The following is a 70,335-nucleotide window of genomic DNA, read 5'->3' as shown; positions in this document are numbered from 1 at the left end:
AGGCCACTATTGCTACAATCTGGCCTTCCCCCTTCCAACACACTGCCCCCTTCTGGACACTGCAGCTACTGCCCAGTGTTGCTGCAAACCAGTGTCACCGCCTCCCAACACACTGCCCCCCTTCTGGACACTGCATCTACTGCCCAGTTCTGCTGCAAACCAGTGTCACCTCCTCCCAACACACTGCCCCCTGCCGGACACTGCAGCTACTGCCCAGTGCTGCTGCAAACCAGTGTCACCACCTCCCAACACACTGCCCCCTGCCGGACACCGCAGCCAGTGCCTAGTGCTACTGCAAACAAGTGTCACTGTCTCCCAACACACTGCCCCCTGTTGGAGACTGCAGCTACCTCCCAGTGCTTCTGCAAATGTCACAGCCTCCCAACACTCTGGCCCCTGCTGGATACTGCAGCCAGTGCCTAGTGCTGTTGCAAACCAGTGTCACTGTCTCCCAACACACTGCCCCCTGCTGGACACTGCAGCTACCTGCCAGTGCTTCTGCAACCCAATGTCACTGCCTCTCAACATACTGCCCCCTGCTGGACACTTCAGCTACCGCCTAGTGCTGCTGCAAACCACTGTTGCCCCCTCCCAATACACTGCCCCTCGCTGGATGCTGCTGGGTGATGGAGAGGCTGGTAAATACCAGGATTGTTGTTCTACCTGTTTTGCTTTGGGGCAGGGGCCGTAGTGTCCCATGGGTTTGTGCAGCTCTAGCCCACCTGAGTGGGGCCTTTGACCACTCCCACAGTGATTCTAGCAACCCCTACAGAGCCTCTACAGGGAGCCAGGGAGAGGGACCCGGATTCGGCTCCTGGTACATCCTTACAGGGATTGTTTTGGTCACGGGATAAATCTGCGACAGTGGGGCTGCCCAGGTGTCCCTGTGGGTGTCACTCGACCCTCAGAGCTCTTCGAACTGATGGTAAATGGGAGAGGACCCAGCTTGACTCGCATACCCCGTTTGGATTTGGGGGATGGCTCCTCAGCGGTTCTAGCTGGGTGCTGATGTCTGGGTATGGGGACTCCATCTCCATGGCCCATTCAGCCCTTGGGCTCCCTGCTGAAACTGTCCTGACCGTCCATCTCCACTGTGGTATCCTGGCACCCCTATGGTGCGGGCGGCCCAGGCTGGCACTGCAGAGCCCCAGGAAGCCATGCCACCCCAGGGCACATTTTTAAAGAGCTGTGGCCAGCTGCAGCCGTGGATCTGTGCCAATGTAATAGGGTTATATTGCAGTCTCTGTACTGACCACAGCCGTCACTCCTGAGTTTCACAATGCCAGCGAACATGGGACTTGGAGTCTCCTGCCCAGACAAAGGCACTGCGACTGTGGGAGCTGATGGAGAATCTTCATTAGCTTCAAGCAGTATAGGGTCTTTGACACACAATAGTTATGCAATCTGATTCCATCCAGGAGGGGGAGTAGTGCACATACACACACAGGCGCATGTGGGTACATGAACACACATGGGTGCACACACATATGGGCACCAGTGGGCACATGCGCCCTCAGACACAGGCGTGGGCACACCTGCGTATCTGCGCTCTCTGGCAGACCAGTGGGCACAGAGTCATGCCCAGGTGAGTTCATTGCTGCACCTTTTGTCTGGTGGCTCAGTTCCCCGGGGAGAGGGGTTTGGAGGGGAGGGCTCCCTTCCACCAGGCACAAACTGGTTCTCTTGTATCATTCAGTCTCCTCCAAACCTGTGATGCTCTCTGCCTCCACCCCCGCATCCTGGCGCTCTGCAGGGGAAATGCCGGAGGTGCTCTGGCAAATGCAGCCAGGCGGCCCTTCTCCCCAGGGAGAGTGAGAAAAGGCTTGATTGCTGTTGGGAATTAAACCGAGTCTCGCGTTGTCTTGGGCGTGATAGATGGAGTGTTGCAGGCAGCGTAAGTGCGGCTCATGCAGCCCACGTGTGCCGACCACCGGCATCACTCCCTGATTGTGCGGGGGGCGAGGGAGCTGTAATTAAAGGCATGGCTCATGGCGCTGGGAGAGGGGAGCGCACTGACACTGGCATGGTGCCAGCACACGCCAGGAGGGGTGGGTTTGAAGCCTGGCTCAGTGGCCTGCTGGGTGACTGTAGGCAAATCACTTCCCTGCCATCTTGTGCCTCAGTTTCCCCATCTGTAAAATGGGGGTAATGGCACTGACCTCGTTTGTAAAGCGCTTGGAGATCCAAGCATGGAGAATACTCGTGACGTGCCTGGTGCTGTTATCATACTCTGTGTCTGGTCTGCGAATCTGAGGGTCTGTCTGTGTCCAGCAGCCTCAGTATAAAATCCTGTTCTACTGGTCCGTCTCTGCCACAAGGGACACCTACAATCGTCAGACGCCCTATGGAAGCTCTAGTCCATAGTCTCCCCAGGCTGGGCTGTTCAAAGGAGCCCAGGAGATTTAGGCACTGCAATGGGATGGGGCACTTCCTTTACAACCCCTCAGCCCAGCCGGCACCTCGTGGCCGATGCTTCTGTCTGTGCCATAAATCCCTAGAGACTGTCTCCATTCTAGGAAAGCCAGAGAACAGCTGATTGAAGGAAGAAATCTGCATGCAGTTAAGAGTTTGATGAGGGCAACTAATTATTAACACTGATAATCACGGGCATTAATAACGGGTAGGGCTGTGGGTCTGTCACGGAGGTTGTGGAAGTCACGGATTCCCTGACTTTCCACGACCTCCGTGGCTTCTGCAGCGGCAAGTGTGGCTAACCCCAGGGCTGCCCAAGCAGCTGGCTCCAGGGCCAGCCACACCGGCCACTGCTGGAGCGGCTCTGCAGCCAGCCACTCGGGAGGCCCCAGGGCCAGCTGCCCTGGCTGCTTCTCCGGCAGCCCCAGGCAGCTGGTGCCGCTGGCCCTGGCCCCCACCCCACCCCACGTTGCTATTCATCCCATTTGTAGCGCTGTCGCCCACATGCAGCTGACTTGGGGGGAAGGAAATTGCGATGCTGCACAACACTTTAGGACAGGAAGTGAAGCAGGGCACAGAAGCACTGAGAACTAGGGGGAAACTGTGGGCAACAGAATATAACGACCCTCCAGTGGGATTGGATCAAGGCCGGTGACCTGTTCTAGAGCAGTGGCAGCCTTATCTCTGGTGTTCTGGCCAGTTTCTAGCTTGTGCCTCTATCCTGGCCTAAAATGCTGAAGGGGTCTAAATTAGCCACAGTATTTCTCCTAGAGCGGTGTGTCGTGAGGCTGTTAAGCAGCTGATGTGTTCCACCCCAGAGCTAGCTGAACCATCTCGATCTCGCTGTCTAACCTGGGAGGCTCTTGGGTTGGAAATATAAGTTGCTTCCTGCATGGCTGGTGCTCCATGTAAGTGGCAGGGGAGTTGGTATTTCAGACCCTGAGCCTCACAGCCCCCAGTTCAATGTGGAGTTTGGGTCTTTTGCACCCTCAACCTTTAGGGCCCCCAGAATTCAGCTCTGACTGGGGGGGTCACCCACAGAATTCCCACAATCCTGCTGTGATTTGGGGGTTCAGTGTTTCAATCTCCGAACACGCCAGGGCCCGGCAGTCTAGCTCCCTGCCTCGGCCGCTCCTCCCCCTGGGTGTCGGTCACGCCCGAGTGGCTTTCTAGGTGAGCCTGTTTGCTGGGAAGATAAATGAAGCAGCGTCCGGCCCTGCGGCGTGCTTGAAGCTGCCTGTGCTAATTGCTGGCGACGAGCCGCTGATTTATGGCTTCGGCCTCTTGGAGAGGTTTGGCTCCCACTCTGTCTCCCTTGCTCTCGGAAGCGTGAGCCTTGCAACGGGGCCGGGGAGGTGGCCGGGCGGAGACGCGGGGCGGAAGGCCCAGGTGGGCAGACGATTCGAGCAGGGAGAGATGGAGAGACCCGCCGTGGCGCGAATGGGCTGCTGAGATGGGCCATCTCGGCAATGCTCTTTCCCTTGCTCAGATACACGGTGTGAACGCAGCCAGCTGCTGGCAGGGCCCAGTGTGACCCCTGGGAAGGACAGCGCTGCGATACCAGGCGGCTGGGCCAATGATTTTGCCAGGCCACCCGGGCCGGTGAGAGTCCCCCATGGTTAGCTCGTTGGCGGGGAACACGACCCCATGAGCAGAGACCCTAATGAGTGCTTGCAACTGGCCTCCGGGGTGAGGTGCTTGGAGCTTAGCCATGGCAGTGCCAAGCTCCTTGCCACATGGGGGCTGGGGCTGTCTGGTCAGGGCTGCCCCATGGCGGCTTTGGTCCCTGGGTGGTGGGAGCTCCAGAGGAGACCAGGCATCTGTACATACGATGCATTACTGGATGAAAAAGCAGAGAGAGGAAGGAAAGAGGCTTCCGCCAAAGAGGGACCGGAATCCAGACCTCTGTTAATTTGTTCATGGCACCTACAAATCAGACAGAAAGTGTTGGATTCCCTGAGCCACCCTGCTCTGCCCTGCAGATCAGGGAATGAATCGACCCCAGAGCTGGGTCTGGGTCTCGGGCACCCTAGCGGGCACCTGTCGTATGCTGCCTGCCAAAGTGCACAGAGGACAATCGTCTGTGGACGGCACCCCTGGTCCCCACCTTCCCATGACGGGGGGGTCAGGCTCTCTGGAGCTATCTAGCCACCTCCAAATCCCCCCACCCCCATCTATTTAGGGCCCCATCCCATGGTATCTGAGTAGCGCATGCTAACTTAGCTGCTCCCTCTTCCAGGGTATGTCCATGGGGTGGGGGAGAGGGGCTCGGGCATCCGACGTGCTCTCGGCAGAGGCGTCTAGGAACATCTGTGTGTGCTGAGTGGCGGAGAGGGGCCTGTGATGAGATGCAGCGATAGCCCGCTTTGCAGCAGGCAGATAGCAAGAGCTTAATTAGCTCTGTCTTGTTCAGATGGAGCCGCAGCAGCCTCCTGCCCTGATTACACAGTGAAGCGAAGAGGCTGGAAGAATTTCATTAGGCTCTCGCTCTCTTGCCAGGCAGGGGCTCCCCGCCTCCCCCCACCCCTCATTGCAGGGGTTCTTGGCTCCGTGGCTGGAGAGTAGCTTAGCACAGCCTGCCATGGACCCAGCGTCTGGATTCAGGAGGCTGGCCCGAGGGGTAAGCGCTGGTGGGATGGTGTGTGGGGGCGGATGGCAGGGAAGGAGAGGCTGCCACTGGGGGTGCCGACGAGGCCCTCTCAGCTGCTCCCCCTTACCCCTCTCACCCACTGCTGCCCCTCGAATGTAGTAGGCCAGTACTCAGGGCTGGGGAGACCCGGGCTCTGCTGTGAGTCCCTGCGTGACCCTAGTGAGTCCCGCAGGCCACGCTCCTCAAGGGAATCTAGTGCCTAACTCCCATGGACCGACGCTCCCAGGTCCCAGCTCTGTGCACCGGGGAGGCTAATTCTTCCCTTCCTTTGCTCTTGTCTATTTAGAGCGGGATGGGCAAACTTTGGCCCGAGGGCCACATCAGGGTTCCGAAACCTTACGGAGGGCTGGGTAGGGAAGGCTGTGCCTCCCCAAACAGCCTGGCCCCTGCCCCCTATCCGCCCCCCTCACTTCCCGCCCTCTGACTGCCCCCCTCAGAACTCCCGACCCATCCAACCTCCCCTGCTCCTTGTCCCCTGACTGTCCCCTCCTGGGACCCCCTGCCCCAACTGCCCCCTCCCCGGACCCCACCACCTATCCAACCCCCGCTGGTCCCTGGCCCCTGACTGCCCTGCCCACTATCCACACCCCCACCCCCTGACAGGCCCTCCAGGACTCCCACGCCTATCCAACCACCCCTGTTCCCTGTCCCCTGACCGCCCCCGTCTGGAAACTCCGCCCCCTACTCCCTAGCCCCTGACTGCCCCCCAGGAACACCTGCCCCTTATGCAACCCCCCCACTCCTTTACCATGCTGCTCAGAGTACCAGGACTGGCAGCCGCATGGCCCGGCTGGAGCCAGCCATGCCACTGCGCAGTCTAGAGCACCGGGGCAGGCCAGCAGCTCTTGCAGCCGCACTGCCCGGCTGGAGCCAGCCATGCTGCCGGGCAGTCTAGAGCACCAGGGCAGGAGCCAGCCACACCACCGTGCAGAATAGAGCTCCGGGGCAGGCCAGCAGCTCTTGCAGCCGCACTGCCCGGCTGGAGCCAGCCATGCTGCCGGGCAGTTTAGAGCACCAGGGCAGGAGCCAGCCACACCACCGTGCAGAATAGAGCTCCGGGGCAGGCCAGCAGCTCTTGCAGCTGCACCGCCCGGCCGGAGCTCACAGCACTGCCACCCAGAGTGCTGGCAGTGTGGTGAGCTGAGGCTGCGGGAGAGGGGGGACAACAGGGGAGGGGCCATCTCTGATTTAGATGGTAAACACTTCCGGGGCGGGACGGTCTCTCGCGATGTATATGTACAGTGCCTGGCACCGGGGGGCCTTGATCTCAGGCACAGTCCCTAGGTGCTCCTCACCTAACAGTAACCCCCTGGAGGGACCTGCATCACAGGACTGTTCATTATCTATCAATGGGCCAGAGGAGCGCAGGGTAGTCAGGTCAGCTAGCTTCCTCGACAGACTGCAACTCGCGCCTGGCTTGGATTTGGCTCTGCATTCTCCAGCAGATGACATGGCAAAGTGGTAGAAGACTCAGGCTGGGGGGCTGCCACCCCATCTCTATCCATATGAATTCAGTGGGTGCTGACCAGCACAGAGAGACCTGTCCGAGCCCTCCCAGCTCCACAGAGTTGCTGTGATGCTGCCCACCCCAGCAACAATAATACACTCGTGTGTTCCTGTCAAAGACAGCATGTCTAATGGTTAGAGCAGGAACGGGCTGGGATTCAGGACACCTGTTCCTGAATTTGCCACTTGGGCGAGTCACTTTGCCGCCTGTCAAACGGGAGAACCGACCGGGACTTGCGAACGTGCTGTCGACCGGCCGGAAGCCCTCAGACGGACACGCGCAATGTTGGGGTGGGATTTAAACTGCGACTCATCTCCAGGTGCCTTGGTGATGCTGAAACGAGATCAGCAGAGAACATTCTGCTGCTGAGGCGTGTGCGGCGTATGAGTGTGTCAGAGCAGCACTAAATGCCTTCACGACTCTCTGGAGGGGCCTGATCCCCAGGCTCTGTTGACTTCAAGGCATCTACGTTGATTTACACACAGCTGGGCTCTGGGCCTCGGTCCCTGCATTTGAGTGCCTCAGAACTTTCCCAGTGTTTCCCTCCGATTCTGAAATTTGCTTTGTCTCGGCTCCAGAGTGGATTGATTCTTTTTCTGCTAAGCGGGAAGAAAATCCACGTCTCTGCTTTGGAGTTGGACAAGCGCCGGGGGGAGAAAACAGCCGCTACATTTTATGCTAGAAAAACAAACCCAAAGCTTCTGTTGTTCTGATGCTTGCAGGTTACAAGGGGCCGTGTTTGAAAACTTCAAGCTCCAGGGGTGTTTCATTCCACAGGAGGGACATGTGCGCTGCCTTGTTTGAAGGCGGCAGGGTTTGAAGTCACAAAGTGAGGAGCTGTTGTCAGTCGTGCCCCAAATGTGCTCCGTGTGCCGTGTGGCGTTCTGATGGAAAGGATGGGTCTGCTCGGAAATTGACCGGGCAAAAATAGCACCTCCCTACTCAGCAGATCTGATCAGAGTCACAGCAGCTGACTGGAGTGATTAACACAAGTGTTTACTGTTTGGAATCCCATTAGCCCTGCCCGGCCAGCCCAGTGACTGGAGCCAGTATTTACCCCCATTAGCCCTGCCCGGCTGGCCCAGCAACCGGAGCCAGATTCTCACCCTATTAGCCCTGCCCAGCCGGCCCAGCGACAGGAGCCGGATTCTCTCCCCATTAGCCCTGCCCGACCAGCCCAGCGACAGGAGCCAGATTCTCTCTGCATTAGCCCTGCCTGGCTGGCCCAGCGATGAGAGCTGGATTCTCCCCCCATTAGCCCTGCCTGGCCAGCCCAGCGATGGGAGAGAGAACGATTCTATTCCTTGCTGTGGATCCTTGGCAGGGCTGTTACCTTCCAGCCATAGAGGAAATGCGCCCTCCCAACCCACCCCTAGAGCAGGGCTGGGAGCTGGCCCTGCATTAGCTCCAGAGGGCCAGGGAAGACCTCTGCCCAAGGGGATTCTCGGCAGCAGACTCATTCCCCATTAAAGCCCCTCTGCACTGCCAGAGCAACACACAGGGACATGAGCACCACTGAGAACCAGCCCTCGGAGCCCAGGCAGGTCTCAGCATAGACCATCATTTTGTTTGTAGGCTGAGCTGGGTGGACTGGGGTGGGGTGGGGGGGACGCTGGCAGCCAGATGGGCCTGGCTTTCTTGGTGCCATTCAGCAAACTTGCTTTCAACTACCTGAAGGGGGGTTCCAAAGAGGATGGAGCTCAGCTGTTCTCAGTGGTGGCAGATGACAGAACAAGGAGCAATGGTCTCAAGTTGCAGTGGGTGAGGTCTAGGCTGGAGATTAGGAAACACTGTTTCACTCAGAGGATGGTGAAGCACTGGAATGGGTTCCCTAAGGAGGTGGTGGAATCTCCTTCCTTAGAGGTTTTTAAAGTCAGGCTTGACAAAGTCCTGGCTGGGATGATTTATTTGGGGATTGGTCCTGCTTTGAGCAGGGGGTGGGACTAGATACCTCCTGAAGTCCCTTCCAACCCTGAGATTCTATGATTCTGTTCTATTTTTACACCCCCTGAAGTGATTCACATCTAATCTGTGTTTCCATTCCGATCTGCACCCCTCTCCCTATCTATGCTGCTCATGTCTCGAGCCACAAAAACCGTCCTGATTTTTTCAACTCCCCCTGCTGCGAATTCCCTGATCTTTGTCTGAATTGGATTTCCCAATTCATCCCCTTTGCAGGGTCTGAATGACTCCGCCACTGATATGCAGCCACCTCTGGGGTCATACTCAGTGGCTGTTCAGTGGCGCTGACTCAGAGCAAAGAGTGCCTCCTACTGAATCAGCAACCCCACGCCCTGCAGCCAGTGGGGCTTCCTGGGAGCCTTTTCCCATCCAAGCATAGGTGATAGCTGTACCAGGCCCGATCCCAGAGCTCCAGTGGGAGAGCTCAGGATCGGGTCCTTCAGTAACGCTGCTCAGGATGTATACGGTGCTCAGCTGTCATTAACTACCACACGTCACAGCTGGCCCTGGGCCCCGTGTAAGTGACATCCATACAGCAATGGGGTGAAGCCTCTTATAGAGCTGGGAGTGAGGGAAAGAGAGCCGATTGGCCTGTTGGGCTGTCAATCATCCAGAGAGCTGGGGAGGGACATCGCTTCGCTGCAAAGGGTTCTGGGTAGAGAAGCCCTCTATAAAACTCCCTGGTGTCCAGCTGGGAGGTGGGAAGAAGGGTTATGTGTAAGGGTTGGTTGGAGTTGATTCACAGATGGGGTTCCTTGTGGAATCTCCACTTTTCTGCTGGCAAAATGTTCTGGTACAGATCTGCCTTCAGTGACGAGCCCTGGTTCACACAAGTCAATGCCCAGCCTGGCATAAAAATCAGGGCTCCAACATGCAAACCGCTAAGCCAGTCTCCACTCGGAGAAGTGTATGAATCAAACCAATAGACAGGCCCATGCCCAGTCAGTGCTCTGCACGCACATGCAGCTCATCAAAAATATGACTTCAGACGGGAACAGGTGCTGAGAAGGGCTACTTGGATGGGCAGAGGAATGGAGAACCTACCTTACGCCAGGAGACTCAAGGAGCCTGGCTTGTTTAGCCTAGCAAAGCGAAGGCTGAGGGGAGATGTGATTGCTCTCTGTAAATACATCTGAGTGATAAACACCGGGGAGGGAGAGGAGTTATTTAAGTTAAGCATCACTGTAGACACAAGAACAAAGGGAAATAAACTGGCTATCAGTAAGTTTAGGTTTGAAATGAGATGAAAGTTTCTAACCATCAGAGGAGTGAAGTCCTGGAACAGCCTGCCAAGGGGAGCAGTGGGGCAAAAACCTATCTTGTCTTATGACTGAGTTTGATAAGTTTATAGAAGGGACCATATGATGGGACTGTAGCCAATCTGGAACTGCTAGCAGCAAATATCTCCAATGGCTGGGACAGGACACTAGGTGGGTGTGGCATTATTGACATAATCTGGGACCATATAGAACATGGTTGCAACCAAGGTCCTGTAGTGGCACCAAATCTTATGTAAAGAAGGTCATATAAGGTGTCTAAGACCAAGTTACAGGTTGCTGGTTATGATTATGCTGTCTGTATGCATGTGTCATTTTGTAGTTGAAGTTATGAATATTGGTTCTGTACTGTCTGTACTTCAAACTTATGCTGTGCTTCTGGGAGACATCCCAGACAAGTGGGTGTTAGCTCTGCCTAGCCTGCTTGATGGCCCATTAAGGACCATCAGCTACACAACTGACCCATTGAGAGAAGGCAGATACGCCTTGTAACTCAGCAAAGTATGCAGGGACTTGCCCATGTGACTCCAGACTCCATTTTGCTGTAATTTTCCACAGTAAGAACAAAGAAGTGTTCTTACACCTGGAAAAGCCTATAAAAGGCTGATGCCTCAACCCCGTCTTGTCTTCAGTCCTGCTTCTTACCTCTGGAGGGACTTTGCTACGAACTGAAGCTCTGCACAAAGGACCGATGACCCATCCCAGTGGGGGATGTACTCCAAAGACTTGATTTGAGCCTGCAGTTTACTTCACCACTGCTACAAGCCTGAACTAAGCACGTTGCCATCACTGTATGTAATTGATTCCATTTAACCAGTTCTAACTCTCATCTATATCTTTTTCCTTTTATGAATAAAGCTTTAGATTTTAGATTCTAAAGGATTGGCAACAGCGTGATTTGTGGGTAAGATCTGATGTGTATATTGACCTAGGTCTGGGGCTTGATTCTTTGGGATTGAGGGAACCGTTTTCTTTTATTGGAGTAGCAAAGAATCCTGTGGCACCTTATAGACTAACAGACGTTTTGGAGCATGAGCTTTCGTGGGTGAATACCCACTTCCTCAGATGCATGTAATGGAAATATCCAGGGGCAGGTATATATATGTGTGCTAGCAAGCAAGCTAGAGATAACGAGGTCAGTTCAATCAGGGAGGATGAGGCCCTGTTCTAGCAGTTGAGGTGTGAAAACCAAGAGAGGAGAAACTGGTTCTGTAATTGGCAAGCCATTCACAGTCTTTGTTCAATCCTGAGCTGATGGTGTCAAATTTGCAGATGAACTGAAGCTCAGCAGTTTCTCTTTGAAGTCTGGTCCTGAAGTTTTTTTGCTGCAGGATGGCCACCTTAAGGTCTGCTATAGTGTGGCCAGGGAGGTTGAAGTGCTCTCCTACAGGTTTTTGTATATTGCCATTCCTAATGTCTGATTTGTGTCCATTTATCCTTTTCCGTAGAGACTGTCCAGTTTGGCCGATGTACATAGCAGAGGGGCATTGCTGGCATATGATGGCGTATATTACATTGGTGGATGTGCAGGTGAATGAACCAGTGATGGTGTGGCTGATCTGGTTAGGTCCTGTGATGGTGTCGCTGGTGTAGATATGTGGGCAGAGTTGGCATCGAGGTTTGTTGCATGGATTGGTTCCTGAGCAAGAGTGCAAATCAGTGATGGTCACATTAACACCACTCTATATCGAAAACCCACCGACCGCTATGCCTACCTTCATGCCTCCAGCTTCCATCCCGGGTACATCACACGATCCATTGTCTACAGCCAAGCATTGAGGTACAACCGCATCTGCTCTAACCCCTCAGACAGAGACCAACACCTACAAAATCTCCACCAAGCATTCTCAAAACTACAATACCCGCACGAGGAAATAAGGAAACAGATCAACAGAGCCAGACGTGTACCCAGAAGCCTCCTACTGCAAGACAAACCCAAGAGAGAAACCAACAGGACTCCACTGGCCATTACATACAGCCCCCAGCTAAAACCCCTCCAACGCATCATCAAGGATCTACAACCCATCCTGGACAATGATCCCACACTTTCACAGGCCTTGGGTGGCAGGCCAATCCTTGCCCACAGACAACCTGCCAACCTGAAACATATTCTCACCAGTAACTGCACACCACACCATAATAACTCTTGCTCAGGAACCAATCCATGCAACAAACCTCGATGCCAACTCTGCTCACATATCTACACCAGCGACACCATCACAGGACCTAACCAGATCAGCACTGGAGGGTGGCGCTTTGTGTGCGGAAAAGCAGGGCTGTGAGAACACTAATCACACCAGTTTCTTTGTTAAGTCACTGACTGCCAGAAGCCGGGATTGGACAGCAGGGGATGGATCGCTGGATAATTGCCTTGTTCTGTTCATTCCCTCTGAAGCATCTGGCACCGGCATGGGGCTGGATGGAGACCCAGTATGGCCGTTCTTACGCTCCCAGTCTTGATCATTAACCCCACACAGATACATTTGGCGGGCACTAGCAGTGGAAGCCCCCCCGCTCTCCCCGATATCTATTCTGGGTCTATAATAGATTTGAATTCCCATCATCTCTCCCACAGCTCAGCTCTGCCACTGGTAGGAACACAAGGATCACCCGTGTAGATCAGCTGACCCCATGCCACCCCCTCCCCCGGGCAGGTCGAAACAACAGCCCTCTTCCTGTGTGTTTTACATTGCCATAGTGCCTGGAGGAGATCACCGTGGTCCATAGAGTTGCAGAGAGACCTGATGTACAGCCTGATTGACCCAGATACCCCTATACTGAGCCCAGATGAAAGCGTTTCAGTCCTCAGGGTGTACCCGGATGCCACCAATGCCCAAGTCCCATGAAATGGGGAAGGGTTTGATTAGGTGAGACATGCCCAGCTGATCACAGAGGGCCAACCAGCTGCAGGGGAAGGCGAAACCCCCCCAAAGTCCCTGCTGCTCTGAGCTGGGGGAAAATTCCTTCCTGACTCCCAGTTCGGTGATCAGTTAGCATGCGAGCGAGGCCCACCAGCCAGGCAGCTCAAAGAGGATTGTCTGTGCCAGCTCCGGGCACCGGCCTGCCCTGCCCGGTGTCCCATTTCCGGCTGTGGCCAAGCTCTGATACGTGCGAGGAAGGAGCTAACACCCCCCACCCCCAACCACCACCACAGACGGGGAGCTCAGAGCCAACCCCTGCCCCCAAGAGATTGCTGTGGTCTTGCCATTTCAGCCAGTTCAGACAGTCCTGGGGTGTGACACTGTTCTGGGGGAGCAAAGGGGATTGCATAGGAAATGAATCGGTGATGCTGAACATTCAGGAGCCATAGAAAGGGCTAATCAGAGACTCCTGGGTCTTGTAATAACTTGCTAGCCAGCTCCTATAGAATCCAGCATGAGGATGAAAATGCCAGTGATTGCCGGGGGCCTGTAGACTGGCCTTTGGGCCACACTCTCCGGTGCTCCATTCCTGCGCTTGCAGCAAGGACAGAGAGGGTACAGAGTATGGTGGTTTTGAATCCCTGTACCATGAAGACGTGCAGGGCTGGCCTTGCCCTTGGTGTAAATCAGTGCAGCCTCAGGGCTGCTCCTCCTGGCCCCCTAGAGGCACTGGGGAAAAGCACAACCCTAGTGCCCCACAATCCGAACACCCCCCACTGATTTATCCTCATGCTGGGAGTGGTGTTATTTGCCTGCGACACTCTAAAGCCTCTTTACAGGGCATAAACGCAGCAGAACTCAGGGGAGAGTCAGGCTCTGGTTCCCACCGTGGCTGTTGCTGCGTCAGCCCTCACTATCAGAGCAATGGGGGGACTCTGCTGTGCCCAGAAAGCCTTGGAGACCCAGGGCTGTACACAGACCCACAGGGTCTTCAGTCCATGGAGACTGAATATTTCAGTGTCTTTGATTGCTAGGTCCTTCTTCCTGGGCGTGCTCTCATTAAAGGGCCACATTTAATGCTGCTCAGAGCTGGATTCCCCAAGCCTCAGTGCTGGCAGTTCGATCTCGGCACCTAGCGGGCACCCAACATACCGAGACCTTCTGAAACGCCATCCCTAGATGGCTGCAGGTTTCTTTTCCTAGTGGCATAACATCTGCTGCACTGGAATGAAACTCAGCTTGCCACGGTGGGAATTCCTGGGATCAGCGCGTTTTCTTATTTTGAAAAGTGCCTCCCACATTTGAACGTGTTCCATTTGTCTGGATTTTTCAGAAATAAGTGCCCATAGCGGGCACAGTACGTTTGTTCGTCCCTTCCCTTAAGGCCTGGGATGTGTATTGTCTCGGCTGGCTGTTTTATATCTGTCAGGCCAGGCACGTCTCTCAATTGGACATCAGGCCTGATGGAAGCAGGAATTGGCCCCTTTGAGTTCCCCTTACTAGCTGTTTAATCAACAGGCAGCGATATTGCCAAGAGCTTCATTGCCAGCGAATTGTCCAGTGGCCTGCTCTTTAATTCCCTGGGTCGAGACCGCAGGAAGGAAGGAAGCTGAGTAGATTTAGAATCATTGCCGGTTCCAGTCCCTTGTGTGTTAATTAATGGGTTCTCCCCAGACAGGCTGGTAAAGGCCTGTCTTCATGTCCTTAATTCTAATCTCTCTGACCGCAGGAGAGCAGTCTCCTGAATGGTGACCTGATCTGTTGCCCTGCTGGGCTCTGCAGACCTGGCTAGTTATCTGGGCCCCTGGGTTTCATTAATGACAGTTAGTGTGGCCGAGTTTTGCTGATTCACACCAGCCGAGGACGTAGTTCAAGGATACAACAGGCAGAAAGCAAACAGGTCCCCTCAGGAGGGGCAGCACATAGCTGCCTGCCCCCCGCCCAGGATTTACCCCAGTATCTGCTGGGGAGTTGGGCTGGGCCTGCTCCACCCTTCGCCTTCTGCCACACATAGAGTCCTCTGCTGAGGTGGGGTTGGATGGGCCTCCACAGCAGCGGGGTGGAGTCTTAACACCCTGTTGAGATGCTTGGAGCTCCCTCCCCGCCCAGAGCAATTGTCTCAGGCTCTCTGCAGACTCAGGCAGAAGTTGCTGTGTTGGTTACTCTAGAGTCATGTTTTTTGGCTTTTTACCACCACTTCCAAGGCTAGGAACTGACCTTGTTTTTTTTAATTGGAAGCTAAAAGTCTGGTGTGATCATAGGACTCTGGAAGCCAGATCCCTAAGAACCGGCCTGCCGGGCTTATGATTTAAACTGGCTCTGTTTCCCCCCTCCAACTGGGCCAGGATGAAACTGGGGTGGGCCTGCTCCTAGGTACTAGCGTTTCCGTTCACACCAGCCCCCTCTTTTCATGAGCCTTTCCCATGGGTGTGCACGTGCCTACGGGCTCCCCAAGGTCAACGGGAGGCTGTCCTTTTATTCCCATCCTCTAGCATGAAACAACCACGCCGTCCTCCCCTCATGCAAAGGGAGCCAGCTTCCGGTCCGGCCTGGGGCCAGTGAAACAGAAACCAAAGGGAGTGGGCAGGGCGGTGTGGTGGTTCGCCAGCTGAGGCGAGTTCCCGGGGGCAGAACCACACGGTTTGCAGCAGGAGAGTGATTTTCCAGAGTGGGACATTTTGCAGGAACAATTCTTGTTTTAATCTTGTGCCCTTTCCCCAGTGGTTAGTGCAGGTGGATGACTGAAACTGCAAATACTGTGATGTCTGTCTGAATGCAGCATTTCCGGGAGCTTCACCTCACCCCTGCATCCTCGGTGCGTTAGCTCAATGCTGCGGCATTGCAGGTTGCTGGGGGTTCGTTAGCTCTGTGCGGGGGCACTGCAGAGCACTAGAGGTTCGTTAGCTCTGTGCCATGCCACCTCAGGGCCCTGGGGTATGTTAGCTCTGTGCCGTGGCACTGCAGGGCTCTGGGGGTTCATTAGCTCTGTGCAATGGCACTGCAGGGTGCTGAGGGTTCCTTAGCTTGGTGCCGTGGCACCGCGGGGTGCTGGGGTTCATTAGCTCTGTGCCGTGGCACTGCAGGATGCTGGGGGTTTGTTAGCTCTGTGCCGTGGCACTGCAGGGCTCTGGGGGTTCATTAGCTCTGTGCAGGGGCACTGCAGAGCACTAGAGATTCGTTAGCTCTGTGCCATGCCACTTCAGGGCCGTGGGGTACGTTAGCTCTGTGCCATGCCACCTCAGGGCCCTGGGGTATGTTAGCTCTGTGCCGTGGCACTGCAGGGCTCTGGGGGTTCATTAGCTCTGTGCCGTGGCACTGCAGGGCACTGAGGGTTCCTTAGCTCGGTGCCGTGGCACCGCGGGGTGCTAGGGTTCGTTAGCTCTGTGCCGTGGCACTGCAGGATTCTGGGGGTTCATTAGCTCTGTGCCGTGGCACTGCAGGGCTCTGGGGGTTCATTAGCTCTGTGCATTGGCACTGCAGGGCGCTGAGGGTTCCTTAGCTCTGTGCCGTGGCACCACAGTGTGCTGGGGTTCGTTAGCTCTGTGCCGTGGCACCGCAGGGTGCTGGGGGTTCATTAGCTCTGTGCCATGGCACTGTGGGGCTCTGGGGGTTCATTAGCTCTGTGCCATGGCACTGCAGAGCTCTGGGAGTTCATTAGCTCTGTGCTGTGGCACCGCAGGGCACTGGGGGTTCTTTAGCTATGTGCCATGGCACCGCAGGGCCCTGGGGGTTCGTTAGCTCAGCGCCGTGGCACTGCAGGGTTCTGGGGATTCATTAGCTCTGTGCCGTGGCACCGCAGGGCTCTGGGGATTCATTAGCTCTGTGCCGTGGCACTGCAGGGCTCTGGGGGTTCATTAGCTCTGTGCCGTGGCACCGCAGGGCTCTGGGGATTCATTAGCTCTGTGTCGTGGCACTGCAGGGCTCTGGGGGTTCATTAGCTCTGTGCCGTGGCACCGCAGGGCTCTGGGGATTCATTAGCTCTGTGCTGTGGCACTGCAGGGCTCTGGCAGTTCATTAGCTCTGTGCTGTGGCACCGCAGGGCGCTGGGGTTCATTAGCTCTGTGCTGTGGCACCGCAGGGCACTGGGGTTCATTAGCTTGGTGCCGTGACACCACAGGGTGCTGGGATTCGTTAGCTCTGTCCCGTGGCACTGCAGGGCTCTGGGGGTTCATTAGCTCTGTGCTGTGGCACCGCAAGGCACTGGGGTTCATTAGCTCTGTGCTGTGGCACCGCAGGGCGCTGGGGTTCATTAGCTCTGTGCTGTGGCACCGCAGGGCACTGGGGTTCATTAGCTTGGTGCCGTGACACCACAGGGTGCTGGGGTTCGTTAGCTCTGTCCCGTGGCACTGCAGGGCTCTGGGGGTTCATTAGCTCTGTGCCGTGGCACCGCAGGGCACTGGGGGTTCATTAGCTCTGTGCCGTGGCACCGCAGGTCTCTGGGTTCATTAGCTCTGTGCCGTGGAACTGCAGGGCGCTGAGGGTTCATTAGCTCTGTGCTGTGGCACTGCAGGGCGCTGAGGTTCATTAGCTCTGTGCCGTGGCACCGCAGGTCTCTGGGTTCATTAGCTCTGTGCCGTGGAACTGCAGGGCGCTGAGGGTTCATTAGCTCTGTGCTGTGGCACTGCAGGGCGCTGAGGTTCATTAGCTCTGTGCCTTGGCACTGCAGGGCCCTGGGGGTTCATTAGCTCTGTGCTGTGGCACCGCAGGGCCCTGGGGGTTCATTAGCTCTGTGCCGTGGCACCGCAGGGCTCTGGGGATTCATTAGCTCTGTGCTGTGGCACCGCAGGGCACTGGGGTTCATTAGCTCTGTGCTGTGGCACCACAGGGCTCTGAGGGTTTGTTAGCTCGGCGCCATGGTACCACAGGGCTCTGGGGGTTCGTTAGCTCTGGGCTATGTCACCGCAGGGCTCTGGGGGTTCGGTAGCTGGGTGCCATGGCACCACAGGGCTCTGGGGTTTGGTAGCTCGGCACCAGGGCACCGCAGGTCTCTGGGTTCATTAGCCCTGTGCTGTGGCACTGCTGGCCGCTGGGGGTTCGTTAGCTCTGTGCCATGGCATCGCAGGGCTCTGGGTTTGTTAGCTCTGTGCTGTGGCACTGCAGGCCGCTGGGGGTTCGTTAGCTCTGTGCCATGGCACCGCAGGGCTCTGGGTTTGTTAGCTCTGTGCTGTGGTACCGCAGGCCGCTGGGTGTTCGTTAGCTCTGTGCCGTGGTAACACAGGGCTCTGGGGGTTCGTTAGGTCTGTGCTATGGCACCGCAGGCCGCTGGGTGTTCGTTAGCTCTGTGCCGTGGCACTGCAGGCTGCTGGGGGTTCGTTAGCTCAGCACCATGGCACTACAGGGCTCTGGGTTTGTTAGCTCTCTGCTGTGGCACCACAGGATGCTGGGGTTCGTTAGCTCTGTGCCGTGGTAACACAGGGCTCTGGGGGTTCGTTAGGTCTGTGCCATGGCACCGCAGGGCTCTGGGGTTCATTAGCTAGTGCTGTGGCACCGCAAGGCACTGGGGGTTCGTTAGCTGGGTGCCGTGGCACTGCAGGGTGCTGGGGGTTCATTAGCTGGGCGCCGTGGCACCGTAGGGCTCTGGGGGCTCGTTAGCTCAGCGCCGTGGCACTGCAAGGCTTTGTGTGTATTTAGGTCACTCTGTGACACTGTAAGGTTAGACCCCCGTCCTCTGCCAGTGCACCTCAGTCCTGACCCATGTCCTGACCTCTCTCTCCAGGGCAGTGCTCGGAGCTGGGACCTGGGCCCAGGAGCTGTGTTCCCAGGTGTTGGCACAGTGAGCTCACTCCAGGGCGGTGGGGCCAGACTGCTTCGTGGAGACTCCGATCTCCCCGCCGCTAATGCAATAGCAGTCCCCCCCTTGCCCCCAAGTGGAGCTGAGCCTGCTGGATCCCCCCATTCCCTGGTTGTGGAATTAGCTCCCCAGTCTGAGCTTTCACTTGAAAAACCACAACAGGCCCACACGTCCACCAGCGTGAAGCAGCCCCACCCATCCCAGCTGATTTCAGTGGCACCACCTTGATTTATACTCCCTGACAAACCTGGCCTTCTGCGTCTCCCCTTCGCAGTTGGGCAGGCCTGAATGCATGTCGTGGTGCGGCAACATCCGCCTGAGTCTGCAGGCAGCCTGCTCCAGCAGCTCGGTAGGCGGGTTGGAAATTCGCAGGGCTCAGAGGACGTCAATTTGTCGCCGTGGAAGCAGTTCATGGTTCGACTTTTACACATTTATCAGAGCCCAGACAGGCGTCGGTCCGAAACCTGCTTGATTTTCCCGCCAGCTCACCTACTTGGCTTCAGCGGCCTGCCTGGTGGGCTGACAGAGAGTCTGGGAACATCGGTTCCCTAGTTCCAAGGTTCCCACTTCAACCGGGATTCCCAGGGCTTCTACACCCCCAGCCCAGTCAAGCCTTCCACGGTCCCAGCTCCTTGTCAGCAGGCAGGATGCTGGGGAGCCTGGAACCGTAGGACTGCTCCATTCGTCTCGATAGGATGTTACCTCTGAAACCTACCGATGTCCATTTAGAGGGCCCATTGTTCTCTGTCACACTGCTGCCCAGCTTGGCAGTTCCTGCACTTCTCCCTCAGCCCACCTCCTCTGGTGCCCAAGCCCCACACTGCTCCTTCCCCAGCTGCCTGACCCCCAGCTGCCTTCTGACAACTCCCACGCTGCGGCTCAGAGCTGCCAGCACCACCCCCTGACCCATCACAGTGGGAAAGGGAAGATCAGTGCAAAACATATTGCCTTGCAGATCAAAGAAATGCTCCCAGGGGCTGCTGGGCTGAGAGCGTTGCTTATTTACATAGTTGCTTCATTAAAAACTCCTAATTTTAGCAAAGTTTACCCAGAATCCCCAGTCTGCTCGAGGCGGCAGAATCCAGGGACCTGCTGCAGAATTTAGATCTAGCTCCCCACAGAATCGATGGGGCCTTCATGTTCTCTGGCTTGCAGCAGCACTTAGCAGCCCGAGCCATGGACCGCAACTCCTTGTGCTGGGTGCTGTACATTGTTTATTAGGAGCATTACGGTAGCGCCTAGCAGCCCATGTCAGGGGCCAGGACCCCGTTGTGCTGGGCATGATACGTTATTTATTAGAAGCATTACGGTAGCCCCTAGCAGCCTGAGTCAGGGGCCAGGACCCTGTTGTGCTGGACACGGTACGTTATTTATTAGGAGTATTACGGTAGCTCCTAGCAGCCCGAGTCAGAGATCAGGACCTCACTGTGCTGGGCGCTGTATGTTATTTATTAGGAGCATTACGGTAGCGCCTAGCAGCCCGAGTCAGGGTCAGGACCCCGTTGTGCTGGGCGCTGTACGTTATTTATTAGGAGTATTACAGTAGCACCTAGCAGCCCGAGTCAGGGGCGAGGACTGCGTTGTGCTGGGCTCGGTACATTATTTATTAGGAGCATTATGGTAGCACCTAGCAGCCTGAGTCAGGGGCCAGAACTCCGTTGTGCTGGACACGGTACGTTATTTATTAGGAGTATTACGGTAGCGTCTAGCAGCCCGAGTCAGGGGCCAGGACCCCATTGTGCTGGGTGCGGTAAGTTATTTATTAGGAGCATTACAGTAGCACCTAGGAGCCTGAGTCAGGGGCCAGGACCCCGTTGTGCTGGGTGCTGTAGGTTATTTAATAGGAGCATTACGGTAGCACCTAGCAGCCCAAGTCAGGGGCCAGGACTGCATTGTGCTGGGCGTGGTACGTTATTTATTAGGAGTATTACGGTAGCGCCTAGCAGCCCAAGTCAGGGACCAGGACCCCATTGTTCTGAGCGAGGTACATTATTTATTAGGAGCATTACGGTAGCGCCTAGCAGCCCGAGTCAGGGGCCAGGACCCCATTGTTCTGAGCGAGGTACATTATTTATTAGGAGCATTACGGTAGCGCCTAGCAGCCCGAGTCAGGGTCAGGACCCCATTGTGCTGGGCGCTGTACGTTATTTATTAGGAGTATTACAGTAGCACCTAGCAGCCCGAGTCAGGGGTGAGGACTGCGTTGTGCTGGGCTCGGTACATTATTTATTAGGAGCATTATGGTAGCACCTAGCAGCCTGAGTCAGGGGCCAGGACTGCATTGTGCTGAGCGTGGTACGTTATTTATTAGGAGTATTACGGTAGCGCCTAGCAGCCCGAGTCAGGGGCCAGGACCCCATTGTGCTGTAGAAATCTGATCGATTTCCAGTCTGATTCCCCACCGTTTTCAAATTCCTCGCTGCATTTTCAGTCTGTATCTCGGGGTTGGGGGGTGGGGGAAGTGCATTGGCAAAATCTGGGGTCTCTGAACAAACGCGGTTGGAGATCGGCATCTCCCCGAATGGGCCCCAGTCTTTCCTTGCGTTTTTCCTAATGCAGATTTGCCATGGCTTATTGCCCAGTCGGTGTGTCCCCCTGCGGTGCGTTTCCTCCCACAGCCCATGGTGAGACCTGGGGTGCAGAACTCTGGCGGCGAAGGGCGGAGTTGGGGAATCCATGTGGGAGTTTCTTCACCTCCCAATAAAAACGGTTGTGAATACACATGCTCACGTACCCCTCTTTCCCCCCCCCAGCAAACTGCCTCATGCTGCCGATGGTCTGATGGACCGGGCCGTGTACCAGGGGCCGGCTGGTGTGATAAAACTCATGGCCGGTGGCTTATAGGCCCCGACAAGCTGTGGAGAGTCTCCCGGGAGGGGCCCCGCGCTGCAGGGGGTTGCAGACTTTCAGCACTTCAGGGGTTCCTGTAGCTGGGGGATTGTGCAGGCATCCTACTGAGGGGATCCCATTTGCTGGATCCTTCGGAGCTTTGCCTCCATGCCCTGACTGCCGTTTTGGATGCTAGTGCTGTAGGTGCACCACGCCGGCGCTCCCTTGGGACTGCAGGGGGATTTAAACCCAGCATGGAATCCAGCAGAGACGGCAGGCCGGCTCCTGAGCTAGTGTCCGTCTGTGCCTTGGTTTGCCCATCTGTACAATGGGGATAATGAGATGGACCTCCTGTATAAAGTGCTTTGCGATTGGTGAATAAAGGCGCGGTCACAGTGCTGCTGACAGCATGGGTGTGTGTGTGTGGGAGACGTGGGGGTACGTAGCAGATGCAGGGCAGTGGCCGGTCAGGGATGGCAGGGGCTGCCATGGGTGGCAATGCACGGGTGGCAATGCACGGGTGCTCAGCACTCTGTCCCATCTCTAACCCGCCCTGTTCTCTGTCCCGTTTCCAGCCCAGGGCAAGGTGCTGGTGCCCAGCTTGGAGCCCCTGGAGCCCTGGCCCCCCATGGCGGCAGTGACCCTGCCTGTGAGCTACCGCCTCTCCAACACCCGCCTGGCCTTCTTCCTGAAGGAAACGGGGGTGGGGCCGGGGGGGAACGCCAGCGTCCCCCTGCAGCGCTCCGAGCCCTTCGTCGTCTTCCAGACCAAGGAACTGCCCGTCCTCAACGTCTCGCTGGGGCCCTTCAGCACCGGGTTGGTCCTGCCCAAGGAGCAGCTCCAGCCCTCCAGCACCCTGGAGATTCCTGACCGGCTCACCGTCAACTGGAAGGTGCGAGCCTTCATCATCCAGCCACGGGTGCTTGCCAGCCAGCCCGTGGTCCAGGTGCTCTTCTACGTGGCAGGCCGGGACTGGGATGACTTCGACGTGACCGACCGGCTGCCCTGCGTCCGGCTGCACGCCTTCCGCGAGGCCCGGGAGATCAAGAGCTCCTGCCGCCTGCGGGGCAGCCTGGCCACCTGCCTGGTGCAGGCCGAGCTGCCCCACGCCTGGTTTGGCCCCTCGGCCGTGCCCCTGGGCAGGAGGAAGGCGCCAGAGGCCCTGGACCTGAGCGGCGAGAGCCAGCAGGCTGAGTTGTACTACACGCTGCATGCGCCCGACGGGGCCGGGGAGTGCCCTGGAGAGACGGCCCCGCGCCGGGGGGGCGGCGCTGCCCGGACCGAGGGCCCCACGCAGCACCCCTTGCTGCGCATTGGCAGCATCAGCCTCTTCCAGCCCCCGCCCACCCAGCTGATGCAGGAGCAGAGGCTGGACGGCAACATCTTCATCCGCCTGCCGGACAAGCCCCTCAAGCCGGGCGAAGTGCTCAGCATCCTCCTCTACCTAATGGCCAACTCCACCGTGGAGCACTTCACGCTCAGGTACGTCCACGGGGCCGGGGACGAGCACGTTAACCACTCCTCTGCAGCCCCGGCCTGAGCGCCGAGCCGACGCTCCAGCCTGCTGCTAGGAGGCGCTGAGCTGCTGCGTCGCTGCGCGCTGGGATACAGCTGCCGCGGCCCACCCCAGAGCGGGCTGCATTTGGCAGCGATCCCTCGCAGGTTTGGAAAGGCGCTTGAGGTGCCTAAGTCCCATTGGTTTCGTTGGGAGTTCGTTGGCCGGGCGCTCTTGAAAATCCGATGGGGAGCCTGTCTCCCGGGGGCAGGTTCAGCAGCGGGTGGGGAAGGGTGTGTGTTGCACTGTGTGTGATGTTTAATCTCCAGAGGTGATTCTTTGGGCCTTCTGGTGGACGCAGGGGAGGAAGTGTCATCATACGTTGTTACTGTGTAGTACAAGGTCCCCGATGCAGACGTCCCCGGGGAGCAAGCCGGACCCCTCAGACGGAGCGTCTGAGGAAATCAGAGCAGGGTCTGACTCGGCGTTTGCTGCTGTGTCATTACAGCGGGTGGGAAAACGGGTCTTTTTCAGGCCCAAGCTTGTGTTTCAAACACGGAATATTTCGATTCGGGGCCGCTGCTTGGGTTCCTCTGGAGGCTAGGCAGGCTGGCTGCACTACCTCTGCCAGGCCGCGGGGCGGGGAGACAGTCCATCATGGGATCATGCCCCTTGGCTCAGCGCTCAAAGGGCTCCACCTCAGAATGGTGGCTTCACACTGGGCCCAAAGGCCAGGCTTAACGTCAGGGCTGCTGGATATTTGGAAGAGTCTGGCCCTACGGGACTTACCCAAGGTCCTATGGAGTCAACAGCAGGGCAGATTTCCTGGGTCCCAGCCCAGCCTCCCTTGCTGGCTCTGATGCTGGTTCGGAGGGTGGCCTGGAGGAGATGGCAGGGCCTGGGCACTGGGTTTTCTGGGGGGTTTTGGTGGACAGTGGTGTGAGGATGCTGCGAGCACTTCGGCGATCGGCTCAGCTCCCGGGGTGCGTGGCAAGGACGCAGCGAACGGGGAGCCTGCATTGTTAATAACAGCTGACCCCTGGGGGCGTTGGTTAAACCACGTCCCCCGTGCCTGGCAAACACCTTCGTGAGGTTGGCCTCATTAACCTGATGCCAGTAACTGTGGGCATCCCCACTGCGGGTGCATGTTACAGATGGGGCGCAGCGGGGCGTGATGCAGGGAGAGAGGCCGGTGTGTGTGTGTGTGCGTGTGTGTGTGTGTGTGTGTGTGTGTGTGTTCCTGACAGACTTGCTCGTCTCCCCAGCCCCAGCGCAAAGCTGTCCCCATGCCAGGGACCCCGAGCCCATGGCAGGCAGTTCAGTGAGGGTTGGGGAGCCCCTGTCAGTTTATCATGGGAGTCATACAGCACAGGGTGTGAACATCTCCCTGGCCCCTGGGCGGGACGGGCCCTGCCATGGGGCACAAGGGACAGCCAGAGCAAGAGGTGCAGGGCCCTGGCAGGAGGCTGAATGAGTACAGGGGGTGGAGGGGAGAGGACAGTGGGGCTGGAGCTGTGGGGTGCAGAATGGGCATGGCCAGAGAGTGCTGCAGTGGGTGGGTGGGTGCTGGAGGGGGTGGGGTGGCAGAGCAGTAGGGTGCTGGAGGGGTGGGGTGGGCAGGGCTTTAGGGTGCTGGAGGGAAGGGGTGGGCAGGGTTTTAGGGTGCTGGAGGGGCCAGGTGGCAGAGCAGTAGGGTGCTGGTGGGGAGGGGTGGGCAGGGTTTTATGGTGCTGGCGGGGAGGGCTGGGTGCCCTGCACACATGGCCAGCTGCACAGGGCGAACCGCCCACGCAGTGGAAAGGAGGTGAAGCTGGCACTGGGACAGGGAGAGGGACTGATCATAGCAGGGTGGGTGGCCACGTGGGCAGCGTGATGGGTGCACCGTGTTTGGGGGAGGGTTCGGATCAGCTGCTGGCAGGAGGGTGTGGATAGGGGGCTGGGAGAGGTGGAGGGTGGAGATCCCTTTAGGCTAGACTCAGAACAGGACCCCACCGTGCATGTGTGATGGAGTAGGGGCTGTCTGTGTGGGGAGTGGGAGAGCAGGGGAGGACTTTGGGGGATGGACGATGCCAGGGCCTGTAACCTGAGCTAGGTAAGGGAGGGGAAAGGTCAACACCTTTGCCCGGGAAGGGGACAAAGGAGGGGAGTGGCAAGAGGGAAGCAGTTTGAGTTTGGGCTTGGGGCTGTGTGGGTGGAATTCAGGGTATCCTAGCTAGGATCCAAGCACCCTGAAAGCCCAGAAGGACTCGGTGGAGCGGTCCTGACTGTGCCTGCAAGCTCTGCTGTAACCTGTGTTCCTGTTGTCCAATAAACCTGTTTTACTGGCTGGCTGCGAGTCACTGTGGGTCCCGGAAAGAGGGGTGCAGGACTGAACCCGGGCAAAGGTGTTGACCTTTCCCCTCCCTTACCTAGCTCAGGTTACAGGCCCTGGCATTGGCCATCCCCTAAGGTCCTCCCCTGCTCTCCCACTCCCCACACAGACAGTCCCTACTCCATCACAGCATGGAGCAGTCCTGGTCATCCGGCAAGGTGCTGAGCCCCCTCCCTCAACCCCGCCCAGGGGAGCGCTCGGTGTCTGGCACATGTAGCCTGGCATGCTGGCATCACACCCTTCTCCAGTGCCAGAACGGGCATCACACCTCCTGGCGTCCTTCCCAGCCAGTCCAAGCCCGGAGCTCCTGCCCGCTCTCCCTCCAGCAGCGCCCGTGGGGGGCCCTGTTGCTGCTCCTGCCCTGCTCTGAGTTTAGCACATGGGAAAGACAAGGCTGCCGGGGGGGGGGCAATTTGCCCCAGGTCCCGCAGGGGCCCCCACGAGAATACAATATTCTATAGTATTGCAACTTTTTTTATGGAAGGGGCCCCCTGAAATTGCTTTGCCCCAGGCCCCCTGAATCCTCTGGGCGGCCATGGGGAGAGAGAAGGATTTGTGGCCTCAGCAACCTGAAGGCCGTGCCCCGCTAGCCCAGGCCTGGATCCTGACACCGCACAGCTGATGCCCCTTAGCCCTGGCCCGCAGCCTCCTGCTATTCCCCCTCCCTTCCCTTCCCAGATCTGCCAGGGCCCCTCCTTCCTTACCCACAGCCCCCTGCCATGCCAGCCCCTCATGCCACGGTGCACCACTGTGCTTGCAGACTGCCTTGGCATTGGGTTCCAGACAGAAGGCATCTGGCAGACATGACGTAAAACAGAGCTATGGAAAAGCGTAAGCAGGGTGCCTGGATCCCGGGGGTGGCAGCTCCTGGCTCACAGAGCCCTTGATTGGAGCCCAAGCGTAGAGCCCTCCCTTCGGTGATATCACTGATGTAATGGGACAAAGACGGGGTGGCTGGTCAGGCTATTTGTTAGTGAACGAGCCCGATGCGAAAGAGATGGGAGAGGGAGCACCATCCCCACCAGCTAAATGCTCAATGCACCCTCCTAATAGCAGCACCCCAAGCCACCAAGCCGCTGCGTGCGCCACTTGCTCACTGGGAGTTCATTCGCTCTGTTGCCGTCCTGTCAGGACCCCGCTGGAGGGGAGGGACAGCGAGGGGAGCGGACTGTAGGAATCTCCTTGGAAGCACGGCGGAGAGCCGAGGATTGAGCTGCAGAGGGAGCTGCCTTCTCCGCCCGTTGGTAGTGGGACGGGGCCCCTTTCTCCCAGGTCTGCACCGGTGAAAGTCTCTCCAACTCAACTGCAAGATCTGGGCGGGATGCAGGGAACACTGCGTGATGTTCTCCGGCCTGGGTGGTGCAACGGGTCAGACAAGCTGATCACCGGGTCTCTTCTGACCTGGAAATAAGCCCCTGCAAAGCTGAGTAATCCAGTATTAGCCACCTACAGTCACTGCCAGGCTTTCACAGTCCCTGAATAACACTTCTCTCTCATGTAAACCTCGGAACACAATAGCACCCCCATCTGCCAGTGGGGAAACTGAGGCAGGGAACGCCTCTTTCCTGAGTTCCAGTCTAGTGCCCTGCATTTAACCGTAATGGCTACTAGCTGCCCCCAGCTGAATACTAGCCGGCAGCTGCCACGTTGTCCGCCGCGCTCCCTGGGGGAGGAACAGTGCTCTGGGACATGACGGCCCTTCCCCTGGGATCGGTCCCGCCATGTGTGGCTGCAGGCAGGCAGCCCTGCGGACGTGAGCCTGGCTCTCCTCTCCGACTCTGCAGGGTGAAGGCCAAGAAGGGCGTCAACCTCGTCAACACCAAATCCAGGAACCTCCAGTGGCTGGTGACCTCCGAGCTGCTGACGGGCGGGAAGCACTCCACAGCCACCGTCGACGTGGCCAAGGTAGACGGTGCGCTGCCCAGGTAAGTGCCTTGCCGCGTCCCCTTCTCTTTCTCGGGGTCAGGGTCTGACCGAGCCACGGCATCGGGAGGGAATTTCCCCCCGCTCGGATCGGCATGGACGGGTTCTCTGCCTTCCTCTGCAGTCCGGGGCACGGGTTGTCTGCTGGGATCCTCTGGGCACGTCTCACGTGCCGCGGCACTGGTGCACCTCGCTTCCTCACGTTCTCTGCCTGTGACACGCCAGGGCTCAGTCTCCAGGGGGCTGCAGTTGCGCTCCACGCGGGTTTGCAAGAGATCTGGTGGCCCCTTCCGACCTTAGCCTCCAGGACTCGCTCACTGGAGGGCTCCTGTGCTGCCCCCCTGAGGGCAGCGGCGCCTGGCCAAGGGGCAGGACCACGGCAGTCTGTATCCTCCTGCTGCGACATGGCCCTTGGTGCTGCTCGGCCTGGCTAGCTAGGCCCATTCTGTGACCAGGAGCATTGCAGGGGCGGGGGCAGCATTTGTGGCTCATTGCAGCGGGGGAGGGGAAGCCGCGTCTCGTGTTGCCCTGCGGGAGCCCCCAAAGTGGTTGGCTTTGAAGAAAGACCCCGTCCCCCACTCGTAGGCCAAAGGCTCTGGAGGGGCGTTGCATTAATTTAGATACACTCAATGGGCCAGGATGGGTAGGGAATGGTGAACACACCTGCATCCTGCGTCTCTTATCCCCCACTCCGAGGAGGGAGGGCATCCATCCCCGGTGAGGGGGGTCTCCTTGGAGCAAGCTTCCTCTTTAAAATTTGGCATCTGCCTGTACCTTGCCGGCTGCCCGCCTTCCCTGAACACGCTGCCCAGAGCTGCACGCAGTCCGCGTGGGCGGGGCCTTGCTGGGACTCCGCTCGCCCGGCCTGCACGTCCTGGAGCCGATTAACTTGCCCTTCTGATCTAATGCGTCCATGCCGCATGTTAGCCCACAGGAGAGCTCGTTATCTCTTCACAACAGACCTGAGCAGCGCTCCTGGCGCTCGGATCCAGGCAGCGACCCCGCTCCGGCCTGCACGGGCCTCGCAGTGCAGCCGTGCTCGACGGGCCACCTGGGAAACCCTGCCCGCCCCAGAAATACTCCTATCCCCGTCCCCAAATTCCACTCCATTCCCCTGCTCTCCAGTCAGCCTGCCTGGGAGCTCATCAGAGCAGGGAGGAGAGGCCAGCGGCGTGGAGAGGCTTTGCTATTCACTAGGATCCTCTGCCCATTGCGCTCTGCTTAGGTGGGGCCCCAGCGTGGGGCTGGCTCTTTAAGCACCTGGGCATTTGGGGACTCCATCAGGGATCTGTCCCCTGGGCCTAAGACCCACCCTGCCCACCCCAGCAGGGATCCGTCCCCAGGGCTCTCACGTGTCTTGCTCAGTGCTAGACAAGCTGATATTGGGGGAAGGAGAAGAGGCTGCCTTCCCCCTAAGCAGCTCCCGTCTCCAAAGCAGCCACATGACCTTCAGGACACATGGGCGATGGAGGCAGGTTGCCTGCCCAGTGAGATCTTATCTTGGCACCACAAGCTCCCCTAGATAGCTGGGCAGGTCCCAGCCAGGGGATTAGCCTGCCCGGCTCTGGTGGCCTGTGTCAGCCAAGGACAGTGTGAGAAAGCCCCGAGCAGAGAGTTCTGTGCCCTGGCAGCTGGGATGGCGCCGGCGGTGGGGTGTGCAGTGGCAAAGCTGTTTGTTTCCAGGAAGAGGCTCTGCGGCGGGGGCATGGGGCCAGCTGGGAAGTGGAGTATGGCCAGGGGTTGGAATGTAGCTGGTTTAACAGGTCCGGGGCAGAGTTTCTGGACGGAGCGCTGATCACGGACACTGTGCCTGTGTCTGGGGAGACGAAAACTGGGGGCTGTTGTTTTGTGCCGTATGGGAATGAACTGAGTGGGATGACTGTGGGGAGCCCCACGCCCAGCAAGACCCAGCTGGGGCCTGCAGAATGGCAATGGGTCTGGAGGCAATCTAGCGGGAATCCCAGCAGGCTCTGTTAAAACCCTCCTGTTGAACTGGCTTAGTTCGTAGGGGCCTCTGCTTCTACGGGCAGATCCTTAGCCCTGGGAATTAGAAGCCCCAAGAGACAATAGGCCCAGTTGCTATAGGTCCTAGCTGGAGGCACTAGAGGTACAGGCGCCCAGAGGGGCAGGTTATTGGAGTGTGGGGCAGGTGGGGTTGGGAACTGGAGGTGTTTGTGATGCTCTCGGGGGGCAGGGTCGCCTGGAAGCAGCATACCCCCGACAAATGCCGCTTGTCACCGTGGTGCCTGAGGGCTGGCAAGATCCCACCAAGCCAGGGCAGCTAGGGACAGGCCGCTCTCCAGACTCACACTGAGCTGCATGAAAGCGACTCTACTGGCCTGGCCTCAGGGCACTTGGTGATCTGCAGCTCGCCTGGGCAGGGGGCCTCGTGGAGAAGAGAATGGCTTTGGGGCGTATCCCCAATAACAGGCATGGAGCCAGAGCCCATGTGCATGATGGCAGGGATCTTGGGGCTGTCCTTAAAGGTCTCTCAGGGTGGTGGGAATCCTGGGATCCACGTCTCCTGGAGTTCTGCAGGCACTTTCCTCCATGTGGCCAGTGGAGTTTTTTCTGTCCCGAGGCAGGAAAGCCAAGACTCTTCCTCCTAATCAGAGCCTGGTGCAGGATTCACCCGTGCAGCTGGACTAGACTGAGCCCTTCTCTGATCGGTGCTGTCCTTTGCCACCTGTCTCTTCGCTGCCGATTTAACTGGGGTCACATTTGTGGAGGATGATGCCAGAACGGGAGGAGCTGGAAGCTGGCTGCATGGTGAGCTGGAGAGATCAGAGTGGGAGTGAAGGAGGAGCTGCCACTGCTCGGCACAGACCCTGGAGCATTTAGCTTCGTGACAAGGATGACGCTTGTCCTCTTTTCTGAATAAATTCCAGGGAGCCAGGCCTAGAACCTCGATCGTTCACTCCAAAAATACAGGCCTCTGCCTCTTGCACGAAAGAACACCTGCTGCTGCTGCTAACGGTGCTGCAGGCCCAACGGTTTCATTCACTTGCTTGTGCAACGCAGGCCAGTACGTTACAAATGTTATGCCAATATAATAAAAACCAGCAGGATCTTATTAAGAGTGATAAGGCAAAGATGCCACATTTATTGTAAATATAATAAAGCAAAAAGACAAAAGTAAACAACGTTGTTTGACTAATTCCTATTACTACTTATTCCTTACACACGCGCACACACACACACACACATGTATTCATTCGCACAGTCATTCATTCAGGTTCTGTATAGGTGTTATACTTACCAGCCTAGAAATTGCTTATGCCAAGTTACCGGCAAGGTATCTTGGTCATGAGGATGGAGCCGAGTCTGTCAGATGCACTTGATGCTCCTGGAGGTTGGCTGCAGAACCAGAGACTCAAAGTCCTCAATTTTTAGAGTCCATTTTTATAGGAATTAATTCCTATGTTAGTCTGTGGGAACCATTTCATCCTGCTGTTGTTGGCTCAATTAGCAGATGGCACATTCCTTCCAGGTGTTTGGGGTGGATCCCAGTTTGCCCTCCGGGGGTTGTCTGGTGGTCCACTTGACACATTCTTCAGCCTATGGATCCTTTCCTGGCTGGCACCTCCCTAACCATTCACGTACATCAAACATTCATCAACATACATTCCATATCTTAACCAAATTTTAATTTACTGTCTCCACCACTTTTGGGGTGTGTGTTAATTCCTATGAGATCTGGAGCTGGGCTGTAAATTTGGCAGCACAAAATCAAGGGCACACTTTGACACTTTGGTGTAAGGAAGATTTTAATTGAAAGAGCAGCTTGTGAATTCCTTGAGGAGAGACAAGTCCAGATGCTCAGGAGAAATTCCTCAGCCTTGAAGGTGGACTGAAAGCTAAGCTGGAAATAAAGTTAAACTTAGATGTAGGCACTGGACACCCCTAATACCCAGTCTGGGGGAGCTATTGATCACCATCATTGGTTTTAATCTGCCGTAGTTAATAATCCAATGGCACCTCACAGTTTGCTAAAAGAAACCCTAGAATGTGCATTTCTGATGAGGTTTACTTGCAGTATATTAATCAACCACTAGATGGCTCTGTGATGTAGAGTTCCAGGATCTGGTCCCTGGTAAACAAAGGCAACCAAGCTGGAACTCAAGTTGTGTGGAAGTGTGTTGATTTGACCTATAGCTGCTGTCAATTTCTTTAGTAAACGCCTCCTGCTTAGGAAGATCCATGTCCCTCCATCACACGATGGTGCCAGATACTTAAGCACCCTGAGATTTCAATAGTAAATAAGGAAGCGATGGAGGATTTCACAGAGTGGGAAAGAAAGATCATCATTACTATTACTTCTTTATTAAATATCATTAATATAGCAGGACACATTCACACAAGCTCCTTACAGACATCAGGTTACTGATCCAGCTAACTTAGCAACAGTTAAATCAGTTTGATTTATGTTCAAAAATAAAGAATTATTAATTGTCATGATTAATTGATCAATTAACGTGTGCAGTGTAGCAGCTGGGGCCCCCAATCAAGGTCTCATTGTGCCAGGTGCTGCGCAAACATAAAAGGAGATAAACTCGTCCCTGGAGAGCTTAAAATCTAGTTAAGAAAAAATGACTAAAACTGATTGTTGTATGGAACGCCCACTTCAGCAGTTAACCTCTAAGCCCATGGAGCAGGGCCAGGCGACTCAACTGAGTTTGAAACATTAGATGATTCAACAGACACGTCCGCATTTGAGACCCAAATGAGTGGGTAACTGCCCCAGCACGCGTTAACCTTTTCTGCAGGGGGCGCCCTAGAGCATACTAAACGAACACGCCATCCTCTGAAGCAGCTGATGCGGAGTATTGTCAGAGACAGGATGCTGGGCCAGGTGGACCCCTGCTCTGATCTGGTGTGGCTCTTCCTGTTCTGTTCTTGTGTATGTGGGAGTAAATCCAGAGTCACACCCATTGACTTCAACAGCCAGAGCTGGTGGAACCATGTACATAATCAATTTCATATTATTCTCCTAATTAATTATTCCGCTACAATATGGTGGGTTTGTGACATGCTGCTAAAATGTGGCCTGCGTCCCCTTTCAGTGGCCAGTCTTTGTAAAGGATGACAGCCTACTACTGCGGCTAGCTAAAAGAGTTGTTGTAGTCTTCAGCTCGCATGACAAAAGCCTGCGCTTTCGAAGCTGCAGATCTTTGCTTCAAGCCCTGCTGGTAACCCATGGGAGTGAGGATATGGTGACAGTTTCATTATTTGCCCAGCTGCCTAAGCTGCGTGAGTCGCTCAAGGCTGTTTGCAAACGTACACAGTTCTGGGCATTTTTTCAAATGCGCTGTTGACAAATAATCATATTTTTTTCCAGACTTCACTGATCTGGAGCCTAACCAGGGCCGCCCCGGGGCGGGGGGGGGAATTTGCCCCAGGCCCCGGGCCCTGCAGGGGCCCCCACAAGAATATAGTATTCTATAGTATTGCAACTTTTTTTTATGGAAGGGGCCCCTGAAATTGCTTTGCCCCAGGTCCCCTGAATCCTCTGGGCAGCCCTGAGCCTAACCAGGAGAACAGTGATCAGCAGCAAGCCTGCGCTTGTCCATTAGGCCTGCTAGGGAAAGGCGATTAGGTCTGTAATTTGGTTCCTGAACCTCAATGGTGTGTTTACATGAGTGTAACACAGAGTCATTGAAAAATGTCCCGATTGCAGTGCTTTGCATTCCATTGTGAGTGGGTTGGGGGTGAGCAGAGATCCCTGTGACTGGGGAAGGGTAGGACAGAGAGTCAGGGGAGGTCCTGAGGCTCGACCAAGGGAGGGGGACAGCCAAATCACCCAAGGAGGATCCGAGGGGTTCCGACTTGTTCCCGGGCCCATTCCAGCCCAGCGGGGTCCCATTCTCCACTTCTCAGCCTGATCCTGAGCACAACCACAGCTGCTCCAGCCTCTCTGAATCCCGCTCTCACTCCCCAGAATACTTCAGTTGAGGGGGACTAATTCCCCACCCCTGCATCACAAGTTCCACTACTCTTGTGCTGCACTGCCTATGATCTGACTAACGTGTGAGAGGTTTACATTGCAGATCGTTGGGAATGAAGGTTCCTCTTGTTTCCTCTTCATCAGTAACTGCACACTGCACCATAGTAACTCTAACTCAGGAACCAGTCCATGTAACAAACCTCGATGCCAACTCTGCCCACATATCTACACCAGCGACACCATCACAGGACCTAACCAGATCAGCCACATCATCACCGATTCATTCACCTGCACGTCCACCAATGTAATATATGCCATCATATGCCAGCAATGCCCCTCTGCTATGTACATCGGCCAAACTGGACAGTCTCTACGGAAAAGGATAAATGGACACAAATCAGATATTAGGAATGGCAATATACAAAAACCTGTAGGAGAACACTTCAACCTCCCTAGACACACAATAGCAGGTCTTAAGGTGGCCATCCTGCAGCAAAAAAACTTCAGGACCAGATTTCAAAGAGAAACTGCTGAGCTTCAGTTCATCTGCAAATTTGACACCATCAGCTCAGGATTAAACAAAGACTATGAATGGCTTGCCAACTACAAAACCAGTTTCTCCTCCCTTGGTTTTCACACCTCAGCTGCTAGAAGAGGGCCTCATCCTCCCTGATTGAACTAACATCATTATCTCTAGCCTGCTTCTTGCTTGCTTATATATTCCTGCCCCTGGAAATTTCCACTACATGCATCTGACAAAGTGGGTATTCATCCACGAAAGCTCATGCTCCAAAACGTCTGTTAGTCTGTAAGGTGCCACAAGATTCTTTGCTCCTCTTGTTTGGTGCATTGTGCAGAAAACTTCGGTCCAAGGGAAAGGAGCAATGGCAGGACACAGCAGCTAACGGCAACAACATGGAGACCCAATCAGCTAGCAGCACAGGGACCTCTGGGTACGAAGAGAGAGGACATGGCATAGTGCATCGATCCTAATAAAGGATCGTGACCCTCAGTGCCCTGGGCTTACAGGGAGCGCTCAGCATCTTGCAAGTTCAGGCCCGGACACTTTACTGGAATTGATCAAAAAATGGAATTTTCATCCTGTGAGAAACTCCAGAATATCAGAATGTTTTCTGACATCAGGACAAAGCACAAAAATATCGAAACATCTCACAAAATGGAAACCACTGAAAAATGTCTATGGGCAACGTGTACATGAAATGGGAATCCCACGATGCACTGCGGGAACTCAGCCACAGGTAGAATAGTCTAGGGCATGCTGGGGTCATGAGGCCCCTGGAACTACAACTCCCATAAGGCACTGTGACAGCTCAGCCACAAAGCAAGATCATGGTGCATCATGGGAAGCATAGTCCGTTTGGAGAGCAGAGTCCATAGAGGACACTGGGGACTGAGATGCCTGGAACTACAGCTCCCATGAGGCACCACAAAAGCTGAGACAGACACAGATTTATTATTGATCTGAAATTAAATGTTTCATTTTTATTTCAGCAACACCCAATTTCCCAGCAGGAAAACACTGAGCTGGAAATTCGTTGACCAGCCCTGCTGTCTATTCCTAGAGCAGCCTGTTGTACGAGGCACTGCACATACCCCAGTGAGAGACAGTCCCTGCCCCGGGGAGCTCACAGTCTAACTGGGCAAGACTGCAGCTGCATAACCCCACTTCCTCTGCTCCCACAGCAGCCACGGGTGCTGGCGTAGGACAGATCCTAGGAAGCCAGGTCTTCAGCCCACATTCCACAGCGCCAGCTCACACACATGCCAGCTACTCAAGGAGCCCAGGCACTGGCCATAAGGTGTGAATTGGCTAGTCCCACTGATTTTAATAAAGCATCGTCAATTCACACCAGCTGGGGAGCTGACCCCTAGTGCCTCAGGACATGCAGCTCATGTGGGTTACAGAAGATGCCAGGACGTCAGGATGTCACCAGCAGGTCTAGCCTGGCATAGCATGTACCCCTACAGAGGCTGGTTCCCCACTTGCACCGTGGGTAACCGGCTGCAGCTCTTAAGTGCTACCAAGTCCAGATGGCACTCGCTATGCATGGGCATCAAGGGCTATTCAGGGTGCTGGCAGGAAAGGAGCAGATCCATAAGAAACAAGACCCCGTCTGTGCAGATTGCGCCAAACCGTTGGTTCTAGGGAGACATTGGTTTTCACCAGTGTTAGCATCTCCTGATGTAGCCTTTATAGATTGTGAGAATGAAATCGCCCCCTGCTCCACAGCTCATCTTGATGTCTTGTCTGTACCAAAATGAACCGATTCAGTGCTTCCAAAATGAATGTTTGCGGAATCTCCGTTCTGGGGAACCGCTGGACTTTTCAACTTTTCTTCCAGTTTGGAACGAAAACAAGATTTTGAAATGACAGGATTTCTCATGGGGCAGATGGTCCATGAACCACCCCCCCTCCGCTCCTGGCACCTCAACTCTGATTGGAACTTACCAGCTCCTGGGAAGCTCTGCAGGGCAGGGCAGATCCCCGGAGCTCTCCCTCCTGGTCAACACCCCAGGGATTGAAACCTTTGCAGCTCCTCCTTTCCCTGCAGATTCTTTTCTGTGTCCCTTGCTGAGCACAAATCGAGCCTGCCTTCGGCTGCTTTGAGATGTGGTGACTGAGGGGGGTCTGGCACTCAGCTCTCACCCTTAGCTAGCTGGGGGAGCGGTCACCACTCTAAATCCTGATCATCTTCCTCTCCCCGCCACTTGGGGTTGGGATTCCCAGGGCACGAACCTGCCTTCCTTCTGTTTCCCTGAGTGCAGATGTTAGCAGCTGGAGCAATGGGGGGTTCTGAAAGCAGCACCCGCTTACGTGGAAATCCCCAGATGCCAGAGGGTGGGTGGCTCTTTATCTGGGAGCTAGGGAGGTTTTTATGGCAGTAATATTTTCTTTTAATGAGACGAAGGGCTGGCCCAGGGAAGGAGAGATGCTGATGGGCTCCCCAAACCCCCCACCCCACATGCAGATTAAAATGAGCCTTGAAAGGTTAGAGACGGAAGATGAATTTAAAGTGATTACAATCACCTTTTAGGAAAACAGCTTGATCAAATATGAATGTAATGGAAAGTATAAATGACTTAAGCCCATTTCCCCCCTCAGGGATTTCAGCATAAAAGGATTTAATGGTTCTTGGCATTTGAAGCCAGTGTAGGGTTGAGTTTGACGGCTTCTCCCTGTAGAAGGCACTGCAGGGTGCAGGGTAGGAGCAGTGATTCCAGTCCCAGCTTCTCCCAGCAGGGGGTGCTGTGGGGAGTGGGGGAGTCATGCTGGCTGTTGCGGGGAACCCCGGTTACTCCAGTCCCAAACTGTCCCAAAAGGAGGCGCTGTAGGGACAGGGCATCGTGGGGTCGATCCCAGTTATTCCAGTCCCAGCCTCTCTCTGCGGGCAAGGGGACAGAAACTCTGTGGGGGGTGCACCTCCCATCTCCGAGCTGAAGGCGAACTTCAGCAAAGGAGTGTTGAATTCTGTCCGTCATGACCTGAAAAGACCATGCCCGGCCAGGGAACAGCACAGGGCCAGGTGCCAGGGAGTCATGGATTGCAAGATGACAGGCATCTCTGGGAGCTGAGAGCAGACGGTTTACTCACATATTTTCCTCCTTTTGTTCATTCAATATTTATAGGAGTGAAACTGGCCACGTAAAACATCCCCAGATCAATGGTGCATTCTCAATAAATGTAACACGATGAGAAATCAATTGCTCACCAACTGCAGCCCGCTCTGACTTTGGGTATTAATTATTTCTCTGGCAAAGGGACAATGCCGGGTCAAAAATCATACGGATCTATACAAATACAGATCGGCCTGGCTTAGCTGATACACGATCCCTTAGATTGTTAACACTGACAGCATTTCCAAAATCTCCCTGACTTTTTCACCATGTCAGCACTTTGAAGCTGGTTCCCATTTCTCTCAGTGGGCAGAGAGACTCATTTTCACGTTTGAGCCTAGTCGGTTTCACTTCCTGCTTCTAGGGACAAACCCCTGGTGCAAAGGTGGAGTCCACAAATGCTTGGTCTGCATCCCCCTTGTGGTCTCAGGCGCCCTGTGCAACCCCCGTGGCCAAATGCAATGATTGTGGAGACAGATAAGAAAGGACGTGGCAGAGCTGTCCCAGAGTGTAGAGAAGGGAAATCCGGAGCTTGTGACTGTCCTGGCTCGTGACACAAAGACAGGGAGACATTCGATGAAAAGAAGAAAATGTAACAGGGATAAAAGGAAATGCTTTTAAATACAATTAGCCTGTGGAACTCATGGCCACTATAAGTAGTGGTGAAGCCAGGTTTCAAAAGAGGATTGGATGTTTATATGGATGGTGAGAATATCCAGATTACGGGAAGGGTTTAAAAGTCAACAGCTTGGGAATGATATAAACCCTCCTACTTCACGGCTTGAGCAAATGTCTAACTGATGGGGCTGGTAGAATAGGTTTTCTCTGAGGCAGGTTATCCTCTAACTGCCTCCTTTGGGGTGATTTGCGTTTCCCCCTGCAACAGCTGGTGCTGGCCATGGATGGAGACCAGCTGTTGGACTGGCTGGGTCCAGTATAGCAATGCTTTGGTCACAAACATAGATTGCAATCTACACATTGTGGGCTGGATTCAGCTCCCCCTTCCACTGGGGCAAACCAGGATTCGCACAAGGAAGGTCGCATTTCCAGGAGATTTCCCAAGCAGGAGCGGCCGTGGAGCGTGGGCATGCCTCTTACCCCCGGTCTTTCGTACCATGGCGGGGTGCCCGCCCCCTCAGATGGACATGAGAGCCCTGCTCCCACGGTTGCCACGGGCAGGTATGGCTTCAGAGCCAGCGTCTGCTGCCATGTGTCTGCGTTGTGCCATGCATGGGGGAGACATTGTGGTGATTTACGAGGGGCCTATTCCGGCGAGGAGAGGTGTGTGCATCACGTGTGGTGTCTCCAGCACCCCTTTGATTGCACTAGTGCGCTGCTGGCTCGCCCAGCCCTCCAGACATGTGAGACATTAACCCTGGGAGAGCCTGGGGCCGTAGCAAACGGCTCCTGGCTAGAGTCAGCACCATTTGGCAGGAGGAGAATAGAGTTTCCGGCCAGAAGGGATCATTGCATCACGTGGCGTGATGCCCTGGCCGGTTGCTGTGTATTTGTACAGCACTTTGCACAGCGGGGTCCTGGCTCAGGGCTGGGGCTTCCAGGTGCTGAGTTAATACATATAATAAATCATGAGCAGTTGCACAGCTCCCGAATGTTGCCCACTACCCCCATGTTGAGCCCAGTGACACTAATTAGCCCAAAGCATTTCAGGCCTCAGGAGACCGAGCTGTGGTGTGCCACGGGCGGAGACTAGGCAGAACCAAGGGGCACCAATGCCCGAGCGCCTGCAGCGGCAGGGAATTGACTAGGTGAGACGTGTCCACGTGGCACCCGCCACCTGCGCAGCAAACAGGCTTTTCCCATAGCTAGGGGAGCTCGTGGACGGTGCCAGGACCCCAGGGGCAGAGAGGTTTGTAATGCGATGCTGACAGGCACTGACAGCCAGCAGCCCACTTGCTAATGGCCTCCTGCGATTCCTTCCAGACGGCTCAGGTCAGGCCGGGGAACCGGGAGTCCGACAGCCCTGCGGCGTCTCCTGTCGGGGAGCGGGTGGCCGGGACAACATGACGGGAACTCGTTTGTTTCAAAGCAGCAGGGACCCAGGCAGAGCTGGAGATGTTGGTGCCGGGAAATCGCGCTGTGGGGCTGGGAACGTGAGAGCTGCCTGGTGGGTTGCAGGCTGGCATCCTGTTACCAGTGCCCTGGGCTGTGGGTGAGTGCGACCCAGACAGGACTCTGAGCCTGGCGCTGGGCAATCTGTGACCTGTGCCCTCTCCATCCTGAACCCAGCAGTGCAATCCCAGGCACAGGTGCCCTGCTGCGGGTCTCTGAGCAGAGGGGGGCATTTCGTTTGGAGCGGCCCTGCGAATGGCTCTTCAGTGCCCCACCCGGGGGTGCAGCATTGCAGTCTAGCTTTGGCACGCTGCAGGGAGCCGCTGAAATCGACGAGCCGCCCACCAACCCCCGGCGCATCTGCCCGAGAGGGATCAGTGAACTCGACCGGATGCCGCTGGGTCCAGCTTGGGGCTCTGCTCTCTGGAAGCAGCAGCCTCTTTGCTGTGCATGGCCGGTGCTGCAGAGAAGAAGGGGAGGCTGGTCTAGCAACGGGAGGCCAGTGTGGAATATCCCTGTAGCAATCCTGCTTGGTCATGGTGCACCTTGGGAGCGACGAGCAGGAGGCGGCTCCGTGGTGGGCAGAACCGTGCTGCCATTACAGGGAATTGAAAAGGGGAAGAAACCTGTTTAAAAAAATGATGTTCAGGTCCCAGGAATGTGACTGGCCAGACAGCCCCTTTGCCTTCCATCTGCGCACTGGCCGGACACCTCAGAGTCCTGTCTGCAGAGCTCTGCGCACATGGCCCTTGGAGAGCGGCAACTTCTCGAGCACGACTCCCCCCTCGCCCTGGAATATTCTGCTTTGCAAACCAGATGGGGGTCCAGGGGAATGCGCCACCTCTGGGGTGAAGGGCAGCATCCAAGTGGAATGCCGAACTGCAGAGGGAGAAGGGCTATGTTACTAGGGGTGTGGAAATCCCCATTCGTCTAAAAAAGTACTGTTGGATCTGTAACGTGCCCACAGGATAGGCAGGATACAAGCCCACTTACCCAGCAGAACAGCCTCTCGGGACAGATCATTCCATAACTGTCCACTGCGGGGTGGCACCTTCCTTTGCAGGCCCTGACCGCTGGATGGACTGTTGGCTCCTCCTCAGTTCCTCTGGCCTTGCTGTGAACAGAAACCAAGCTGGGTAAGCTGGGGAGGGAGCAGTGTTGCCTAGTGGGTACAGAGCCAGACTGGGACTCAGAAGACCTGGATTCTATTCCCAGCCCCTCTGGGTGATCTTGGGCAAGTGACTTCCCCCTTTCTGTGCCTCAGTTTCTCCAGGGGGATAATGGGATCCATTGATGAAAAAAGCTCTCTGTTATTAAGCACACGGCAAGATTGGCCACGAAGCCTTCCCTGCCGTACAAAGCTAGGCTGCTCCGATGCCATCTCGCGGCAAGAGGCCCCTTTCCTTACCTGCCTCTCTTTGGCCCTTTGGCTGGACTTTCAGGAGATAAAATGAAATCTCAGGAGCAGGTTAGAGAGGTAAATCCAGCCCCGCCCTGAGCCAGACGGCACCCCCAGGCGCAGGGCAGCACCCGGGTCACCCCGGCCGGTGAGTCATTCATTCTCACAGATCAGCTGCTCACATGGCAGCTGTGCGGTTAATTCCGCTGTCCACTCCCTTGTACGGAGCTGATATATTAGAGCAGACCCCTTGGATGTCCCGTTGCTTGGGGCTCCATAGAGAATCCAATAGGGGACAAGAATAGCGAATTCTCCCCCTGCTGAAGAGTTCTGTAGGGTTGTTGCCAAGAAGATCTTCAGGATTTCAGGGTCCTTCATTCAGTTTCTGGAAGGCCTGATCGGTTTCCTCTCTCTTTTGTTCTGTGGGATTTTTCCACAAGGGTAGAGACAAAACCCCCCAGCCCCGGGGTCAGGGGCCTGATTTTCCTCCTGCGTTAGAGCAAGGCCTGGCCAGCGGCTGACCGCGGCTGCCCTCTGTCTCCTGGCAGGGACGGGGACTCCTCCTATGAGATCATGCAGCTGGACTTCGAGATGGAGAATTTCACCAGCCAGGCCGTGACGCGGCGCATCATGTGGCACATCGACTACCGGGGCCGCAACCCGCCGCCCGACCTGGAGAAGGTGGTGACGGAGCTGACGGTCATTCAGCGGGACATCCGCGCCATCGTGCCTCTGGCCATGGTGAGTGAGCTTGGACGGCTCCTCCGCCACCCCCAGGGCAGGGCTGGGGGGAGGGGTTCTAGCCGGCCCCCTGCATTCCCCACAGAACCGCACACATACACAACAGCACACAAACTGGACCGCTCCCCCCCCAGCCCCACGCACTGTAAACCCATGGCACGCACTCACTTTACACCTTCCACCTTCATTTTCATGCATACACACCCGCCTGTAACACGCTGCACACATGCACCCCTCCCCCTCCAAATATCCAAGGGGACACACACACACACAGCTAACCACACCTTGGTGTATGCCCCTATAACACACCCTCGTGCTGCACTGGTGCTGGCTCAGAGGCTGGGCTTACCTGGTGTGAGTGTCTGCCCTGGCCTGGGGCAGAGTCCTGGGGCTGGCTCCTGGGCATTGGCCTGGGACTTGCACCTAAATGCATCCCCTGGGGCAGTGATGTCTGTTTCCATGTGGTGGGGGGAGAGACATGTCCAGCCACCAGCAGCCCCTGAATTCCTGCTCAGAGAAGCTGGACACAGCCCACCAGGGCCCCTGATCAGTCCCCTCCACCGGTGGGTGTGGGGGACACGAGATGGAAGGGGACACAGCAGGCCGTTCCGTCGGGGCTGGGGCCTGTGCTGGTACCCATCAGCAAACGTACCTGAGCTCGAGGGGTTGGGCCCCATCTTCTACACTGGTTTCTGCTGAAGGCCCCATTGTTCGATGGGGAAACTGAGGCACCGAGCAGTGACTTGTTTCTCCCGAGATCCCACACGAGGAGCCAGCAGCAGGGCTGGGAGCAGAACCCAGGAGTCGTTATTCCCAGTTCCCTGCTATAACCCTTCTATCACATTCTCTCACAGAACCAGTTGTGGAACCCAGGAGTCCTGACTCCCTGTCCTTTGCTCTAACCCACTAGACAACTCTCCTCCCAGGGTTAAAAACAAGGAGGGCAGTTTCCAGTTGGTTCAGATCCCATTTACACCAGTAATCCAACCGGAGTGACTCTAGATTGTCATGGAGATCAGGGTCTGGCCAGTTGGGGTCTTAGAGCCCAGCTCCAGCCTGAGCCCAAAGATTTACATGGCAGTTTTATAGCCCTGCAGCCGAAGCCCAAGTCAGCTGACCTGGACCAGCCATGGGTCTTTTATTGCCGTGTAGACGTGCTGCTTCCAAGGGTTGTGAAGGTAGGGGGTAGGATCTGCCCGCAAAGTCTTGCCCCTTGTGCCTGGGGTCACTGAGTGATGGGGGGGTCTTCTTGCACTTTAAGAGCTTAGTTCAAGAGGGTCTGTGTGGGGCAGGGGGAAGCTGAGCCGGTGCCCAGAAACTCTCCCGCTCCATGGAGCCTCGCCCCTGGGATGAGAGCGAGCCAGCTATCCCTCCATCAAAGTCAATCACATCACAGGCTGCCAGGAAGGCAGATTAGATTCCCTGCCATTTCATTGACTTGAAAGGTTATCTGTGCTGGCTCACCTCCAGGAGCGAGGCCCGGCTCCGAAGCAGCCAATTTAATTTCTGTATCCGATTTCCTCTGTTTGCATAATTAACTGATTTGCAATTAGACTTGCCCTCCATCCACACTGCTCTTGTTCTTTGAAGTTTTTAAGAGCTTGCGAGGCCTCCGAGCGAGGGGATTGAGACTGCATCGCGAGCATGATGACCGTGTGCAGCAGACAGGACTTCCTTTGCCATGGCATTATAAAATAAAAGGGGGCCCAGCGCCCCCATCCCCAGCACAGCACCAGGTACTGAATGCAGTGCTGACTCCCAGAGGAGAGCACCCCCTACTGAGTCACCTGCATGCACACACACATACACACACATTTGAGGTCCTTTCCTTGCACCTCGCCTGCTGTAGGGTGCCCCTCTAGAGTGGGGTCTCAGGGCACGGGAGAGGAAAATGGAGGCTGGACACTAACGCAATGGCCCCTTTGCCTACCAGGACACGGAGATCATCAACACAGCCATCCTGACGGGCCGGACGGTGGCCATCCCGGTGAAGGTCATCGCCATAGAGATGACCGGCGTCATCACGGATGTCTCGGCTATGGTCGAGTGCAAGTCCAACAATGAGGACATCATCAAGGTGGGCCCAGCGGGGCAGGGAGGGGGCAAAGATTCCTGGAGCCATCCGCCCTGTGGGCCTCTGCCCAGCCTGAGAGCTTTGGCTTGGACTGGCAGGCCCTTCACGCAGCCACTCCGGCTGTGTGTATCCCAGCCAGCCCCAGCCCCACCTCAAGGCAGGAGCATGAGGCCAGGCAGGATGGAAGTAAAGGGCTCCCCCGACAATGGCCACACCCCATCTGATGCTGAGAGAGAGCCCATGCTGCCTTGCAGGTCGCCCTGTGAGTTTGCTGCGCTGGGGGGCTCCAGGATCAAAGCTGCCAGGAGAAGGGCTGCCCAGGCCAGATTCTCAGCTGGTGTCAATCAGTGAAACTCTATTGACTGCAGGGAAACTGTGCTGCTCAGCACCCACCGAGGAACTGGCCCCGTGCCATTAGCTTTTCCAGAGATTGTGACCCGTGCATAGCCAGCGTGGTGACGTCTGCCTGAATCTGCAGACAGCCCAAAACAAGTGCTCGTAGCAGTATGAACTCCATTCATACAGTGCAATGGGGCGTTAATTCTGAACCCTAACAATGACGCCCCACACAGCAGTGTTACAGTTAACCCTTTCATTGATGATCATCCTAACAGGAACATCCAGCTCAAGTGCTCATCTGTTTCAGAGGGACGCAGGGGCGGGTATTGAGATGGGGGAATCAAATTGGGCCTCTGGGTTTTGCCAAGGTTGGCTGGGATGGAGAAATGATGGATTTAACCCCTCCTCCATCCACAAATATTAATATTCAGTTAACTCTGAAGGTCCCACCTCTGAAGGAGGATGGGTCTGGAAATAGACATGAGAGCCCTGCTCTGACTGGCTAGCTAGCCCCATACACCTCTCTCCCCCAGCAGGATCAATGCGTGGGCTGGATTTGCCTGGCCCTGAGATCAGCGTCTCCACATTGACGCCCCAGTCTCTGGGTGGCTCTAAACCCACCCGCTTGCTGCTACCAGGGCAAATCCCATCTCCAAGGCCGCCTGGCTCTGCGGCCGATGTGCCCTTTTCAGCTGGCTTGCCTGCTATGGCTGCAGGCTCAGGTATTCCCACAGCAGTGTGGGGACAGCTGCTCCCAGCATGTGGTCCAGAGTGCCTGCTCCAGCCTCGCTAATCTGCTCTTGTGTTATGTGTTTGGTCCTGGTTAGTCCCATCCGCCCGCTCCTGCTTTGCCATGACCCCACGGCCTCAGAGCACGCGTGGGGCAAGTATCATCACCAGCCACAGAAGCTCCTGGATGAACTGAACAGCATGGCAGGGCGTTCACAGCCTGTGCCGTCGTGCGTGTGCGTGTGTGTGCATGTGCGCACATGCGTGTGTGCAAGTGTGTGTGAGAGAGAGAGTGTGTGTGCATGTGTGTGTGTGCATGTGTGTGTGAGAGAGTGTGTGTGTGCATGTGTGTGTGCGTGTGTGTGCATGTGTGTGTGAGAGAGAGTGTGTGTGTGCGTGTGTGTGTGCGTGTGCGCATGCTCCCTCACACAGAGTCAGCCTGGCACTCAGCGCCTCTGCTGCCTGAACAGAAGTCACTGAGTTGTGTGTGCCAGAAACTCTGCGGGATCATTGCCCCGTAACCGCCCCGGCGCCCCCTGCCCTGCCATGTCCTCAGGCTGCTGACCTGCCACCTCTCACTTTCATAGCATCCCATCAGCAGGAATATCTGGGTGCTGGGGTCAGGCAAAGCCACTCACAGGTTCAAGGCCCAGCAAGGTGCCCTGGAGGCACAGGGAGTGTGGAAGCTTCACCCCCTAAATACCCCCTCTGAATGCCCATTGACACACTCATACAAACTCCTGACAACTCACACTCATCCTAACTCACACTAACACACTGTCACTGACACACACGCACTCCGGCTAATGCCCCCTGCACAATTTTCCTGTCAGGAAACACACTTGTCCTGCTAACTGATGCATATTCCTGCTAACACTCACACACACTTGTTCTGACACACACACACATTCCTGCTAACACGTGTACACACACAAGTTCATGCTCTCTCTTTGTCCCACCCCCTACACACATTCTCACATGGACTCACACTCCCACTAGGTAACAAACACCCTGATATTAGGGGCTTTGTCTTATATATGCAACTATCCCTCCTGAAAAAAAAGTGTCCTGATTTGTCACACTTGCTCTGATCACCCTATCTCCTGCTAACACACATATACCCACTGCCCCTTGACACGCACTTCACTAACACAGGCACTCACCCGGACACACACATTTCCAGCAAGGTGAACGTACGTCTTCTCACATGCACCCCCTCGACACCGCCACTGCTGCTGCCACAGACAGATGCTCCCCAAACCACACAAAGTCCAGCTACTTTGCACTCCAGGTAACACACCCTTAGGAATACCCACTGATGCCCACTCCCGATAGCACACTGGGAGCGCAGATAAACACACTGACCTGCACTCCCACTAAGATACACACACAAACACCCACTCCCACTAGCGCATTCTCCCAGCCCCACACGAGCACTGAAAATGCGGGAACTTTCCTGGAGCAAAGCGCCTTGGGAAATCAAGGGGAGTTTCCCTGCAGTGACGATGACTGAGTTTGTCCCTGCGAGATTTCAGACAAAAGTCCCATCTGGCCCTTACTTGGCTGGAGTCCGCTCCTCTCCCTGTGCCACCTCTTCTCTGGGATCTGAGTAGCCAGAGCAGGAGGGACCAATCCCGGCTGCCCCTTTTGTAGCGTAGGTTTCTGGAGCAAATCCCAGACCCGTTTCTGGGCAGGTTGCTTTGCTCATGAGCCGAATGGCTAGCAAGAGTCTGGACGCTGTTCTCGTGGCTGTTTCTTGCCAATTTCCTTAGCGGACCGGCAACAAAGGGGACACATGCGGGGCAGGGCAGACCCAAGCTGGACTTTCTCGTGTCCTTGTAAATCAAAATAATTGGGTGCAAATACAGTAGTGAGAAGGTGCCATGCGGTTGGCCTGGGCAGCTGTTTTGCTTTGGTCACCAGTTAAGTCCCCTTTTTTACCCCCCTGCTCAGTGTGTACAGGGTCCCTGGTCTGGGTCTGATCCACCCAGGAGATGCATCTGTGACAGCCCCAGCTGGAGGGCTTCTATCTCCAGCCATAGCAGCACATGCTCCTAGCTCTGGAGGTCCCTGGCATACTCCCCAGGAACGCGGCTGAGTTCTCATGGAAGTTATGAGTGCTCCAGGCTCCGTTCTTGCTCCAATGAGAACCTTTGTAAAATGGCCGAAACCTGGAGTCTGCTGGGCTCTGGCTGGACCCCCCAGAGGGGAGGAGAACCAGGGAAGGAGAAAGGAAAGCAGAAGCCAGAAGAAGGTTTTGTGGAGCAGGGATTGTGTAGATCGCATTAGTCTCCTGAGGGTTGCAATCCTTTGACCCAGTTGCTGGTGGCCAGAGAGGTACAGGAGGTTGGGTTAGGGGATTTGGTGGTGGCCCCTTCAGGCCTTAGACTTTTTTACTTTCTGGTAGCCCCTGAGCTAACACACATGCCTTATGAAGCAACACCCCTGTGCACCTTCTCCAGATGCAAAGGGAAGGGCAGGCTGAGACAGTCCACTCAAGTCCCCAGGAACCTCTGTGAATTCAGTTTCACTTGACTGTAGTGTCACCTCTGAATGCAAGTGCAGACCCTCAGAATGCGGAGAGAGCCAGAAGGCTGGGCAGATGGCTTATGACCATCCTGGGGCCACTTATTCCGACCAACTCATCTTGCTGACAGATTTCTCACTGCGTGGCTGTAATTAGTCACCGGGCTAGCTAAATGAAGAGGCCAGGCCGCTCCAGAGCGCAGGGGCAGTCGCTCTCCATCAGTCACGCAGCCGCTCCTTGGCACTCTTCTGGGCATGTGAAATGCCATGGCTTCACAGTTTGATTGGTGCCACCTCAGGGCCAAGGTGCTGGAGCCTTGGGCTCCGGCGTGGAGTTTCCTGGCTTCTCCTGGAACCATCGTCTCTGGTCCTTCTGCCGGCAAATTGATTAGGATCCAGTCTCTCAGGATTCCCTGTAGCACTTGCTGCTCTCAGCTCACTGGCTCCCCCTGCTGAGTGGGGCTCCCATGTATTTGCTCCACTTCCAGTGTTGGTCCCCTTGCAGCTTTGATCGTGATGCCCAGGGGACACCGCAGAAGGGGGGCTTTTTACTTTGAGCCCAGTTGCTTAAGCTGACCCAGCAAGTAGTGTCACTGCTTGGACACAGACAGAGGCGTCACCATGGCAGGGGAAGGCAGCTCCACGCACCTTTGGAGACCGGTACTGCAGAGCCATGGGGCCTTTCCTCTGCTGCCAGACCCCATTGATCGGTGGGGTCGACGAGAGTGATTGACCTCATCTGGGCTCCAGTGCTGCCGCGTCCTGCCCCTTGTCTCTGTCCTGAGCATGGAGAGACCTGGCAAAGGGAAGTCAGGCACCTAACTCCCTTGGGCTCTGATACCAAACCCACTCAAAAGACGATCCAGTTGCCCTCCCACCTCTCCGTTCCCGCTCCAGCCTTCCAGCCACTGGCCCTGAAACCGAAAGCCAGATCCGGGCCACACTGAGTCTCATCCAGTCCCTGAGAATGCCAGCAAGGTCAGCGGGCAGGGCCAGCAGTGCCCGCTGTGCACAGCATGTTCTCCCAGAGAATCCCAGAGCTCAGCGCAGTTGCTGCCGGTGTCCTGGGGTCCCGCCTGCCCCGAGGGCTGGACTGAGGCCCCACCAAACTCATTTCATGCCAGGGCTGTGGTAGAGCCACGAGCTGGTTTGATCCGAACTGCATTCCTCTCCTGTGGATTTGATTTCAAGGCTTGCAGGGAAGTGAGAATCACCATCCAAGGGGAGCCGCAGCAGTACTCCCGTGTCTAATATACTGGTGGTCAGAAGCAGCTATAACTACAGGTTATCAAGCCAGTTATTACTGATAAGGCAAAATATCGTTGCTTTGAAATGTAAATCGCAAGTTCTCATTAGCGGCTTCAGTTCCACCTCAGAGCCTCATTTCTTTCCAGTCGGAATCAGCGGCTAGAGTCAGCCAGCTCACACTGACACTCCAAACTGCACAACTTCTCCCCCAGGTCAGCACTGACGCCAGCCAAGGCTCTGTACTTGTGCTTCTCGGGCTCCCGAGAGCTGGCACCGGGGCTTACGGAGCCAGCAGCCTCCCAGGCACGCAGGGGAGAGAGGGGCAGATGGGTCGGGGGGCCTGGCGGCTGCGCCTTGCTTTGCATTCACTAAGCAGGGATGAGCACAAAGAGCTGGATAGCGCCTTTTAGGCATGATGGCTGTGATTGGGGCACAGGGAGAGGTACCAGGAAGAGAGGGTACAGAATAGAGAGAAGGAATAAGGGGGAATAGATGACAAAGATGCATCGAAATGCCAGCTGTCTGTCTCTCTATCCATCCCCATCCATCCCCTCTATCTATCTATCTATCCCCTGCCCCCTCTTTCTAGCTCTTGGCATTAGATCAGCCCCCCACAGCATGCTCACCATCATGGTGTGTTTGGGGAGAGACGGCAGAAGATCAATGCTAGTATGCCCTTCATGCCACAGGATTTCCAGAGTGCTTCCCAGATGCCACGCATGGAGCCCCATTGACCTGCAGCCACCTCTGGGGTGCAGCACTGCAGGGCTGTGGGAGGCGGTCACAAAGTACACGACGGAGTTGTAGGCCAGGCTGCGTGTACAGAAAGTGCCTGGGCTCAGTCGCTTGGCCTCAGTTTGGAGTGGGTAACGCTAGTGGTGGGAATCCTGCGCTTGAGTTCGAATGGCAGGAGCCAGTGGAGCTATGGCCAATTTACCACACCTGGGGATCTGGCCCCATGGAGCTATGGTGATTTACCCCCAGTGGGGATTTGGCCCATGGGACTACGGTGATTTATTCCAGTGGAGATTTGGCCCATGGAGCTATGGTGATTTACCCCCAGTGGGGGTTTGGCCCGTGGGGCTGTGGTGATTTACTCCCAGTGGGGATCTGGCCCCATGGGGATGTGGTGACTTACCCCCAGTGGGGATTTGGCCCATGGGACTATGGTGATTTATGCCAAGTAGGGATCTGGCCCCATGGGACTATGGTGATTTACTCCAGTGGAGATTTGGCCCATGGAGCTATGCTTTACCCCCATGGAGGATCTGACCGCATGGAGCTGTGGTGATTTACCCCCAGTGGAGATTTGGCCCATGGGGCTGTAGTGATTTACCCCCAGTGGGGAATTGGCCCATGGGGCTGTGGTGATTTATCCCGAGTGTAAATTTGGCCCATGAAGCTGTGGTGATTTACCCCCATTGGGGATTTGGCCCATGGGGCTGTAGTGATTTACACCAAGTAGGGATCTGGCCCCATAGGGCTATGGTGATTTACCCCAGTGGGGATTTGGCCCATGGAGCTATGGTGATTTACCCCAGTGAGGATTTGGCCCACGCAGGCTGTGGTGATTTACCCCCAGTGGGGATTTGGCCCATGGGACTATGGTGATGTACTCCAGTGGAGATTTGGCCCACGGAGCTATGATTTACCCCCACTGGGGATCTGACCGCATGGGGCTGTGGTGATTTACCCCCGGTGCAGATTTGGCCCATGGGGGGCTGGGTGATTTACCCCCTGGGGATCTGACTCCATGGGGCTGTGGTGATTTACCCCCGGTGCGGATTTGGCCCCACGGGGCTGTAGTGATTTACCCCCACTGGGGATCTGACTCCATGGGGCTGTGGTGATTTACCCCCAGTGCGGATTTGGCCCCACAGGGTTGTGGTGATTTACCCCAGTAGTGACTCATGGCAGAACTCTCCCCCGGCTCCCGGAAGGGGTGCTAAGTGACTCCCTCAGGGGTGCACAGGGAGTCATGGCAGAGGCCCAGGCATGGAGCTGGCCAGCTCCCAGGCAAGTGCTGTAACGAGTGGGGCCAACCTCCCTTCCTGGCCCCGAGGCAGCTCCCAGGCCTGGCTGCTCCCTGGGCCCCCAGAGCAGCCAGACTCTGCAGTCCGTGTGCTCCAGCTCCAGGCTGTCGCCTCAGCTCACGCCAAGAGAGATTGGGGAATGGGGCGTGACAGACGCGGTGGGAGAATGTTTACCCGAGTCCCAGAATAAAGCTCTCGTCTGCGCGATTTACTACCCCCTCTCCCTCTAATTTATGGCGACCTGGTCTCTGCAGCGTGATAAAACACTGTAGCAATAATACACTTCCGGATGGACTCCCAGACGCTTAAACTGGCTAATGCGCAGCCGTCCTGCTCATAAATCTACTCCCCCCACTGTCCCTGCACCCGGGGGGAGCAGACACGTCCACACAAACCGGGATGAATAATGGGTCACGCAAACCTCCGGCCCCACAAACTTTGCCTTGTGCTTTCCAGGAGGCGCCTCCTTGCAATCTCCGGCTGAGTTATTTTTTGTTTGTGGCTGAGATTTGTTCCGCGGGAGCTTTCCGTTACCAGGCAAGATTGGGGAGTTTGAATACGGTGTCAGGGCTGTAAACCTGTTACATAAATCACAGATTACAGAGCGGAATCTGCTATCTGTTCCGGTAAGTCATTGAAAGTTAGGAAGAGCTGGGGAGCTGAACATGGCGGCCACTGCTGTGTACACAGAGAGGGTGTGGAGATATTACACCCAAAAAGAAGGCGTTACAAAAGCATTTAAGGCTGCAAAGTCGGGCACTCAAAAGTTGGGAAATGCCACAAGTAAAGTGTCAGAGGGGTAGCCGTGTTAGTCTGGATCTGTAAAAGCAGCAGAGTCCTGTGGCACCTTACAGACTAAGGTATTGGAGCATGAGCTTTAGTGGGTGAATACCCACTTCATCAGATGCATGTTAACTCAGCCCCCTTGGGCATATGCATTATGATCGAGTCTTTAATGCAGAGGTGGGCAAACGATGGCCCGTGGGCCATATCTGGCCCGCGGGACCCTCCTGTCCGGCCCTGAGCTCCTGGCCTGGAAGGCTAGTCCCCGGCCCTTCCCTGCCCCGCAGCCTCAGCTCACTGAGCCATCGGCGCAATCCTCTGGGCAGCCAGGCAGCTGCAGAGCCGGTGCTCTGTGCAGCGCGGTGGCGTGGCCGGCTCCAGCCAGGTGGCATGGCTGCCTGACCTGCTGCTCTGTTTGGCGCGGTGGAGCGCCACCAGCCACTGGTGCTCCAGGCAGCACGGTAAGGGTGCAGGGAACAGTGGGGGTTGGATAGAGGGCAGGGGAGTTTGGAGTGGTGGTCAGGGGGTGAGGGTGTGGATAGGGGTGAGGGTGATAAGAGGGTGGGGTTGAATGGGGGCAGGGGTCCCCAGGGGGGGAGTCAGGAAGGAGAGATGGGGTTGGATGGGGCAGCAGGGGGCAGTCAGGGACAGGGGTCCCAGGGGTGGAAGTCAGGAAGGATAGGGGTGGTTGGATGGGACAGGGGTTCCCAGGGGGCAGTCAGGAATGAAAGGAGGGGTTGGGTGGGGAGGCAGGGGGCAGTCAGGGGCAGGGACTCGGGGGGCAGTCAGGGGACAGGGAACGGGGGGAGTTGGATGGGGAAGCAGGGGGCAGTTAGGGGCAGGCGGTCCAGAGGGGTCAGGGGACAGAGAGCTGGAGGGGTGGATGGGGCAGGGGTCCCGGCGGGGGGCCTCGAGGTGAGAAGCAAGGGGGGGTCAGATAGGGAGTGGGGGCCTGGCCATACCTGGCTGTTTGGGGAGGGACAGCCTCCCTTAACCAGCCCTCCATACAACTTTGGAAACCCGCTGTGGCCCTCATGCCAAAAGGTTTGCCTACCCCTGCTTTAATGCAGCCTGCTTCTTTCCATGGGCCCCCTGCCTCATTCAGTGCACAGGACCTGCTCTCGGGAAGCAATCAGGGCTGTGCAGCAAGGCGGCTGTTATCTGGAGAAGCCCTGCCTCGTTTGTTGCAGGAGCTGGGGGCAGTGCAGTGAAGGAGGCAGGGTCTGCAGGAAGAGAAAGGAGGGTCTCTTGGTAAAGGCATTTGCGTGCTGCCCTGGTGAATTGGATTCTAGCCCTGCTGCTGCCACAGAGCTCCTGTGTGAGGCGTCGTCTAAAGTAAACTTTGTACAGGGCGCCTCTGTCTATGTCTCCTGTTCTGGGTGCCCAACCTGAGACTTTTCCAGGAAGTGCTGTCACAACTCAGGGCTCTGAAAAGTCAGGCCCTCTGCATCTCAGACGGGGCACCTAAAAGGAGATGCCATGTTTGACAGTTTTGGCCTTCATCTCTGTGCCGCAGTTCCCCAGGGACCATGAAAGCACCTAGCCTGCCTGGGGGGCCAGGAAGGTAAATGCATTAATGTTGGGAAGGGATTAAGGGACTTCATCGAGAGCACCACAGAGAAACCCAGGAGGAAATGAACTGTTCGACAGTCAGAGCAGAGTTTGAATGGGAAGGCCTGGAGCCACCAGGGGATGATGATGAATGAACCATGGAATAGCTGCTCTCACAGAGCACCGTCCGTCCCGTGCACTGAATGAGTCCGGGAGCCTGTGCAATCTTAATGTTCTTTTAATGTCCTTTTTCTGGATGTTATTGTGATGGGTGAACCCTGTCCTGGGGTCCCACCTGATGTGCTGGGGTCCCACTGAGCCAGCCCTTTCCACCAGCCTGGGTTTCCCCACCCTGCTCGTGCCATGCTAGGCTCTCAAACCTTCTCCAGCTCACACACAGGTACGGCCACACCCAGCTGCAGACATAGACTGAAATCAGCTCCCTGTGGGAGGACTTAGCTAGGGGAATGGCCAGCACTCACGTGCACACCTCCTTTGGGGTATGAACCCCAAATAATATTGTCTCATGCTGTATAGAAAGATCCCCAGAGCGCAAGCTCATAAAAATTCATCCTCTCCCTCAATGTGGAGAGAGATCTGCACAACTTCTTCCCCCATCCGCAGACACGAGTTGCACCAACTGGGTTTTGAAATAAACAAGAAATACGTTTATTAACTGCAAAAGGGGAATTGTATATGATTATAAGGGATAACAAACAGAACAAAGCAGATTACTGAGTGAATAAAACAAAACCCGCAAACTAAGCTTAAAACACTCAAGAAACGGGTTACAAAATGTAATTTCTCACCCTAAACGTTGTTTTAGGCAGAGTTTCTGTAGAGTTCCAGTTATTTCCGTTTGCAGACCGGACCCCTGTCTCAGCCCCTGCCTTTCCCTTCAGGAGGGTTTAGCAATTTTCCTCCTTGAGCGAGGAGGCAGTGGAGAAGAGTCCTGATTGCCTCACTCCCCAGCCTTAAATAGAATGTACATAAGGCGGGAATCTTTTGTTTCCCAGTCTGACCCTCACCCCCTCTTAACGGAAAAACATTGAAAGCCTAAGATGGGGGTCTAGTACCAGGTGACACAATCACCTGATCCTGCAGTGTCAAAGCAGCAACCCGGGGAGTTTCTCAGGAAGGCAGGAGATTAGTATCTTCCAAATCTTATTGTTCTTCCGAATGCCCCATTGAGGATGACGGCCTCCTGTCTGGTGGGTGTTCTCCCAAATACACACACAGTTGTAATTGTTACATGGTCAATAGTCCTAACTTCAGATACAGAAATGATACATATATGCAAATAGGATAATCACATTCAGTAGCTCATAACCTTTCCAATGATACCTCACATGACCCATCATGCATAAAACACACCTCAGTTATGCCATATTCATCTCACAATATTTCTATGAAGAATATGGGGTGCAAGTCACACTAATAGCCAGTGTTTTTTAACACTTAAAATGAAACAGCACAACAACAGCTGGGCTCTTTAGATCCCCAGCGCAGTCCTGTACCAGCTCAGCTAACGGAGAACTGGTAGCAGTAGTAGGCTATCGTCTATGTGGACCTGCCGCTGGAGGGGCGTTGGAGACACACACTTTGCCAGAGGGTTTCACAGCTGTTTGCTGAGAGCGGAGGAGTTCTGAAGCTGATGGAAGCCCCAGGGGTGTGCAGGTACAGGGTACAATGCTCAGTAGCGAAGGGCCTATCCCTTTGAGGGATCGCTCAGTGGTTTGAGCATTGGCCTGCTAAACTCAGGGTTGAGAGTTCAATCCTTGAGGGGGCCATTTAGGGAACTAGGATCAAAATCTGTCTGGGGATTGGTCCTGCTTTGAGCAGAGGGTTGGACTAGCTATCTCCTGAGGTCCCTTCCAACCCTGATATTCTGGGTTCCCTGGAGCCGTATACATGCAGAGAATCTCTTTGTAGTGTCAATATTGGTGCCTCTGTAGCTGCTCTGGGAGGACAAAGCAGAGACAGCTGCAAAAGGTTCCAGATGCTGAGCGTGAAGCTGGTAGCTCTTAATGGGGCTGGGCTCCTTGCGCAGACAGGCCCTGCTTTCAACACTTTAACGTGAATCCTTCAGCTCAGGTTACTCCAAGCATGGCCGTAATAGAGTGCAGTACATTTAAGAGCTAATATACAGTAGCTTTTTAACAGGGCCGCTCCATCATCGGGACAGGGTGGGTGGCTTTCGGTGAATTGAAACGCTGGTGGCCCCAGACCAGCCAAGCTGGTGGATTTATTACCTAAGGTACTGCGAGCAGCAGACCATCATATTATTGTGATCAACGGCACAATATCCAGAGTGCTCATTCACCGGGGGATTCATTTCCGAGCTCATCTTTATTCAGAGACAGCCCGGCACAGCTGAGATTGTCTGCAGACATGCTGAGCTTGTGTCTATCTGATGTCAACACCGGGCCAAGGAGAGCTCGAGAAATTAAATACTCCTTCTTGTGCCCTCCCACACTGCCCACAGTACAGCGCCTGCCTGATCAGGGCTGGATTCCCCGGGGCTCAGCACGCGCAATCGGGGCCAGACCCCCCCCAGGTCTCAGCACCCACGATCGGGGCCAGATCCCCTGGGGCTCAGCGCCCACGATCGGGACTGGGTTCCCCGGGGCTTAGCGCTCGCATTCGGGGCCAGATCCCCCAGGGCTCAGTGCCTGCGATCAGGGCCGGCTTCCCTGGGGCTCAGTGTCCACGATCGGGGCTGGATTCCCCAGGGCTCAGCACCTGCAATCAGGGCTGGATTCCCCAGGGCTTAGCACCTGCAGTCCACACCAGATTCCAAGAGTTCAGCTCCCATTTAGACACCTAAACAAAGGCCAGATTTGCACAAACATCCTATTGTGACAAGCATCCAGCACACCAAGTCCTTGAGAAAACCGGGCCCCATCCTGGGTGCCGAGCCCATCTGCAAACCTCCCCAAGCAGACCTGATTTGCAGCCACCACCGCTGTTTCAGTGGAGAGCGTTTTGCACCTCTCAGTCATCGAGCTCACATGTTTTTCTGAAACCGCAAACCCAGCTGGGTGCATCGGACTGAGCTGATCTGCAGAGGCAGCTGGGTCAATGGCCAATCTCTCGGGTGCAGAGAGGCAGGTGTGGAATTGCACTCACAGAGACACAGGGCTGCCTGGAGACCTTGAACGCTATCAGAGACTCTGGTGTGAGATCCTCCTTCCACCCTCCGGGCAGGCAATGTTGCATTCTGGACTTACAGCCCTAAGAGGAAACATGAGCAATTCATTAGTAATTTCCTCCCTTAGCTCCTTAATTGGCTTGGATTGGTCTGTAATAAGCGGCCCCCTCAGGATATATTTGTTTTATAGCACATTTAACTAATGTTATTTGCATAAATGGATATTAAAGAATGGGGGAGACACAACAATGGGATTAAAATTGATTCGGTGGAGAAACATCTCAAGGTATTAACGTTAATGACGGTCACGGGGGTGCCAGTGAATAGCACCTGAAAGGCAGATCCCATGTAAATACATAGCAACAATGCACTGCTAATAGGGATTGCTTCCGTTAAATGAATTGTTCCAGGACTCGCCGCTGGCACATGGAAGATGTGTGTCTAATGCAATTGACTTATCCACTCAGCGCTGCATAGCAGAGGTGTGGAGAGCTAGCTGGGTTTATCGAGCTGCTTCTGATATTACAGGGCTGGGTGCAGAGCAAGGGTGGGCTTGCGTTTATGGATTTAGGAGCTGATGGGTCAATTCTTAGCTCTCCCCATGTGACCCAGGACAAGTCATGTAAACTCTCCATTGCTTTGACACAGTTGGAGATGTTTCAGAAAGATGCAGAGCGGCACAAGGGAAAACTGACTCTAGACACAGCGTGTCCTGTCGCAGCCGGTGTCAGAAAAGGGGAGGGAGGAACACTGGGAATTTTAGGCCCTTTTCGGGTTTCAGCAGAGCCAAAACAAAATGACCGTTTTGAGTCAAAGCCAAATGAAATAAACATTTTTGTTGCAAATGGAAATTCTTTAAACAGACATTGTTGAATGAAAATGTTTGATTGAAGAGGGGGGGTTGTTTTGACCAGGTTTGGGTGTTATCCAGCCTCTACGGGGGGAATGTGGTGGGAGGTATCACAGAGGTTGATTGTCTAGATCCATGGATCTCAAAGCACTTTACATAGGAAAGTTAGTAGCATTATCTTTATTTTACCGGTGGGTAAACTGAGGCACAGCAAAGTGCAGGCATTTGCCTGTGGTCACACAGCAAGTCAGTGATAGAGCTTGGGGCTCCCAAGACCATTCTCTCCACTGGACCATATGTGCAACTGCTTGCTTGTGGTGTGCATGTTTGCTGCAATCACACATGTACAAGTCCTGATTTTATAGGGACCGTCCTGATTTTGGTTTTTTTTCTTATATACTCCCCATCCCCTGTCCCTATTTTTCACATTTGCTATCTGGTCACCCTATCCGTTATGCAGAGCCACAGCTTCGGGGACCGCAGCTCCCAACAGTCAGTGCTCCAGCAGGAGCTAAGTGCCCAGCTGCACTGCATGCTGGGAGCTGTAGTCTCCCCAGGCCACATGCCGTTGGGGTCTAGCCCCCCAGCTCTGGCCAAGCTGCGGCGGGAACAGGGGGGTGTTATGGCCCCTCCTGCTGCAAGGCTCAAACCAACCTGCAGCCCTGGGAGTGGCCGCGGGCCGCCGGCCTCACTACTCAGTGCCGGCGCTTCCCTTCCTGTCCTCCCCAGGTGTCCAGCAGCTGCGACTACGTGTTTGTGAGCGGGAAGGAGACGCGCGGCTCCATGAACGCCCGGGTGACCTTCAGCTACGAGCACCTGAGCGCCTTGCTGGAGATGACCGTGTGGGTGCCCAAGCTGCCACTGCACATTGAGCTGTCGGACCCCAGGCTGAGCCAAGTGAAGGGCTGGAGGGTGCCCATCCTGCCGGACAGGAGGTGCGCCCCTGCATGGAGGGCGGAGGGGAGCTCATGCCCCACGGGCCAGAGCACTTGCAGCCGGGGGAGTGGGGGGCAGGGGACTCTGCCCTTGCCTAGCTTTGCCAGTCACAAATGCAGTTCCTGTTGGCTTGGTGCTCTGCCTGTCTGGAAATCAGTCCCTGCTGCTCTGCCCTTCCTGCAGCTGGAAGATCCCAGCCCAGCTCCCCTTGACGGCCTCCTCCCAGCAGTAATGGAGAAGGCTTGGGCCCTGTGCTCTGAAAGGCTGCGCTGTGGGATGAGCTGCCCTGCTCGGCCACTGGAGGGCACCGCTGAGCGAAACAAAGCCCCCCTTTTCCGAAGGGGGCAGCATGCTGCCCGCATGGCACCCTAGCACCTGCGGCCTGAATCACCAGGGACCCTCATGCTGCCCCCCTAGCTCCGCAGGGCTGGACGAGCTGCCTTTGCTGGGGTGTTTCTAGGCCACAGTGACTCTGTGCAGACAGCTCACAACTCTGCCAGGCTCTGAGGGGAGAGAGGGCCTGGGGCGGAGACCCTTTACGTTAACCCCATCCCCTCCAACAGCAAATGCCACGTGCCTTGGGATCTCATAGACTTAAGCTCAGAAGGGACCATTATGATCATCTAGTCTGACCTCCTGGACAAAGCAGGCCACAGAATCTCATCCACCCACTCCTGTAACAAACCCCTAACCTATGGCTGAGCTACTGAAGTCCTCAAATCATGGTTTAAAGACCTCAAGGTGCAGAGAATCCTCCAGCAAGTGACCCGTGACCCAAGCTGCAGAGGAAGGTGAAAACTCCCCAGGGCCTCTGCCAATCTGCCCTGGAGGAAAATTCCTTCCCGACCCCAAATACGGTGATCAGCTAAACCCTGAGCATGTGGGCAAGACTCACCAGCCTGCACCCAGGAAAGAATTGTCTGTAGTAACTCAGATTCCACCCCATCTAACATCCCATCACAGACCACTGGGCATATTTACCTGCTAATAATCAAAGATCAATTAATTGCCCAAATTAGGCTATCCCATCATACCATCCCCTCCATAAACTTATCAAGCTTAGTCTTGAAGCCAAATATGTGTTTTGCTCCCACTGCTCCCCTTGGAAGGCTGCCGTCCTGTGCCACCTGCATCCAGAGCCCTTTTGTCAGCCAGCTGCCTATGTGGTCTTCTGCCCCCCGGGGGGTGCTTTGCTGTCTGTAGCAATGCTATTGCCCATCTTGATTTAGACACAGGCCTCACCGCTGAATTGCAGCTACTTCTGGGGTGGAGCATGGAGGCTGCTGAACTGCACGGTAACAGGGCTGGAAATGAAGGCGCGTGGCATATATATCGAGCCACCTGCAAGAAAATCCTAGATCTGTAGGGCAGGAGGGGAAATCAAGGCATCTTTTCATCCAAACCCTCTGCGCTGAAGCAGAAGCAAGAAAACCTAGATCATCCCTGACAGGTGTTTGTCCGACCTGTCAGTAAAACCTTCAACGACGGGGATCCTGCTTAGGCCACCTGTTCCAGGGCTTGACTATTCGTAGAGCTAGAAAGTGTTTCCTAATATCTAACCTGAATTTCCCTTGCTGCAGACTAAGCTGATTGCTTGTCCTGACCTCAGTGAGCATGGAGACCAGTTGATCCTCACGCTCTTTTTAACAGCTGTTTACATATTTCATGGCTATTATCCAGTGCCCCCATGTCTTCCCTTCTCTAGAATCTGAACACGAGTCAGGTTTTCTAAACCTTTGCTCATTTTTGTGGCTCTCCTCCCGAATTTCTCCAGTTTGAGCACATCTTTCTGACAGTGTGGTGCCCAGAATTGGATTCAGCACTCCAGCCGAGGCCTCCCCGGTGCTGACAATTACCTCCTGGGTCCTGTTAATACAGCCCTTTTCGCAACTGCCTCACGTTGTTGGCTCCTGCTCAGTTTGTGATCCCCGGTAGCCCCCAAATCTTTCCAGCAGTATTGTCACCTAGACAGGAGCCCATTCCTGCGATGAGTCACTGGCCTCTGTTACCTTGGTACCCGCTAGCTGCAGGGCAGGGTGGCTGATCTGTCTTGTGCCCCCAGGTCAGTGCGGGAGAGCGAGGATGATGAGGACGAGGATGAACGGAAGCAGAACCGGGGCTGCACCCTGCAGTACCAGCACTCCACCCTGCAGGTCTTCACCCAGTTCCACACCACCTCCTCAGAGGGCACTGACCAGGTCATCACCATGCTGGGACCCGACTGGCTGGTGGAGGTCACCGACCTGGTCAGCGACTTCATGAAGGTGGATGACCCCCGGGTGGCCCAGCTGGTGGACAGCAGCACACTGGCCGGGCGGGAGCCGGGGACCACGCTCTTCAAGGTACGGGCCCCTCACCCCCTTTGCTCGGGGCGGGGGAAATCACGTGGCTGGAGCTGGAAGGCAGCGATGGAACGAGTCCTGCGTGCAGAGGGGTGAGTGGGTAAGCCGGGGGCCTGTGCCTGGGCTCATGGGGCACCCCAGCTGGCACGTACTTGCTAGAGGTAATCAGGGATTCCCATGGGGCCCCTGTCCCTCGGGGTTGAGCTAACAGCTGATGAAGCAGAGGAGGAAGTCCTTCCCTTCCCCCCAGTGGGGGTCAGGCTGTTTCCTGCCCCTCCTCCCTCCAGCCATTATATATTGGACGGGGGGAGTGGCCGGTACCAGGCTCCAGCAGCTGAAGGCTGGGCCACCCAGAAGGGGCCCCCGGGAGCATGATGGAGCAAGTCACGTGGGGAGGGACAGGCTACCCACGGGCTACCCGAGCTGGGGCTAGTTGCAGGTAGGACTGTGGCTGTACCTGACTGCAGGTTGGCTCAGGGCTGCAGCCCAGCTCTGTACATGGACCCTGCTGGAAATCCCCAATCAGGGTCAGTTCCACTCCCTGTCACCCTAGAGTTAAAGGGGCGGAGACACCTTTCATCCGTGGCCTGTGAATGAGCCTCCCACAGGCATGGGGCCGATCGGCTGATGCCGGATGCCAGCCGCTGGCAGCAGGGAACCACTCCAAAGCTCCTTGCCCTGGAGAGCATCTCCCTCCTGTGGCCGCCCCCCAGGGCAAGGTGTGTGCTGCAGACGCTGCCCCTTCCCCTCCTTGGCCAGAAGGAGAGGTCAGCCGGCACCAGGCGTCTGAGGGGCTGTACACAGAAGGGACAGGTCTCAGGCTGGGGTAGTCTGGGTCTGGGGTCCTTTGCAGCTTTCTGGTCCAGAAGCCGGCCTGGGTGTGTCCGATGCATAGAGGGCGTGTGCAGGGTGTTGGCATCCTGGACTCGGAGTCCCCCAAAGAGGCAGTAAATGTGCAAATTCTCTGCCGTGCTGAAGCAGGCATCCTCCCCGCCATGGGCACCCGTCCCTGTGGTCCCCGCACCCCAGAAGCGGCATCTGAACCCTGCCTCTGATCCTCCCTCCGGCTGTGAATGTCATCCTGGCTTTGAAGCTCAGCAGCAGACTCTCTTTCCTCCCCCTGGGGCTGAGGGAAGGGGAAGGGTGACGGGGTGGGCGCAGTTTAAAGTTATCTCCGGAGCACTTGCCTCTCCTTCAGGCTGGCTCCAGCTATTAACTGCAACGCCGGGCGGTTAGTTTTGGGCCTGGGCTTGGTTACGCTTTTCTAAGCGAAATTCCTGGTTTCTTCGATACTGGCTTGAAAGGGCCGAGCGTCTCAAGGTCAGTGCAACTGCTGCCGGCGGGTCAGAGCTCTCCAGGCAACCCCACTCAGTGTGCAGCAGCAGCTTGGGCACAGCGCAGGCAAAGGTCGTGCCCATGGGGTCGTCTCTGGGGCCTTGCCAGATGCTTTATCAGCTCCCCAGCTCTCAGGGGGCCAGCGATGTTCCTTGGCTGAGGAGGAGGCTAGGAGAATGGGGGAACTGCAGCCCTGCTTTGTGGGAAAGGGTGGGCCCTCCTTTGCATCAGCAGGGCACTGCTGTAAGGGAGCTCCCAGCACTGGGGGTGGTCCCTCGTCATTGGCAGGACAGTGCCAAGAGGCAGTGAGGCACTGGCTGGGCCATCACGGCCACTCCCCGATTGCTCTCTCTTGCAGGTGGTGTCCCCACTCATGGAGGCAGTGCTGGGGGAGACGGTGGTGACGGTGGCGGACGAAAAGGTCAGCATCACCGATCTGAAGGCCCAGGTGGTGTCCAGCCTGTCACTCTCCCTCCATCCCAGCCCCGGCAACAGCCACACCATCGTGGCTAAGACGGCCGCCCAGCAGACCCTGAACTTCTCCAAGCAGGTAACACAGGGCTCATGCTACATGGCTCACCGAGTGTGGGACTACGCCTCCCGGCATGCACTTTGGCTCTCCATGGAGCATTGCATGCTGAGGCCTGTAGTCTCCCAGTGCCACACCCGCACGTGGGCACCTGTACTCACTGCTCTGCCATTTGGATGCGGTCCTGCCCCGGAGAGGGCCTCTGGCTGAGGCACCCTTCAAATTACTCGCTCAGAGGAGGGACAGGGCATGCAGTGTGGCTTAGGGTCAGGTTGTAGGGTGCAATGATTTTGTTGGGGCTCAGTGGAAATTCGCCCCCATCCCATGTGTTGTGGCAGGACTGCTCATTTCTGGCTGGGAGAGGCCCTGGCTCCATCTGGTGGGCGGGATCCCCGATCTGCTGGCCTCGAGGGAGGCTGACTCCTGTAAGAGCCTGTAAAACAGCGGGAGTTCCCATTGCTCTCATTCCGTGTAACCCCCGGTGCCCAGTCCCTCTTGGAGACCTCACACGGCCAGCTGGCCGGCAGGGATGACCCCGCAGCTGCTCCTCCTGGCTGCACTGGCACTGCTGTGCTGGCAGAAGTCAGGGGCCTCTCTGGCTCCTCTCTCACCGATCCCTGGCTGGATCCAAGCAGGGCCAGGGCAGCCAATGGTGGGAGCAGATGGTGAGGGGGTTCAGTACTGGCCCCCTAAACCACCCACCCTAGATACCCTCAGCACCCATTCACCTGCCTACCCAGACACCCCCAGTTCCCATCCACTGACCAACCCCAGCTCCACCAGAAACCCACCCTCTTACCGCAAACTTCCGGCAGCTCTGTGTCCTGCCCCAGCCACTGTTTGGGTCAGGGTGTGTTGGTCATATGCAAATTAATTGCAAACATGCACATTAGCTCATTAACTAATTTGCATGCTCGACTTTGCATCTGTACCAAACTTGTCAGCTATGCCTAGGAGCCGCCAGGTGAGGCTTGGCCCTGGGAATCGTTTGCAGCAGTGCCTTGGCATGACACTGGCGCAGGGCGCGATATCCCGGGGCTCTTCGCTAGCCATATTGCGCTGTGCAGCGCCCCGTAGGGGATCTCCAGGGGGCTCCGCGGTACGAGAGGCCAACTGAGCGACACACTTTACAGTAAAGTCAGTGCCAGTCATGATGACAGGCGAGTGTCATGGGACTTCTGCTGAAATAAGAGTTTTGCTGGGGGTGAAATGGGCCCAAGGAATGGAACCCATTGGCACCAGGGCCAGGGGGAGGTCATAAATCCTTCCTCTCTGTGGGGACCTTTTATAAGTCTGCTGAACAGTTCAGTCCTTTCAAATCCATAATCCCTCCTAGGGAGAGAGACAGAGAATGGGGAATGGACGGACGGATGGTTGAAAAGATTGTCGGATGGATGGAGAGCATGGGGGATGGATGAACAGCACGGGGGATGGAGTGAGTGGGGGAGGGAGGGAGAGAATGGATAGAGAGGATGGCAGGTGGATGAATGGATGGAGGGTTGGAAGCATGGGGGATGAATGGATGGACAGAATGGGGGATGGATGGATAGATGGATGGATGGTTGGGGAGCATTGGGGATGGAGGGATGGATGAATGGTTGGGGAGCATGGGAGATGGATGGTTGGGGAGCGTGGGGGATGGAGGGATGGAGGGATGGATGGATGGTTGGGGAACATGGAGAATAGAGGAAGGTGAATGGTTGGGGAGCATGGAGGGTGGATGGATGGTTGGGGAGCATGGGGGATGGAGGAATGGATGGTTGGGGATCATGGGGGATGGATGATTGGAGAGCTTGGGAGATGGAGAGATGGATGGATGGTTGAGGAGCGTGGGGGATAGAGGGATGGATGTTTGGGGAGCATGGGAGAGGGAGGGAAGGATGGTTGGGGAGCTTGGGGGATGGAGAGATGGATGGATGGTTAGGGAGCATGGGGGATGGAGGGATGGATGAATGGTTGGGGAGCATGGAGGGTGGATGGATGGTTGAGGAGCATGGGGGATGGAGAGATGGATGGATGGCTGGGGAGCGTGGGGGATGGAGAGATGGTTGGGGAGCATGGGGGATGGAGGGATGAATGATTGGAGAGCTTGGGGGATGGAGAGATGGATGGATGGTTGGGGAGAATGGGGGATAGAGGGATGGATGGTTGGGGAGCGTGGGGGATAGAGGGATGAATGGTTGGGGAGCATGGGAGATGGAGAGATGGATGGTTGGGGAACATGGGGGATGGAGAGATGGATGGATGGTTGGGGAGTGTGGGAGATGGATGGATGGATGGTTGGGGAGCATGGGGGATGGAGGGATGGATGGATGGGGAGCGTGGGGGATGGAGGGATGGATGGATGGTTGGGGAGCATGGGGGATAGAGGGATGGATGGATGATTGGGGAGCATGGGAGATGGAGGGATGGATGGTTGGGGAGCATGGGGGATGGAGAGATGGACAGATGGAGGAAGAGATGGATGCATAGATAGGTAGATGCCTATTCCCCCTGTTTGTTTTGCAGGAAGCCCTCCTGAGCATGTGGGTCTCATACAGTGATGGCACCACGGTCCCCCTCTCCCTGTACGACCCCAAAGACTATAACCTGGTGGTGAGCAGCCTGGATGAGAAAGTGGTGTCGGTGACCCAGGACCGGGCCTTCCCGTTGGTGGTGGCGGAAGGCGAGGGGGCTGGCGACCTGCTGCGTGCTGAGCTGGTCATCTGTGAGAGCTGCCAGAAGACCAAGCGCAAGAGCGTGCTCTTCACGGCGCTGGCCAGCGTGCGGGTGCGCTTCAGCTCCGAGGAGGACCCCACCTACGACTATGGGGATGCTGGCCACGTGCCGAGCAAGCCGGGGACCTCGGGGAGGGAGGAGAGCGCGGCCAGCACCACCCTGCGGGCAGATGTGGAGAGGAAGCTGGAGCCCAGCCAGGACAGCAGAGCTCCCAGCATCCCCCATACCACTGAGGATTTCCCCACCATCCCCACAGGCTTCGTGCAGGTGCCACGGGGGCTGACAGACCTGGAAATCGGCATGTATGCCCTGCTGGGCGTCTTCTGCTTGGCCATTCTGGTCTTCCTCATCAACTGCATCGTCTTCGTGCTGAAGTATAGGCACAAGCGCATCCCACCCGAGGGCCAGACCAACATGGACCACTCCCACCACTGGGTCTTCTTGGGCAACGGGCAGCCCCTGAGGGTCCAGAATGACCTCTCCCCTCCGCCTGAGAGCCCTGGCAACCCGCTGGAGAGCGTCCAGACCTGCTGCCATGGGGACCACCAGAGCAGCGGCAGCTCACAGACCAGCGTGCAGAGCCAGGTGCACGGGCGAGGAGATGGCTCCTCGGGGGGCTCCACCAGGGACCAGAGCGAGGACCCACTCAACTCGCCCACCTCCAAGAGGAAGCGGGTGAAGTTCACCACCTTCGCCACGCTGCCCTCCGAGGAGCTGGCCTACAACTCCATCCCCATCGCCGATGAGGAGGACCTGGAGTGGGTGTGCCAGGACATGGGGCTACAGGATCCCGAGGCGCTCCACGACTACATCTGCAGGATCAAGGAGATCGCTTAGCAGGCTGCCGCGCCCTGCCACACCAGGCCAGCCACTGCCCTCCGGCTAGGGCTTGAGCGGATACCCGAGACCCTGACCATGGGAGCAGATTTTCAATACTCCCCTCCCTTTCCTTTTCGCTCTCTCTTCCGTGCACGGGGCTTCCCCTTCCGCCACTTTTTTTTTTCGTTGAAAGGGAACAAGTGTTGAGCGAGCCAAACGGAGCGGGGTGAACCCCGGCGTCCCGAGGGAGCGAGGGGCCGCCTCTGCCTTCCGCCCTCTCACCGCCAAAGTGCCGAGGTGCCTGCACGCTGCTTGCACAAACGCCACCCCTCCTGCCGGGCGGTAGGTGGCGCCGTAGAGGGGAGCTGGCGCAGCGGGGGGCGCGGAGCCCCGCGTTATGGGGAAGACACTGGTGGGGGTGCAGGAGCCAGAGCTAGAGCAAGAAGAGGTGTGGGGGGGCAGGTTCAGACCTGGAGCGATAACGGTCAGCGTGGAGGGCTCAGCTCAGATATGCCTGCCCTCCACGTGCCTTGACGCTGCCTTGCCCTGTCCTGCGAACCACTGACCGAGCGGCGAGGCCTCCTGCCCTGCGGCCTCCGAGTGAGCGTCGGCCACGAAAGACGAACAGGATTTCTCTGCTTTACTTTGTTGCACAATAATGTTGAATAAATATACATTCAGGGATCCCCCCGATGGGCCCGGTCCTGCCACCGGTGTCACGGGACATGCTGCTCTGAATGCCGGGGGAAGGGAGGGGAGGAGCGGGCAGGGGGCATGGCCCTGAGCTAAGGACCATTGGTGCCTTGGAAGTGCACCAGAAAGCTAGAGCTAAGCCATGTGGCTTTGGCCCAGCCAACCCCACTGTCACATCCCCCGGGGAATAGGTGGCCACTCCCTTTGCCAATCAGCCCATGTCTGTTCCTGCTGCCTGTGCCAGGCCCTGGGCTCCTCGCTCCCGTCCGGGGCCTGTTCCCGCCACATGTAGCTTCGCTTCCAAAAAGCCAGGGCTGGCACGAAGCAGGGGAGGGAGAGATTGAGGCCAGGGATCCCATTGGCCTCCAAACCCAACCCCAAAGCACCTGAGCTGCTTGGGAATCTAAAGCCGAGGTTCTCGGCCCTGGGCCAAGCTCTTGCTGCTTCTCCCAGCTCCTCAGTCCCGTGCCCGCCCCTGCTTGCGTTTCGCAGTCCCGGCGTGTGTGCCTTACACAAATGGAAGCACATGCGGAAATGGCCCCAACCGGCACGTCAAGGGTCCCCTCGGCTGGCACGCCGCAGGCGTGGGTTCTCCGCCAAAGCTGCTGGCCTCCCACCTGTGGCGGGGTGTGGGGTGAGCTGAGCTCCCAGCTACCCGGCTCCCAGGCCGCAGGCTTCGAGAGGCTGCACTGCCTCGTGTTTGAAGCACAAGCCTGGGCGTCAGCTGCCTTGGGTCCCATTCGTGAGCCAAGCTTGAGTGAATCACCCTCCCTGCACTGCCCACGCCGTGCCTCAGTTTCCCCTCTGTACAACGTATTACTGTGGTTCTTCTTTGGCTCCCCTGTCCTTCCCGGGTTCAGCGCATGCTGTTATGGGAGGGAATTCAACCACGATGCTGTGCCCATAGCGCCAGGCCTGGTCCCAGTGGGGCCTCCCAGAGCTAGGCCCGGCCAACCTGCAGTCATAGGGTCTCTCCCCACCACTGCCTCACCACATTAAGGCCTCAAGCATAGTCATATGTTTGGCAACTGACCCCCCCTCTGCCAGAGAGCCTGGCGTCTGGGCCTCTGCCATCGCCACATTCCCACGACTCACTGCGGAGCCTGAGAAGACAGTGGTGCCTGCGTGCTGCCCCATGCCACGTGCCCCCCCACCGACCATACCAGGCGGTAGACACACCGGCGCTGACTAGCAGAGGGGCAGGAGAGCAGAGCTGCTCATGCCAAGGGGGGGTGGAGGGGTGTCATGTTATCTCTCAAATGGGCTTTACCCACCACTGTGTCTAATTTGTATTAAATAAATAAAAGAGACTAGGGGAAAAAAGGCACTGGAAAGGCGGGCGCATGGACAGCATCTCTGTTGGGTTTGTGTAGCATTGCCCCTTTAGCCTGCGTGGTCTAGCCAATAACCAGAGCCTTGCAGCGGGTTCTGTCTGTTCAGAGGAGATATTGGTGAGAGTCAAACTCCTGGCGGCGGCTTGTTTAGTCACAAAGAATGTCCAAGCGCCGTTCTGTTCCCTGAACGCAGGAGCCGCAAACAGCAGCAGGCACTTTCCTGTCTCAGGAATCCCCACGCCTGCTCCTCCAGCCAGCTCTGTGCCCAAGAAGCCCTGTGTCTCTTCTGCCACTCCAGATCAGACTCACAACCACCATCAACACACTTGGGCTGCTATTGGTATCCTAGCCCCTCTGTTTGCAAGCAGGGAACCCCACTCAGCCTACCCAGCTCAGCTCTGAGCTACCATGTGCCTTGGGCAGTCTCTCCATAGTTGTAGTTCTCTTGACTCCATAAAGGGACTTAATTGCTCCTTTCATTGAGACTGAAAACCTGCTTGGCCATATTAATTGATGTTAACTAGGGGCTTGTCTACACCCGGAGTTCATCAGGAATAGCTGCTGCACTTTAAATTCACACTTGACCTTCAGTTGAATTCTCTTCCAAGTGTAGACAAGCCTCAAGCTGTGATTGGCTAAGGTGCCGCTGATGGCAGCCATTCACCCCGGTCACAATAGTGGTGTAGTTGTACACAAGGCACTGCATGTGGCCATTAAAGCAGAAGAGAATTGGCTTCACCTTTGCCAATGATGGAGGAAACAGCCTATGGCTCCTAGGTAACTCAAGCTGCTGGCCCTGCATTTTAGCAGTGGGCCCAAGCCGGCTCACCTGAGCAGCCTGGACATGGTTTCTCAACCTGGCTGGTCACAAAGGCATGAGGTTTGCCTCAGTGAAACATCTCACTCGTTTGAAACTCAGCTTTGGAAGCAGCCCTCATGCGCCAAGACAGTCCCCACTCCACCTCCCCCGGGCTCTGCAGCATTCAGCTTGGCTTAAGCCTTCCTCCTGCGCCCGCCTCCATTTTAATTAGGCGCCCGCTGTGACTGTGCCGTACCCTGCTGATGGCCAAGGTCGCTCCTGGCCAAACACTGCCCTTCCCCAGCTGGGAGTCAAGCTCCGGCGATCCCTTGGGCGCCTGGATTTACACACTTGTAACTGAGCACAGAGTGTGGCTTGTGGTGCTCTGAGGGAACGTCTCGCCTGCGCTCGGGGCAGTGTGTGGGGGCATACCGGAGCTAGCTTGCATCGAGCTAGAGCACCAGAAAGAGCCGTGGCCGCACAGCTAGCTGGCCATGCATGGGGCTAGTGACCTGGACGGGCTTGTGCTCAAAATGGCTAGTGTGGCACAATTACAGTGCAGCCGTACCCTTGGAGGAATTAACAACATCAGAGTAGATATTGCACCAGCATCTTCCAAGACAACTCAACCCCAGGACTGACAGCCCCACTTGCAAGAAGATCCATCCCTCTGAGAAGGCCTTCAGTAGCTAGCTGTTCCCCTTGGGGCACGAGGCCAGGGCCACTCAGTCTGTGCTGCATATATCATGGTGTAATTCCCCACTCTGAACCTTAGAGTCCAAAAGATGGGGTACCAGCATGAATTCCTCTAAGCTCAATTACCAGCTTAGAACCTGTAGCGTTGCCACCAACCAGGAATTCCAGTGCCTGGTACACTCTGGTCCCCCCAAAACCTTGCCCGGGGACCCCCAAGACCCAGACCCTCTGGATCTTAACACAAGGAAAGTAAACCTTTTCCCTCACCGTTGCCTCTCCCAGGCTTCCCCTCCCTGGGTTACCCTGGAAGATCACTGTGATTCAAACTCCTTGAATCTTAAAACAGAGAGGAAAATCCACCTTCCCCCCTCCTTCTCTCTCCCCCTCCCAGACTCTCCCTGAGAGAGAAAGTAATCCTAACACAAAGAGAAATTAACCTTTCTCTCCCCCTTCCCTCCTTTCTCCCCACCAATTCCCTGGTGGATCCAGACCCAGTCCCCTGGGGTCTCACCAGAATAAAAAAACAATCAGGTTCTTAAACAAGAAAAGCTTTTAATTAAAGAAAGGAAAACAGTAAAAATTATCTTTGTAAATTTAAGATGGAATATGTTACAGGGTCTTTCAGCTACAGACACTGGGAATACCCTCCCAGCCTAAGTATACAAGTACAAATTAAAACCCTTTCAGCAAAATACAAATTTGAACTCCTTCCAGCCAAATACACATTTGCAAATAAAGAAAACAAACATAAGCCTAACTCGCCTTATCTACCTAGTACTGACTATTTTGAATCTATAAGTACCTGTATCAGGGAGATTGGAGAGAAACCTGGTTGCACGTCTGGTCATTCTCAGAACCCAGAGAGAACAACAACCAAAAACTAACAGCACACACAAAAACTTCCCTCCCTCAAGTTTTGAAAGTATCCTGTCCCCTGATTGGTCCTCTGGTCAGGTGACAGCCAGGCTCACTTATCTTGACAGGCAAAAGAGTCATGAAGTACTTCTATTAACTCTTAACTATCCGTTTATGACAGCATGTCAAGCCCAGGTCTGGGGGGGGTGTTTCCACACCTGCGCTTTGAGTGGCTGCACTGCATTGTAGACCCGGGTTTACAATCGCTGGACCCAGTCTCACAGCTGTGCCAGCATGGTCCCACTGCACTGCACAGCCCTTCTGACGCGGGTCTGTGGCATGAGCAGCGTCCATGCTGCAGACTGACAGGGCTTGGCCCCGAGTCACGGTGGGCCTCGGATCATCGGGACCTGGTTCCCAAGCGCTTGCTGGCCTGAGTCAGACTGATGTGTGTGTGGATGGAAGCGGGTCTGAGCCACAGCCTGGCCTTGGTGTGAAGTGTTGAGACCCTGACAGGCTCTGCCCACAGCAGGCGCTAAGGTGTGTGCTGCACACTGATGTGTTATTTGTGGTGCCAGTCCTGGCCCAGGCCCCCAAACAAACACAGAACAGAGCAGGTCCCTGCCCCAAAGAGCCTCCAGTCCATATAAATGCCCACTTCCTCTCTGCCGCTAACGTTCCTATTAAAGCGGGTGTCCCTACTGCAGAGCCGGTCTGTGCAGGGCATGGCACTGGCCAGCATGGTGGAGTCCCAGAGCAGAAATGAAATCTATGGGTCATGACTGGGGTTATCAGGAGCTGGGAATGATCCGGGCAGACGCCTAAGGGTCTAGATCCCTTCTGAGCTTTCGGGCGTCTTTGTTTTCCATGCAAAATTAAAGCCTCTCTGGGCCTGATTTTCTTCGGCAGAAACATCCATTGCACCTGCAAAAGTTCTCAGCTAGCAGCAAATATTGTTCACAGTTAGCCAAAAACCCAGCCCACCTCCTGCCTTTCTCCTGGAAGATAACCCGGCCACCCTGCCAGCTACTGGCCCCAGGGAACAGCAACTCTCCCCACAGCTCGGTTTAACAGGAGACTTGAGAGGACCCGGTGTTCTGCTCGGGGACTAGAAGCAGGAGCCGTCA

General features: G+C 56.0%; 1 protein-coding gene across 1 annotated transcript; it reads left to right on the top strand.

Annotated features, from left to right (window-relative positions):
* The first annotated feature begins 21,871 nt into the window (after window positions 1–21,871).
* On the top strand, window positions 21,872–66,788 carry TMEM132E (transmembrane protein 132E). The gene is made up of 8 exons (XM_030537031.1): window positions 21,872–22,771; window positions 26,940–27,080; window positions 40,676–40,868; window positions 42,802–42,945; window positions 56,882–57,087; window positions 59,151–59,430; window positions 61,124–61,315; window positions 63,803–66,788. The coding sequence occupies exons 1-8, from the start codon at window positions 21,918–21,920 to the stop codon at window positions 64,847–64,849; spliced, it is 3,057 nt and encodes a 1,018-aa protein (XP_030392891.1). The 5' UTR covers window positions 21,872–21,917; the 3' UTR covers window positions 64,850–66,788.
* Window positions 66,789–70,335: the final 3,547 nt, after the last annotated feature.

This window comes from Gopherus evgoodei, chromosome 17 (assembly GCF_007399415.2).
Source record: "Gopherus evgoodei ecotype Sinaloan lineage chromosome 17, rGopEvg1_v1.p, whole genome shotgun sequence".
Taxonomy (NCBI): Eukaryota; Metazoa; Chordata; order Testudines; family Testudinidae; genus Gopherus; species Gopherus evgoodei.
The sequence above is the reverse complement of the archived record's forward strand: the minus strand, read 5'-3'. Positions and strand labels throughout refer to the sequence as shown.

Excerpts from the sequence above, each read along its gene's own strand:
- TMEM132E (XM_030537031.1), top strand. The coding sequence starts at position 21,918 with ATGGCGGCAGTGACCCTGCCTGTGAGCTACCGCCTCTCCAACACCCGC. Across the intron at positions 22,772-26,939 it reads GTGGAGCACTTCACGCTCAG|GGTGAAGGCCAAGAAGGGCG; the intron begins GTACGTCCACGG and ends CCGACTCTGCAG. Across the intron at positions 27,081-40,675 it reads GTAGACGGTGCGCTGCCCAG|GGACGGGGACTCCTCCTATG; the intron begins GTAAGTGCCTTG and ends GTCTCCTGGCAG.